We start from the raw sequence: 72,089 nt of genomic DNA on the forward strand, positions 1-72,089 counted from the left end.
GTGCGGTCGGTTGGGGGAGGGGTGTGAGCAAAATTACACACAATACCCCTTTGCACCCCCGTACTGGCACCAGGCCTGATCTTGATACCCTTACATTTTTTAGAAACCGACATAAATCAAACATAGCCTATCAATAAAAAAAGTCATTTTAATGCAGGAGTTGGTTTCAGTTTTCTGCTAATGACTGATATAGTGTAAGTCGCCCTGGACAAGGGCTGCTGCTAAGAAATAATAATAATAATAATAATAATAATAATAATAATAATAATAATAAAAGGATAAGCGTAAGTATTGTTATTGTTTCAATCTCAATGCAATTAGGACATTTTTTTAAGTATCAACAAGTGAGTCATGTTATGCATCTTGTTTATGCAATTGCCACATTATTGACTTACCTTGATATCTATTGGTTTGTAAAAGTTTACAGGTTTGACATGTGAGGATCCCCTGAACACACACTCTGTAAAGAGCAGCACGCCACGGGTTAGGACTAGTTTATTCAGTTTGTGTGATTTGTTTTGTTTTGGGCTATAAACACGTTGTATTTTGTTATGTAGGTATTATATTAAGTCTTTCGTTGTTAAGGTCACAGAACCAGCTAGGATGCACATGAATTATAATATATGTGGATGTATATTACATTTAGATAGGATAACTTTAGGATAGGATACTATTTCTGTGCTGCCGTTTTGCTTATTAATTGTATTACAGTTGCACACATTTAAACAATAAAATCTTACGTACAGATAAGTCCTCAGAAACAGACATGTCATGGTAGGCACATGGTAGGCACAGGATCTGTTCCTGATTCATTTAAAATAGCTGTAATTAAACCACTTCTTAAGAAACCCAGTGCCGACCCTAACCAACTTAAACACTATCGACCTATCTCAAACCTTCCCCTCCTTTCTAAGGTTCTAGAGAAAGTAGTTGCAAACCAACTGCAAGCTTTTTTAACCTATAATCATCTTTATGAAGAATATCAATCAGGCTTCCATTCCGGCCATAGTACAGAAACGGCCCTGTTAAAAGTATTGAATGACGTGTTTCAGTCCTCTGATGTAGGGCACGCCAGTGTTATTATTTTATTAGACTTAAGTGCGGTTTTTGACACAATCGACCACGAAATCTTGTTACACCGCTTAGAAAACCGTATTGGCCTATCTCGCAATGTGTTTTCATGGTTTAAATCATATCTGTCAAACAGACTCCAATATGTACAGATTAACGAAAACCACTCAAATTTAACTGAGGTTAAGTACGGAGTCCCACAGGGCTCAGTTCTCGGACCTATACTTTTTTCATTGTATATGCTCCCTTTAGGTGATTCGACAACATAATATTAACTTTCACAGTTACGCAGACGACACACAATTATATCTGTCAGTAAATCCTAACAACACCATAGACCTAGAAAAATGTGCTGTCTGTCTGAGATTAAAACATGGATGACAAAACATTTTCTTATGCTTAATTCTGACAAAACAGAAGTCATAATTTTAGGAGACAAAAATCGAACTGTTCATCATGCACTAACAAAACTGAGTAATGATAACTTTAATTTCTCCCCTAAGGAGATGGCACGAAACCTGGGTGTAATCTTTGATCATAATCTATCTTTTGAATCACACATTCAGAATGTGTCGAGATCTTCCTTCCTCCAGCTTAGAAACATTGCTAGTCTAAGACAATTCCTCTCATTACAGGACACTGAGAAATTGATACATGCATTTGTTACATCTAGATTGGATTACTGTAATGCCATTCTGTCAGGCAGCACAAACAGAGCTATTTCTGCACTTCAGTTAGTCCAAAATGCTGTTGCAAGAATCCTAACAAAAACAAAAAAACATGAACACATCACTCCAGTATTGGCTTCTCTTCACTGGCTGCCCGTGCACTACAGGATAGACTTTAAAGTGCTCTTATTAACATTTAAAGCACTAAAGGGACTGGCACCTCCCTACCTTTAAGATCTCCTTATAGAATATACTCCAGGTCGGCCATTGAGATCACAGGAAGCTGGTTACTTAGCGCTCCCTAAAATACACAAGAAAAGCGCAGGTGATAGAGCATTCAGTTATAGGGCCCCGAAGCTGTGGAACGAGCTTCCAGTCAATGTAAGAGATGCCCCCTCTGTCCTAGCCTTTAAATCACGGCTGAAGACTCATCTGTTTAGTCTCTGTTTTTCTAGCCCATAGTGCCGCTGGTGTGCCATGGACATGCAATTGCACAACTGTCTTTGGAAATGTCCTGCACTGCATGACCAGTATCTGAGCACAACTGCCCTCTTGTCTTCCAGCAACAGCCTCCTCTGAGGGTCCAATGAGGCACCTCATCCCCCGCCATGGAAGTCTGATGAGGCACAACCCATCCCAGAAACACCTCACCACGGAGGGTCAACGGGGCATCCACACCCAAGGTTTGACGAGCCATCGCAACCCAAAGCCTGTTGATGGTCCAAACCCTCCACCCCCGATGGCCAGCGAGAGGCCTCCTCCAGAGGGAAGAGCACAGCCAGCAGCACTGATCAAGAACCTTCTGATCTCCTTGCTGCTGTAATAACTATACTGCCTGGAGGGGAGGCAACCATTAGGCCTAGGCCCTAAGCCGTGGACCCCCAGAGATTCATTTTCTCCTACATGCCATCCATAGGAGTTTTTTTGTTTTTCTCTCCTCCGTGCCTAAATGGTTTATTTACTTAAATGTTCACTCATTTTATTCTAGATCATGTAAAATGTTTACAGGTCTATATTTGATTTTATTTTATTTATGTTTTTTATTTTGCTGTACGTTTGTTGTATGTTTACCAGTCTGTAAAGCGCTCTGTGGCTACCCTGTGCTATACAAATAAAAATTGATTGATTGATTGATCTTGTATTGCACTTTAATATCTGTTGCATTTTCTTTCTTTGGAAGTGAACAATTGCCTGTACTTGCACGAGTTAAACCACTGTTCACACACAATGTTACCACAGCGGCCCCAGTTGCAGAGCTGTGTGTTACTGGCTGGGATATCGCTGACTATATAGCAGCTCCATTCTGCTGCTTGTTGTACAATGGCGCTGAATCAGCCGCTCTTTAGCCAGAGAACGTAAATAAAAACAGTGTTGCAAAAATACTACACTTCGGATTCACTTACACTTGTAGCGTAAGGTACACTTATAAATTTCAATTAAAGAAGTGAATTTATAGTATCACCTTATCACGAATCCTGGAATCTTGTAGAACTCAATTTCTGTAATAATTGGACGCAGACACCAATTCCAAAGATATACATTGTCAAATTTATTCAAAACAAAGACTAAATGTAGCACTACACTAATTATACAAAAGGGAAAAACTAATTAAAATTCAAATCTAGATCAACAAATCAAAGACAAATCACTTCCGTGACCAAATCAAAGACCATGGGATCGCATATGATAACACAAATCGTTAAACAAAAAAGGTTATAAACACATTGACTACAATACTGGTTAGTAAGACGAAGGTGAGTCTCTCGTTAGTATTGTTAGTCAGACATTAAATAACTACGCAGGTTAGTATTTATGTCAGGTAACTTCTCATTATATATATATCAGTCTCATTTACGTTTAGGTGCCGAGAAAGATCCTATCATTACTTGTTACCACAATTTCCCTTAACTGATTATTATTCAATGATTAAGGATAGGCAGGGCCACCTATAATCTGGTGTCTATTAACGTGTGTCAATTTCAGACTAAACAGTTAAACAGGAATGAGAAGATATTTCTCGACGTTGACAGATTTTATTTCTAAAATTATCAACAAAACAGTTTAATGCAACACACATTTATATTTAAGAAAACTAAATGATATTACACATTCTAGAGTTATGAATCACAGATTAACATTTCTAATTGATTTCTCAAATGTCATGAATCATGAACTCCAAACTGTTAAACTTATCTGAACTTCGTCGCAGAGAGGCCTCTCTGTCTTCGGGCTCAGATAACAGCACACGGCACGAGGTCCGTGTGGTTTGGAACAAAGGCAGTCCGGTTCGGCTTTGTCCAAGAACTTCCACTCAGTCGATGCACCTGGAAGTTGGGGTTTCGCGAAAGTAGAGTCGTTTCCAAACAGATTTTCCACTGGTTTGAAGGCTCCAAGGTTGTGCACAAAATCTTCTTTGTAAGCAGGGTTCCACCATAGTTACTTGAAGACAAAGTCTTTGAGGAAAGCAGGGCCCTGTTCGTTCCAAGGGTCAAGTTTCTTAAGACTCAAATAGCTATTTAAATGACTGACACTTTCGTATACAGTCGACTTAGTCAATTGTCCAGCTGTAAAACTCCACTGATCAGGTGGGCACAGGCGGGCAGCGCAGTCTGTAAAGTTCCTTATTTAATAAAGTCCTTTAAAAGAATTCTTCGTACGGCTCAATCTCCTTCTCCCAGTTTAACTCTTCTGTTGCCGGCAAAGACTTGGTTGGTTTCTGGTTCCGGTTCTGGCAACAGAGCTACAGGTTGAGCAGTGGCAGCGAGTTTCTGGTTCAGGTGAGAGAGCCAGAAAGACTGTCTGCTGTTCCTTATAGTCTGTCAGATCAATAGGTGATTGGTCCCTGAGTTCTTGAGATTGGATTTCGGTTTCAGCCCCCAGTGTCCTATTGGAGGGGGGCTTGATTTATGACTGATGTCAATCCATGCTATCTTTTGGAAATTCCGGTTGGCCTGGGTTCGTAGCTCTATGTTGGGATTTCGGCTCTCATCCACTTCAAAGAGTTTTTATCACCTACAGGCCCCTTTCTCCAGACATCTCATAGCAGAATTCCAAACTATTTGGCCTCTTCTCGGTGCCATCCTCCCCAAAACTGTCACTTTGATGCAAACCAGTTCCAAGCTGATGAGCTAAGGAAATCGGATAACTTTGGGGGGGGAGAGGTCTTCTTTAGATCAGTGCTTCAGCTCAGAGCCCAAATGCTCTTATCCAAATACACCCAACATAATGCTACACACTTACACATCAATTTTGGTTCAGTTTTTTAATAAATGATCATAACTCATTCAATGTGTATCAAATGTTGATAGTTGACTAGTAATTTAAGGGAAAAATGAAAAATAAATAAGTTCACATTAGCAATTTTGTCATAAAATCCCTACATTTCATAATTCATAAATATGCTATTATTTATCTTGGAATCAAAAGGTGGTAGTGTTACAATATAGTGTGTCTAATGATGATCAACAATGCAGAAACTGATTCTGCAGTTTGTATGCTTTCATTTGAGTGATAGCAAAGGGTTAAGTGAATATTTTCCCACAACACATAGGCTTAATTATCACTTCAATTGGACCATATTTATGTGTTTTTAAGTCAACAACACATAGCACACCTCCGATGCACAGGTATGCCTTCCATGCCAAGCAGACATTGGGAGAACATTCAAATTCCACACAGACAGGCACCCCGAGCCAAGACTCAACCCTGGGACCCCTGGAGCTGCGAGGCAGCAGTGCTAACCACCACACTACTGTGCCGCCCATTCATCAATTATATGATTGATTATTTCCTTTTATCATTTATAATTGTGTACTTTCATTATTTAGGATCAGGACAGCAAAGGCTTGAATCTGAGCCTTTTGTAATTCAGTGACAATGTAGAAACCAAAGATGTATGCATTTGCAGTTTAGAACTTTATTGGTTCTGATACATCATCCTTTTTGTATTGTTTGTTCTTGTTGAACACAGCACTCACACTTTAGAGATTATTTCTGCTGCTGATTCCACCTGCTCCCCTCCAGTGTCCGCTGGAGGATCTAAGTACCTGTGAAAGAAAAAGACAAAGCCAGTAATAAGAGACAGTAACATAGAACTGTTTGGCTCAATACAAACACTTACCTTTGATCTATACTTACCTGTATTCCAGGAGGTTGAAGTGCCTTCAAAGATGAAGGGGTCTGCTGGATTAACACCACATACTTACCTGCCGTGGATAATACTGGAAAATACTGGTGTGCCTGGCATTATAATTTATAAGGGAAATAGATTCTAGTTTTACAGTTTTACAATAATCATTTGTTAATTATTTATTTATTTTTGGCATTGGGTAGGGGTTTTAGAATTGTATCGCTCAGAACAGATTTATGGCGGGTTTTAGCTAGGTTTTATCTGAAATTATATTCCCCCACAATTATTTGTATTGTTTACTGAGTACAGCCTTCATGCCCTGACCTTGGTCCTGAATTGTAAAATAAATGTGTTTTTGTTTAAATCGTACCTGCTTGTGTTGTGGTGTCCAACTGAGTTTCCTACGTCTGTAGAAAGGAGCATATATATACACTACCAGTCAAATGTTTTAGAAAAACCCAATTATTCCAGTTTTTATTGAAATTTAAGCATAGTTTTTAAGTACAGTTTCCTACACCATCAAAAGGCACTTGGAAATTGGAGGAAACTCTGACAGGAAGAGGTCTGGCAGACCCAAAGACAGAGTTTCTGAGAGCTTGCATTATAGGCGGCTCACAGGACAACAGCTTCAGCACAGCTTACCACTGGCTGAAGTAAGCAAGTCTCAGTTTCAACTGTGAAGAGAAGACCTGCAGGTTTGACAGGTCGAGTGGCAGTAAGAAAGCCATTGATAAGATGGCAAAATAGAAAAAGAGGCTTGCCTGGGCCATGAAGCACCGCTAGTGGACTACTGAAGACTGGAAGAAGGTTTTATGGACCGATGAATCAAAATGTGAAATCTTCGGTTCATCACGGAGGGTTTTTGTATGCCGTCGAGAAGGAAAGGATGGTTCATCAGTGTGTGACACCAACTGTCAAACATGGAGGAGGTGATGGTCTGGGGATCTTTTGCTGGATCCAGAGTTGGCAACTTGCACAGAGTGAGTGGCACCCTGAATGAAAACGGCTACCACAACAATTTGCAGCGCCATGCCATACCCTCTGGTATATGTCTAGTTGGTCAGGGGTTCATCCTACAGCAATATAAGGACTCAAAACATGGGGTGAACTGGACAGAAGGGTGAAAGGAAAAGCAACCTAGATTTGTGGGAACTTCTGCAACAGTGTTGGGAAGAACTTTCCAAACAATATTTGATTTCTATTGTAGAAAGAATACATTGAGACATTAAACTATATACATTTCAATAAAAACTGGAAAATGGAGGTGTTCTAAAACTTTTGAGTGGTAGTGTATAGCATTATAAGGAAAATGTTGTGTATTGTTGTTAGGTGGATTTGACTGTCCAGCCTTTGTTGCATGTTGTCGTATTCACTATAAAACCCCCTGTAAAATCTGAACTCATTGAGACCTTCTGCAAGATTCCCTCAAAAGAACGTCTCCCCTGCATGCAGAATAAAATAATCAATCTCCGACAACAACTTGCACTGAAATACTTAATTGACTCTTCGGTGATTCTTGTGTTCTCTGTGTAATTACAAGAAAAATGCATACTTCAGTTTGGCGATAAAATACAATGTAAATAAATATTTAACACAGTTAATTATGTTACATTTATAATAAATGAAACCTGTCCTCAGCATGTGATATTTTCCATTTATTTAAGTAATTTATTATTATTGATGTTGATTTATGATTGAATTGCTGAAGGAGGAGGAGGCATTGTATTAATAATTATAATTGATAATTGCCTAGAGTAATCTAAATCTGAACTTTATAATTTGAATTACAATCAATACAATCTTATAAAGCTGAAAAATAAGTGACCACATTTTAAGTTTACTGGAAAACAGGTCAACATACTTCTTAAAGAAAGTAACTGGTAAGACTGGGGCACCAAGGTCAAAACCCCCACATCTCCCTTCTGTTTGATTTCAGTAATTGTGTTGAATAGTAAAACTTATGTTACCTGCAGTAATGTTGTACACAAGAGTTTAGGACAGAGAAATTATATTGTTATACATTATTTTGTTTAATCTAATTAGATTTTATATAACCCTATTCGACGAGCAATTTGAGACATTTCTTCTCATTTAGAGTCCATAAAACTGGTTATGCTTTGAATCATCTAATTTTTGTGACAACACAAAAAATCTAAAACTCATACATATTCACAAAAATACAGTCAACAGACACAAACAAAAAAGACAAATGTAAATAAAATACAACTGTTATAAAGATACAGCTGAGAAACAAGTTATACATCTAGTTAACTAGATTTAAGTTCCAGTAAATGATTGAAATGTTTCTGAATTAGGATACATTTAATTAAGAAATAATACTTAACTGGTATTTCTGATAGTAAGAATAGCTTATTATGCCTTAAGGGTGATGCTACAATGAATAATACATGATAACAACTCCCTTTAGGGATAATGGAAATTATATCTTAACAGGGATATATGCATTAAAATGATTGTTGTGACTGTTACTTTAGAACTGAATATGTGGAGAAAAACAAAAAGGAAATATTTTGCAGATAAGAGCCAGTGATGGGATTAAATGTATTGCTGAGAGGGTTTGAATTCCTATCCTGCCCTTTTCTAATGAAATGTCTAAGATTGATATGGGGGAAATATTAACCTATGCAATTTAAGCTATGAAATGGTTATTCTGTAGCAAAAACAAAGATCTCTCAAAAATAAATAAATACAAATAAATGTGATTTATTTTACAAAAGGGACTGTATTTAAGTTAAACCACAGTACATCTAGTTACTTGTATAAATCATACTTTTTTTACTCTGTGTGACTTGCCATAAATAATGGTACATAATGGTATCAGTCAAATACATGATGCTTCTTGGTGGTTTTCTTTTTGTGATGTTATACCACAATCTCCCTTGGGTCAATGTTATGTTTAATTTTGATTGTTTTATGTTGGTGCAGTGCATCTACCAAACATAACATTTCAAGTCAATACAAACTGAGTTTAACACAGTTGTAGACTGGAAAAGTGTATGAATAAAACTAATTTCTGTGATGAAAGTAATAACCTTGTGTTAAAGCTGGAGGCTAACAAATTACACACACATGTGTATATATATATATTTGCAAAAATACCTGCAGCATCAATTTCAAGAACACTCAGATGCAAGCAAGAAAACTAAAGTCATGATAAGAGCTTTATTAAATCGAAGAACATTGAATAAAATCAACGGATACTCAAAGAAGTCAAAATGTATATATACCCTGGACAATAAATCAACATTTGGAAAAACAGCTCACTGTTTAAAGGAAATCTACCCACTTGCCTCAAGAGAAAAGTTTTTGATCAATGCATACAACCAGTGCTCATTTATGGCTCTGAAACATGGTAAGTAACTGCAGAAATGTTACAGAAACTGTGGACAACACAAAGAAGCATTTTAAAGATGTATGCTTAGAATGAGAAGAAGAGATAATAAAATAAATGAATGGATCCAAGTACAAACTGAAGTATGCAAGATCATTGGTGGAGTGTACATGTGTGTTTTGACCTTACTCAAGACAATGTGCTTGAGTCAAAGATGAAATGACCCTCTCCCTTTCTGGGTTTACATGGTCTTAGTTTACTGCACTCCGGACAAGCTGCTGTTTACCTAACGTCATGCAAATGAAGGGGAAAGAAACAAATTAATATGCAAATTAGCTCGACAAACGGCTCTCGTGCTGTTTTGGAAGGAAAATGCAAAATGAAGCTGTGGCTTGTGCCTTGTGTCTCAGGGTTTAATACTTTGTTTTACTGATCTTACCCAAGCGTTTTTTCATGGCACTGATGGAGCTAGTAAGCCGTGAAATATAAATGTTTCATTAAGGTAAGAGACCCACAATAATATAGAGAGAATAATAACAGAAAAAAAATCTAAACAAAAAAAAAACTGCTATTCACCTGAAATACACCATTGTTTACCATGAAATGTCAACTTACTTTTCCAAAAAAAAACAATAAACTGACCAGTTATCTTGCACTATTATAATGTGGTCATTTAAGGATATATACAATTATCTCAGTAGCACTTACACGTGAAATGTGGGTTAATATGGAAATGGGCGTGTTTTTCCCTTGTTTTCGTAATTTTTGGCCACAAACCTGATTGTTTTGAGTTTTTGGGCTAATTCCACATATTCAATTAATCACTTCACGAGATAAAAACACTGCATGTAAACTCCCCCATTGAAAGAGTGAAAATGGCAATGGGCTAGATGCATTGCAAGAATAACAGATCAAAGATGGACAAAGGAAGCTATCAAATAGATCCCAAAACATGGGAAACATATTTAGAAGATGGAAAGATGAAATGATAAACTTTGCAGGCGTGACATGGAAAAGAAAAGCTATAGATCGAAGTAAGTGGAGAGATCATGGGGAGGCCTTCTTCCAGTAGTGGATCGATAAAGGCTGATGTTGATACTTACATATACATACATAGGTATGTATGTATATAAACAGTGAAAAACAGAACATTTTTACATTGATGTTTATGTTTTCTTATGTACATTGTACAAGCACTAAAACACATGTATATACTTTCAGCCTATACTACAGAACATACAGTATTTTTAATTGATTTATAATGTATACTTAATTAAACTAAAAACAAATATATTAATTACATGTACTAAATTAACCAATTAAGATGTATAGATTAATAATTCTCTGCAAAAACAACCACATTATACACCGATCAGCCATAACATTATGACCACATGCCTAATATTGTGTAGGTCCCCCTTTTGCCACCAAAACAGCCCTGACCCGTCGAGGCATGGACTCCACTAGACCTCTGGAGGTGTGCTGTGGTATTTGATACCAAGACGTTAGCAGCAGATCCTTTAAGTCCTGTAAGTTACAAGTTGGGGCCTCCATGGATCGGACTCATTTGTCCAGCAAATCCCACAGATGCTTGATTGGATTGAGATCTGGGGAATTTGGAGGCCAAGTCAACACCTTGAACTCGTGATTCATCAGACCAGGCCACCTTCTTCCATTGCTCCGTAGTCCAGTTCTGATGCTCACATGCCCATTGTAGGCGCTTTCGGCAGTGGACAGGGGTCAGCATGGGCACCCTGACTGGTCTGCGGCTACGCAGCCCCATACGCAACAAACTGCGATGCACTGTGTGTTCTGACACCTTTCTATCAGAACCAGCATTAACTTTTTCAGCAATTTGAGCTACAGTAGCTTGTCTGTTGGATCGGACCACACGGGCCAGCCTTCGCTCCCCACGTGCATCAATGAGCCTTGGCCGCCCATGACCCTGTCGCCAGTTCACCGCTTTTCCTTCCTTGGCCCACTTTTGGTAGGTACTGACCACTGCAGACCGGGAACACCCCACAATAGCTGCAGTTTTGGAGATGCTCTGACCCAGTTGTCTAGCCATCACAATTTGGCCCTTGTCAAAGTCGCTCAGATCCTTACACTTTTTCCTGCTTCTAACACATCAACTTTGAGGACAAAATGTTCACTTGATGCCTAATATATCCCACCCACTGACAGGTGCCATGATAACGAGATTATCAGTGTTATTCACATCACCTATCAGTTGTCATAATGTTATGGCTGATTGGTGTAAGTCATGTTCTGTAAGGCAGTAGCACAGATTCAGTAGACTGTTGGTCTCATCCACATCCTTTAGAAAAGTTAATTGCATTTTTTTTAATAACTCTATTCCTTTTGTGTTACATTCTTAATTTAAGAATGGGCTATTTAACAATATTGATGTGAAATTTAAATATTCATATACAGCTCTGAAAAAAATTAAGAGACCACTGCAATTTATTCTTAAATCAGCATCTCTACATGTATGGCAGCCATTCCATTCCATTCATATTTTTATTTGGAATTTGGGAGAAATGTTGTCAGTAGTTTACAGAATAAAACAAAAATGTTAATTTTACCCAAACACATATGTAAAAATAGTAAAACCAGAGAAACTGATAATTTTGCAGTGGTCTCTTAATTTCTTCCAGAGCTGTATAGTGTATCTTACTATAGATAGTATCACACGTGCATGAAGATTTATTTCACATCACTGTGTGTCTGACATTGCCATATGATTTTAAAGATTGAGAGAATATACATAATGTGTTACTAAATGATAACATCAGTAATGAACATTTCATAAAAAACCTACATCCTATAACCTTATGTATTTAAAATATGAATTACCTGCACTGTAAATGCTGAGCAAATCAATTTGAACCCTAAGCAAATGAGTTTAACAAAGTAATGCACAAGAGAACAATCAGTACCAGATATATATCCTTCGGTTTTTTAAACCACTTGGTTCAGACCATCTTTAAAATAAATTTAAAATCTCAGGTTATTGTAGTCCAATGCCTATATGTTATGCAGAACCTGTTTCTGCACCGTATTGCTTTAATCAGTTTCTCAATTTCAATATTGCTTTAAATATAATGTAATTCCTTTTATACAGGATAAACAACAAACTTTTTTAAACCCCTTTATAAATTGCAAAATGCCTTGCAGTTAAAAATGATTGAAAGGAGGTGTGAGAAAACATTATGCCACTTGAAAGATCCCTATGGCACTCATATGCCATTTTAATTAACCTTTTTGAATAGCCTGGATATATAGCTAATTAATCCTAGGGCTAAAGGCAAGAAGAGCATGGAGATTTAAAATTGGAACCACAACAAACCTGAAAGTACTAAAGAATGTAAGCATGGCATTTATTAGTAAAGATGCAGCAATTTAAATTAGAAGCATGTGTTGTTTTAGGAGCAACCATTTTATAAATATCTTACATTACTTAATCACATAAATATTGGAACAGAGTAACAGATGATCCCAGTTAACAGAGAGTGCATTATGCATGAGCTTCATGAAGAGCATGATAAAAATAATCTAAGAGACTATATTAGAAAACTACTTTTGATAAAGGTCACATAGTTAAATTCTGGATCTTAAGAGATTCTCCACTTAGTGTTCTTTGCAATATTATTTGTTATGCCAGTAATTGTAACTCTTATCTGTTCAGGGACTCACCATCTACATAGAGACAGCTGGACTGAACTCCAGCAACAAGTGAGGAAACCGTACTTATTATATCCACTACATGCACTTATACTCAACATTATTATAATAAATATGACTGCATGCATCTGAAAAAACTACAAAAATTAGCTTAGTTATTGAAAATAATGTTTACATAAGAACATGAAAAAAAGTACATTCCTGCATAAAGTATTTCCTTCTTACATTTTTAAATTTCATTTGTTTGGTCTCTGCCCAATCCTGAATGGTTTATATGCCTATTTATTAAATCAAATTCATCACCGGTACTAACAGTTTTCATCATTGTTGTAAGAAGAGCTGTGGGCCTTAAAAACTTTCCCTGTGGTACTCCTTCAGTAATTTTGGCGTAGATTACCTGTATTGCCAATCTGTAAAAAACAACAACAAAAAAAACAACATTTATTATTATTATTATTATTATTATTATTATTATTATTGTTATTATTATTATTATTATTATTATTATTATTATTATTATTATTATTTTCTTTCTTGGCAGACGCCCTTATCCAGGGTGACTTACAACATAAGTGCAATACAAAGTGCAAGAACACAGTTAAGTACAAGGCATCAAATATTACAAATTCAAATTTATATTATACAAAGCAATTCAAAGTATAATACATTTTACAACTTCCAATTTACACAGGTAAGTACAGTAAGTGAGGTCGTACATCCTGGAAAGTAAAAGCTAAGTGCTGTCAAGACGTAGGGTCACAGTCAAGGGCTACGGGAAAGGGAGAAAGGGGGAAATCAATCAATAATACAAGTATTAGTAACGCAAGAAGCATGGTAAAATGTTGTGAAGTGCTGTCTTGTAGGGGATTAAAAAATATGTTAATTACCCGATTTCTTAGCAGACACCCTTAGAATTGTTACAACATATCACATTATTTTTTACATTTGTACCCATTTATACAGCTGGACATTTACGGGAGCAATCTAGGTATAGTACCTTGCTGAAGGGTACAACAGCAGTGCCCCCCCACTTGGGGATTGAGCCCACAACCCTGTACTCCAGAGCCCTAACCACTACTCCACACTTAAAATGTTATTCCAATGCTATGGCAATTATACATGGGAATTTTACACTTTAATGGAGGTTTTGTTTAACAGTAATGCACCTTGCTTTCACTATGCTACCATCATGCCAAACATCACTGCACTGGTCTGCAGGTTAGACATAACATAACATTGTGAAATCGTATGTAAAGAATATGTGTTGCATTGATCAGTTTATATGAAGAATATGGGTGTTAAACAGTTTTATATGAAGTACTTAATTTGTCATATATCATTTACATGTACTCATCCTCGGATAAATATACAAAAACCCACTTGGGATCTCATTACTTACATCTTTCTATGCTTGAAATTCAGACTAAGCAGGGTTTCATGTAAATTTAATTTATTTGTGTGAAAAAAAATGCAATGAAATATTTGTCTAGATTGAATTTGAATACCTAATGTATAACAAGATATTTTTTGTCAAACAATACAATAAGAAAACTCACATTAAGGGAAGAGAGTCATATTGTACGGTCTGATTTACAACATAATTAAAAGGCAGCCATTGAATGGGAGATGGAATCAGGAATTTGAGCTGATGATAATTAGATTTTAAAAATTAAAAATTATAACTTCTAGTGAAGTAAGCCTTTATTGGATATTGTTTTTATATTAAATAAATTTTAAATAAATGTGTTCAGCTAAAATCACACAATAACAAAACAGTTTTGCTGAGTACTCCATCGCTAGTCATTATATTTCTAGAAAATGCTAATTCATGCTGGAAGCATACCAAGTTTTAAGTGCCTATGGATCATAATGCTAATGTCTTGAGCGGCTTTGTCTGCATTATTTAACAATCCAGTTTTATGTTTCATGTTTTTTTAGCTATCAGTGGCATGCATTGTAAATGAGTCCAAATTAACCATTGCAGCTTGCTTTGGGAAAAACATGAAATCCTTATAATATTGTTTTAATTTGTGTTGAAGCCTTAGTTTGATTTGAGAGATTAATTATGGTCTCAATTATGGTCACCAATTTGATCTTGAAAGACAATCCTAATTTGTTTTTCTGTTTCTTTTTTCTTCTTCACCAGTCATTTTCTCATTACTCTGCATTTGAAGGAGTGAAAGAGTGATATCTTGTACAGGTAGAGGACAAGACAATGAAAGTAAAGCCTAGTCAACCATATAGAAGCGATTTATGGAAAATTAATTTATAAGTATTAAAAACATTGTATTTTGAAAGTAAAACAAATGGAGCATTAGCTGACAATACTTTGGATCCAATTATTATTTGTATTATAGTTTTTGGAATGTATAGATTTTCTTCTGTAGAACAAAAACTATAAAGAATGTGTATTAATTATGTGCAACGTTGCCCTAATAGACTTATGTGGCAGCAGCAATCCCAAAAAGATAGGAGTCATGCTCAAACATCCATCAAGTGAAGAGCAGGGGAAACTCTAACCTGCTCTTACCATGCAACAGTTCAAGTGTTTCTGTGGGGAAAGGTCATTCCCAACACCCTATGGGGGATGTGTTTCTTAATTTCAGATAACCAAGGTTGCATCCATTACCCAACGTTTCTTTTTCAGTCGGTATGCAGTGTAGCAGTGTAGTTTTCACTGATGAAAATTAAGTCAGTGTTACCCTTTTCTCCATTTACTTTCTGTATTTGCACTTTTTATGCCAAGTTCTTCATGCTTTGTGAACAATAAAGTGACTTTCTGACTATTTGTACTATACCTCCTGTTTCAAAGAGCCTATTGTATAGTGAGATCCCACCTACTGCTAACACAATCCTCCCCCCACTGTGCTAGAATACATATTCATATATAGTTAATTCCTAATCTTTTCATAAGACCAACTGTTGTATAGCCAGTACCAATGGACAAAGCTCCAGGGGTGTTTGTTTTCACTTCAAATGACAATGAATATGCACTTGGAAAACTGAAAATGTATGTTGAAAATAACTTTTGACAATGTTTTGAAAAATGAAAGTAAATGTGCCTAGAGATGGACAGGGTACAACTAATTTATACAAGAATGAAAATAAATATAAAAAAATCACAAGACTAATCACCACACGCTCCTAACTTGCCGAACATTGTGAGAGTGCAAAAAACTCACAATAAGAAACTACTTCTAGGTTTTAAGTTTCACTTAGATTTAAACATTCTGAAAAAAAAATAGCATTATATATTGCTGTAATGTATACACTCAATACATGATCAATTCTTTGTCATCATATTTCATTTTATATACCTATTATATATATATATTGATCAGCCATAATATTATGACCACTTGCCTAATATTGTGTAGGTCCCCCTTTTGCCACCAAAACAGCCCTGACCCGTCGAGGCATGGACTCCACTAGACCTCTGAAGGTGTGATGTGGTATCTGGCACCAAGATGTTAGCAGCAGATCCTTTAAGTCCTGGAAGTTGCGAGGTGGGGCCTCCATGGATCGGACTTGTTTGTCCAGCACATCCAACAGATGTTAGATTGGATTGAGATCTGGGGAATTTGGAGGCCAAGTCAACACCATGAACTCGTGATTCATCAGACCAGGCCACCTTCTTCCATTGCTCTGTGGTCCAGTTCTGATGCTCACATGCCCATTGTAGGTGCTTACAGCAGTGGACAGGGGTCAGCATGGGCACCCTGACTGGTCTGCGGCTATGCAGCCCCATACGCAACAAACTGTGATGCACTGTTTGTTCTGACACCATTCTATCAGAACCAGCATTCACTTTTTCATCAATTTGAGCTACAGTAGCTTGTCTGTTGGATCGGACCACACGGGCCAGCCTTCGCTCCCCACGTGCATCAATGAGCCTTGGCCGCCCACGACCCTTTTGCCGTTACACTGCTTTTCCTTCCTTGGACCACTTTTGATAGATACTGACCACTGCAGACCGGGAACACCCCACAAGAGCTGCAGTTTTGGAGATGCTCTGACCCAGTCGTCTAGCTATCACAATTTGGCCCTTGTCAAAGTAGCTCAGATCCTTACGCTTGCCCATTTTTCCTGTTTCTAACACATCAACTTTGAGGACAAAATGTTCACTTGCTGCCTAATATATCCCACCTACTGACAGGTGCCATGATAACGAGATTATCAGTGTTATTCACTTCACCTCTCAGTGGTCATAATGTTATAGCTGATTGGCGTATGTATGTATATATATATATATATATATATATACAATGAGGGAAAAAAGTATTTGATCCCCTGCTGATTTTGAACATTTTCCCACTGACAAAGAAATGATCAGTCTATAATTTTAATGGTAGGTGTATTTTAACAGTGAGAGACAGAATAACAACAACAAAATCCAGAAAAACGCATTTCAGAAAAGTTATAAATTGATTTGCATGTTAATGAGGGAAATAAGTATTTGACCCCTTCAACTTAGTACTTGGTGGCAAAACCCTTGTTGGCAATCACAGAGGTCAGACGTGTCTTGTAGTTGGCCACCAGGTTTGCACACATCTCAGGAGGGATTTTGTCCCACTCCTCTTTGCAGATCCTCTCCAAGTCATTAAGGTTTCGAGGCTGACGTTTGGCAACTCGAACCTTCAGCTCCCTCACAGATTATCTATGGGATTAAGGTCTGGAGACTGGCTAGGCCACTCCAGGACCTTAATGTGCTTCTTCTTGAGCCACTCCTTTGTTGACTTGGCTGTGTGTTTTGGGTCATTGTCATGCTGGAATACCCATCCACGACCCATTTTCAATGCCCTGGCTGAGGGAAGGAGGTTGTCACCCAAGATTTGATGGTACATGGCCCCGTCCATCGTCCCTTTGATGCGGTGCAGTTGTCCTGTCCCCTTAGCAGAAAAATACCCCCAAAGCATAATGTTTCCACCTCCATGTTTGACGATTGGGATGGTGTTCTTGGGGTCATTCCTCCTCCTCCAAACACGGCGAGTTGAGTTGATGCCAAAGAGCTCGATTTTGGTCTCATCTGACCACAACACTTTCACCCAGTTCTCCTCTGAATCATTCAGATGTTCATTGGCAAACTTCAGACGGGCCTGTACGTGTGCTTTCTTGAGCAGGGGGACCTTGCGGGCGCTGCAGGATTTCAGTCCTTCAGGGCGTAGTGTGTTACCAATTGTTTTCTTGGTGACTATGGTCCCAGCTGCCTTGAGATCATTAACAAGATCCTCCGGTGTAGTTCTGGGCTGATTCCTCACCATTCTCATGATCATTCAAACTCCATGAGGTGAGATACTGCATGGAGCCCCAGACCGAGGGAGACTGACAGTTATTTTGTGTTTCTTCCATTTGCGAATAATCGCACCAACTGTTGTCACCTTCGCACCAAGCTGCTCATTCCAGCTTTGTGTAGGTCTACAATCTTGTCCCTGACATCCGTGGACAGCTCTTTGGTCTTGGCCATGGTGGAGAATTTGGAATCTGATTGATTGATTGCTTCTGTGGACAGGTGTCTTTTATATAGGTATCGAGCTGAGATTAGGAGCACTCCCTTTAAGAGAGTGCTCCTAATCTCAGCTCGTTACCGGTATAAAAGACACCTGGGAGCAAGATATCTTGCTGATTGATAGGGGATCAAATACTTTTTTCCCTCACTGTATATACACTCACCTAAAGGATTATTAGGAACACCTGTTCAATTTCTCATTAATGCAATTATCTAACCAACCAATCACATGGCAGTTGCTTCAATGCATTTAGGGGTGTGGTCCTAGTCAAGACAATCTCCTGAACTCCAAACTGAATGTCTGAATGGGAAAGAAAGGTGATTTAAGCAATTTTGAGCATGGCATGGTTGTTGGTGCCAGACGGGCCGGTCTGAGTATTTCACAATCTGCTCAGTTACTGGGATTTTCACGCACAACTATTTCTAGGGTTTATAAAGAATGGTGTGAAGAGGGAAAAACATCCAGTATGCGGCAGTCCTGTGGGCGAAAATGCCTTGTTGATGCTAGAGGTCAGAGGAGAATGGGCCGACTGATTCAAGCTGATAGAAGAGCAACTTTGACTGAAATAACTACTCGTTACAACCGAGGTATGTAGCAAAGCATTTGTGAAGCCACAACACGTACAACCTTGAGGCGGATGGGCTACAACAGCAGAAGACCCCACCGGGTACCACTCATCTCCACTACAAATAGGAAAAAGAGGCTACAATTTGCACAAGCTCACCAAAATTGGACAGTTGAAGACTGGAAAAATGTTGCCTGGTCTGATGAGTCTCGATTTCTGTTGAGACATTCAGATGGTAGAGTCAGAATTTGGCGTAAACAGAATGAGAACATGGGTCCATCATGCCTTGTTACCACTGTGCAGGCTGGTGGTGGTGGTGTAATGGTGTGGGGGATGTTTTCTTGGCACACTTTAGGCCCCTTAGTGCCAATTGGGCATCGTTTAAATGCCACGGCCTACCTGAGCATTGTTTCTGACCATGTCCATCCCTTTATGACCACCATGTACCCATCCTCTGATGGCTACTTCCAGCAGGATAATGCACCATGTCACAAAGGTCGAATCATTTCAAATTGGTTTCTTGAACATGACAATGAGTTCACTGTACTAAACTGCCCCCACACTCACCAGATCTCAACCCAATAGAGCATCTTTGGGATGTGGTGGAACGGGAGCTTCGTGCCCTGGATGTGCATCCCACGAATCTCCATCAACTGCAAGATGCTATCCTATCAATATGGGCCAACATTTCTAAAGAATGCTTTCAGCACCTTGTTGAATCAATGCCACGTAGAATTAAGGCAGTTCTGAAGGCGAAAGGGGGTCAAACACAGTATTAGTATGGTGTTCCTAATAATCCTTTATGTGAGTGTATATATATATATAAATATATATATATATTATTAATATCCATTTGCAGTGGGTTTTGTTTAATTGTATGTATCGATGCATAGCACACACACTACAGTATAATAACAAGTATATTATTAAAGTCATTATTATTTATATGTTTATTTCCCAATATTCACTCAAATGCTCATTGATGACTCTTAATAAATACATATTGTGTTGTAAGAAAATAATATGAGAGCTATATTGATTGCTTTTTGATATATAGGACATTCAACACAACCTGAAATACTTATTCTGGCGATGACAGCATTTTACCAGCCTGTAAAAATACAATTATTTTACTTAAACTATACTTCTCAGTATATATGGGACTGTCAGCATAAATCTGGTTTTAATCAAGGTGAAGTATCTAGGATTTTCTTTTGTATTATTGTGCAACATATATATATAGTGCCTCTTTATGTATTACTGAAACTGATTAACTTATTTTCATCAGAAGCACTTTATAGCTGGAATAATACTGTTAATGTACACAGATAGATTTATTAATTTACTTATTTATTATACATACGTTCAGCCTCTTGAATATGTTAGTGTCAATAATAAAGTGTTTAGTGTTTTAATATTAAAAGTAATTCTTGGGGAAGCAATTAAGTGTGCAATTTACTTTCTACTGGATCAGCTTGCAAATATAAATGAGACATTTTCAGCGGAAACATGGAAACTTATTTCACACCGCTATGTGCAGCAGCAGTGTAGAATTCGTAATGCATGGCAACAATTACATGCCTAGTGGAATTATTCTTTGAGGCATTGTTCCATTGGAAAGTTGGACAAATATACCAGTTAATTTTGTATGTTCAAAGTACAAGTATGATTTGCATTGTATGTATTGAATTTGCATTATCAAGTTTTACTTACTTACTCTAGCTCAAGTAACTTAGAAGAGTCAATATGATAGTGATAGCAACATGTCAATGGATCATTCATATTTGACTGTTACATTCTATATATTTGATTATATAATGTAACAGCAAATTAAACTTTGGATAATTCAAATAAAATGTCAGTAATTATATTATTGCTTGACACATTCTCTGCATTTTTTTTATTCCAGAAAATAAGTAAATAAAGTTTTCGTCAGATGTTAAAGACAGTGTGAAGAAGAAAATGGTATCTTACTGAGCAAAATATTTGGCAACATTACAAATCTCAGATTGATCTTCATTTTATTACATCCCTATCTTCTTAATACTCAACACTTTCATTGTAAAATATGCTTTATTAAAGATTTATATTTCTTTCTCGATCAAAAATATTCCTTTTCAATGTATAATGTGTTCACCCTTTCACTTAATATACTCTGTGACACAGGAATGAATAAATAAAGCTGCTTTCGTTTAGTGTGCATTTGCATATTGTATCACATGACAGTGACAGGGCACTGAAGGAATGTACAGGGTGGTGGGGGTCTTCAACTGTTTTATAAACCCTCCAAAAGATTTGTCTTTAAGCCAGACTGATTCTTTAGTAAAATTGCTATTTTTCTCTATACGTGTGAAGCTCCAAAAGAGTTGTATTTATACCCTTCAGATTCTTTAGAAAACATAGATATTTTCCCTACGCTAGTGAAGCTCCAAAAGAGTTGTATTTAAGCCCTCCCGATTATTTAGTAAAATAGCTATTTTTCCCTATGCGAGTGAAGCTCCAAAAGAGCTCTATTAAAGCCCTCCTGATTATTTAGTAACATAGATATTTTTACTTAAGCGAGATCTGCGAGGCTGTCTCTTCAACAGGGGCCAAAGGGGTTACCTCTTTCAAATGGACAAGGGTTATGTAGGTCTGGAGCTTTTTGAGCTAGTGGGGGTGGTGAGGAGATGTCTACGTCTTTTGTAACCTCGGATCGTTGAAGAATTAGTATATTTGTGGGCGGAGTTGACAGGGCACTGAAGAAATAGCCTATCAAGTTAGAGTTTGGTTTGAAGAATTTAAATATTTGGGGGCAGAGTTGACAGGGCACTGAAGACAGGGGTGTCTGTTTACAATTTGAGACGCGGCTCTGTAGACAGGGGGGTCTGTTTACAATTTGAGAACAGGCTCTGAAGACAGATGTGGGTGTGTTTACAATTTGAGAACAGGCTCTGGTTACATTTGAGGCGATGTGACTGGGCCCCCCTAATCACTGGATAATGGAATGTGGCGAGAGATAGCGTTCTGTAGAAGCGGTGGGGGTTGTGGGTAGTTTGAGAGGCACAAGTCATTTTCCCCAAACAGCTTGTATTAGGAACATCTTGTTAAAATAATAAGCAATAACAACATATATAAAGAATGAAAAATAAATCAGAATCCTTAGGGATACAAATAAAAATAAATACATAAAAGAAAGAAAGAAAGAGAAAGAATGAATGAAATAAAAGAAACTGTATTAAATAAGTAATTTCTTCACATCGCGCTACTTAGTAATAATGAGAAATGTCTAGAGATCTCGATTGTGTTAGAAGCTGACTTCTCACCAAGAGATGGTGTAAAACATACGTGCCCAGATACCCTAAACATAGATTAAATTAAAAGAAATGTAAAGCTTGAATAAATACAATGATGAAGTGTGTGTGTGTGTGTGTGTGTGTGTGTGTGTGTGTGTGTTTACATATATACTGAGCGTAGGCTGGAACGCTTATCTCAAGGGCTCAGACAGTCTGATGAGAACGAGCTGTTCTCTAGTCGCTTGTATTTATTAAAAAAAAAACTTAACATTAACTTAACACAATAATGTAATAAAGAATTCTATCCGAAACGATGTTGGAAACCTGTAACTATAAGGCTATCAACATATAATCATTATTCTTAACCATTACGCTGTATGAAGATATAAAAACATGATATCGATTTAATGAATGATGGTTATTGCAAAACATTTAGGAATAAGGAGATACATACAGCCGCTATGTGTTAAAAGATAACACGTGTGGTAGTGGCGGTGAGGATGGGGTGTAACATCATTCACATGTGGAGAGAGAGAGAGAGAGAGAGAGAGAGATAGAGAACCCGCTTAATAACCCCCCCTTGTCTAAAGGGGTATTTTGGTTCTAAAATGTAATCAAATATAATAAGAGATGTATAGAAACCTATAGAAAAGATCATTTTATTTTATTCGTTTTAAACGTGTGTATTTAATGTTGATGTCATAATGGTTAGGGTCAACTGATTATATAACTATATTCTTTACATAGTTTTAAACACAGGTGGTTTAAGGTGTAAATTCATATATATATATATATATATATATAGCAAAATAAATGGAAAGACCTACAGACAACATTATTAAACATAGGTCAACAACAAGCGTTGTACACGATCTACAGCATACGATAAATATGTGTAATTTACAGATCATTTTAAGATATTAAGACTAAATAAAATCTAATAAGTCTGATATTTTCAAAAACAAACTTAGACTACTTATCCTCGAGCGCCACCCTACGGATTGTCAAAGAAATTTTCAAGCACGTGAACGGAAAGGTTGCGGGAATTACGACGGTCATCACGTGCATACACGTGCACAGCGCGGTGTTTAAATGCGGGGCTGCGGCGGAGATTAAGTCCATTTGGTCAACACGCTGTTTGCACGGGGGTCCAGAACACACAAAGAGCGATCAACATGTCCAGCCACGACCATGCAGATCAGAGACTAAACTTCTCAAACTTTGATGGTAATTATAATTAAAGTAATCAAGAAATATAATTGCAAAGTGTTTAGATAACCGTACACTCGTTCAGAAAGATTAAAATACAATGTGCTACATTTAAATACATATTTAAGAAATATAATATTTGAAATGTAATTAATATTTGAAATGTTTTAAATATATTTGAATTGTATTTAAACGTTTAAATTCTGTTTATAGGAACCGTTGCTTTTCAAACGTCTCAAGAGCCTTTTACACTAGGTATTATTATTTATTGATATATTTTTTAATATTTTTAAATATTAGGCACAACGCGATGTTTCTAACAAGCACCCGTGTATCTGCAGGATTACAGAGTGCCCCATATAATGTGCTCGATTTCTACACGAGCAAATCAATGAATATGGGTAAGACTCATTTAATAATGTATTGACCGTATTAATTATACGCGTTATGAATGTATGTACATTGTTTTTATTTTCATATAATCATATTTACTTTCAGATTTGTTCCCAACATTAGATGATGAGTGACCCAGCACCCAGTAGGTTATACTTTTCATTTCATACATGTAATAGCTGGACAGTATGTGTGATGTTAAATTATGGGTCTATACGGGAGGTTTTTTATATTATTTTGTTTTTTTATCAGAGGACCTATCCAGACCGGCCTGTGTCAAGTATTTACAGAAAAGAATGCATTCTGAGTGAGTGAGTGAGTGAGTGAGACCTTTATTTCAGCACTCCGAGAGATGGAACTGTGGTCATATTGTACACCAGTGTGCACAATGTCTCTATTGTCTGGCACTGTCAGGGCGTGCTGTGCTGAGGGCCTGCGCTGAGCCATCTGAGCAGAATGATGCGCACGCAGGTCGACCCCGAGGCATGCTGGGATCTGTAGTGTTTAAAGGGCTGCCGTAGTCTACGTTTGAAAATGAAAGTAACCTGGCTGCAGCGCCCAGACTAACCTAGGGTATTAACTCATGTTTATACATGTCTCCATTTAAGACACCGAAAGTGATGACGAGCTTGAATTAGGAACAACAGATCTAAGAAGACGTCTGCATTTAAACGGTCTGTTTGCATCGTTCATAAGTTTTTACAACCGAGTATTCAAAACTATTATTTATGAAACGGTAATATTGTCTGGGTGGTTGTCATTTTACAATGTATTTACTTAGACAGTTATTATTAATGTTTTCGTAGCACCCGCTTTATTGAGACAATTATTAACGTTGTCTATTATTATTATAATACAAACATCTAGATGTAATTATTCTTTAAAAAAATAAAATAATATATTTTTATTGTGAATGGTCTATAATAATCTGAACACAACATTGTATTAATAAGTGTAAGAATAGGTCTACATAAAGTGAATAATAATATATATTGTTTGATTAAAATGTTATTTATATTATTATATTCATTATTATTTATTATTATGTATTATTATTGTATTATATTCATTATTATTATTATTATTATGATTATTATTTTATGTGTGTGTGTGTGTGTGTGTGTGTTACCGGCTGTGATTAAATGTATCCATTCTCATGTGTTTCAGGTTCATCGGAATCTATTTCAGGCAATTCATTACTGCGTCTGATTACACAGCAAGGTAGCCCCAGTTATTCACCAACAACACCCCGAGAAATCGCCCGGGTGTCTCCGCAAGTTAGGAGCCAGGACTCCCCGGTGCATATCCAAACACCGCCTGGACCGCCCGCATCACCAACCAGCGTCGTATCGAGTGAAGAAGAAGAAGATCTAACTACAACCTTGCAGGAGACTATCAATCTACAGGTTTGGCATCTACGGACCTGCGTGAGTTGCTACATATAGTGCTGAATAATCAAAGACAGGTCATTGAAGGGCAAACAATCTTAATTAATGCCTTATCACATTATATAAACAGGATCAGGGATTGAACATGTCTGAAAGTAATAAAAGGACCAATGATGCAGACATTCATGAGCAGGAGTCCAAAAGACCTAGAGAGAATGATCCTGATACGAATGACCATGAGGCCTTAGCAAATGTACCAATTAACACCGAGCTATTAGAAATGGTGGATGAAATAAACAACCAACCAGCGCCTGCTATAGACATGTATCCCTCTGTAAATTCTGATTTGTTACAAATGGTTGATTCCTTAGACCACCTACCCCTTCCAAACACAAACAATTTAACAAAACAACCCCAACTTATTACTAGTCCTGCTCCAACAGAAAATGGTTCTGAGTATACCGCTAACCACGTTGTAAATAACAAATGTGTTGACACTTTTGAAGGTCTTCAGCATGCTTTAAACAATGTACAACAAAAGGGTTGTGGCGGGGGTCAGAACAGTGAAGCTGCAGGTGTTGACAATAGATTTAGTCACGAGCTTAGCAATGTTCAAAATATCAACAAAGAGTCTGAAGATGTTTGGGGGAATGAGAGGTGATGAGTTAGGTGTTGAGGCTTTTCTGTCTAAAATTTAAAACCTGCTTCAGAGTCAAGCTACCATCTTGGCCGATGAAAGTCTGGTCCTGGTCATTAATGTTGTTCGTAACCCTGAGGGTGGTGCTTGTAGGAGATTGTCAAGTTGTCTCAAGAATTAAATAATTAATAAGAAACTCGGGCAAATAGTGATTGAGGGTAATACGAATAACAAAACATGCTTTGCGTATAGTATTGTACGCCCGTGCAGTCCCGTTATATCTGAAGAGCAAGCTCTGCATGATGCTTTGCAAATGCATCAGGCAGTGGGCCTGACGGAACAGGAGATGGTGGCTTTTCAAATTTGAGGAGGTGACGGGTCTTAAGATCGTAGTCTGGTACCATTGTGAGATAAATTATGTGTTTGTTCCGTTTCAAACTCACTCAGAGTTTCATCCCAGACATTGTTTCTTTTCCTTCACGAAAATCATTACTACGGTATTAGAAATTTGAAGGCTTTTTTGGGGTTTTCGTACGTCTGTGATTTTTGCTACAAGGGATTTAACGATAGGAAGAACCATCAATGTGTCGGGTACTGTAATGTCTGTTACCATCCGCAATGTCGAAAGGGTGAAGCTCCCGCAGTGCGGTGTAAGGACTGTTTAAGGATCTGCCTGTCCGCTTTCTGTTTTTCTGAACACAAAATACCTAGAGGAGGTACGGGTCAAAGCATTAGCCCTTGCGATAAAACAAAATTCTGTCTTCAGTGTTACAGACAGTACACCTATAAAGAGGATAAACCCCACAAGTGTGCCGCTCTGAGGTGTCATCTCTGAAACGCCGACTTAACACCCGAGACCGAACACCAATGTTTCATCCAGTCTGTTAAACCGGCGCCCCTACATAACAAGTATGTCTTTTATGACTTTGAGTGTAGGCATGAAGGAGGCATTCAAATAGCTAATTATATACACTGTATAGACATGTTGGATCACGAGTGGGCTGCGGCCGGTGAGTCATGTGTTGAGGGTTTCTTTCAAAAATATCGCTGTCCAAAGTATCGAGATTACACATTCATAGCTCATAATGCTAGACTCTTATATCTTGATGAAATATTTGGTGGAAAATGGTGTAACCCCCCACATCATTGCGCAGGGTTGTAAAATAATGTGTTTCACAGACCAAGATTTCAACCAGCGTTACATAGACTCGCTCAACTTCTTACCCATGAAACTGAGCGCTTTACCTAAAGTGCTGGGTTTTGAAACGCAAGAAAAGGGGTCGTTCTGCCACTTTTTTAACACAGAATTATAGAGGCCCCTACCCAGCACTAAGTTATTATGGGATTGAAGCCATGATGACTCGGGAAAGACAGGACTTCTTCAAATGGTATGACTTGGTTAAGCATGGCGTTTTTGATTTCAGAAAGGACATGGTCGCCTATTGTAGAAACGATGTGGTGATCCTTAAGGAATCATGTGTTAACCATTAAGACGGTGTGTCTTGACCCTTTGCAATGTACTACAATAGCTTCTCTCTGTATGAAAATGTTTCGAGCCAATTTCTCGTACGGCTTATGAGTTTGCCGGTTGTATTTACCACAGGTGTCCTCTGTGCTTTGATGCGAACACTTTTAATCCCTTCACTCGTCAAATCTGTACTTTGATTTCTTACAAAGAATCGAGACTCTAAAAAACACCTATGGTTTACCTGTGAAAGTGATGTGGGAACATGAGTGGACGGCTATGAAAAAGCAGGACGGTAGTGTTCTAACGTTCATGAAAACCTTTGATTTTCCCGAATGTCTCGAACCGAGAGATACTTTGTTCGGAGGGCGCACTAACGCAATCTGTTTACATTACGAGGTGAAGGCTGAGGAGAGAATAGATTACTATGATTTCACTAGCCTGTATCCCTTTGTCAACAAGACAAATTTTTTTCCCGTAGGACACCCCACCATAATTTATCGCGACTTTCTCGATCTCGAGCAATACTTAATCAAGGTCACAATGTATCCACCCAGGGAGCTTTTCTTGCCAGTTTTGCCTTATAGAGCTTCGGGAAAATTGATGTTTCCGCTATGTAGAACGTGAGTTGAAACTGAAAACCAGACGGTGGAGTGTCCACATGAGGATGATGAGAGGTCATTGACAGGGGTGTGGTGCAGCGTGGAGCTTAATAAAGCGATTGAGAATGGCTACAGAGTCGGTAAAGTGTACGAGGTCTGGAATTTATCTGAAAAATCTGACACACTTTTTGCCGATTACATCATGACGCACCTTAAAGGGAAGCAGGAGGCTTCTGGCTACCCTTCATGGTGTACTGATGAAACCAGTAAAGAGAGCTATATTCAGAAATATCTTGAAAAAGAGGGCATCAGATTGGATCCAAGCAACATAACTGTAAACCCTGCGAAGAGACAGATCTCAAAACTGATTCGAAATAGTCTGTGGGGTAAATTTGGAGAGCGGTCTAATAGAATAAACACAACCTTGATTAAAGATCCATCACAGTTTCTTCAATTTCTGTTTTCCAAAGAGCACGATGTGTCGCACTTTAGCTTTGTAACTGACAGAGTAGCTCAGGTGCAGTGGCGACGCCCTCAAGATCAAGCCGGGAAATGTCAACGTTTTTAAAGCTGTTTTTACAACGGCTTATGCTAGATTAGAATTGTATAGTTTAATGGAGCGTCTGCAGGAGCGAACTTTATATCATGATACAGACTCTGTAGTCTTTGTCAGCAGACCGGGTGATTGGATGCCGCCGCTTGGAGATTATCTGAGCGAGTTAACAAATGAGCTAGACCCCCAAGATCACATCGTAGAGTTTGTTTCGGGGGGTCCAAAGATTTACGCTTATAAAACAGCTTCAGGAAAGAGTTGTATGAAGGTGAAAGGTATAACTTTGAATCACACTAACAAGAAACTGATGAATAACAAGTCTCTAACGACTTTGGTTCAAAATTATGTTGTAGGCCTAGATCAAGGCGTTCAACCTCAAGAGGTGATTACTTCCGGAAATCAGATCGTCCGAAATAATAAGCTCTACACTCTTGAAAACAGGCCACTACAGAAAAGGTTTCGGGTAGTGTACATCAAAAGAGTTCTTTTGCCAGACTATAATACGCTACCCTATGGATATTGACGGGGGATTCGATAACAGACTGCAACACCCCTTTTCATGTATTATATCAGGCCCTTCCAATTCTGGTAAAAGCTTTTTTCTTAAAAGGCTTTTAGAGAATTCGGCAACAGCTATAAAACAAACTCTCGATAATGTAGTTTGGTGTTACTCATGTTGGCAACCTCTGTATGATGAGCTAATGGTTAAAATAAAAAAATTGTGGAAGGTGTCCCCGCGTCGCTTTGCAATGATGATTTGTTACCCAGCAACAAATGCAATTTAATAGTGATAGACGATCTCATGGAAACGGCTAGCGACAATAGCGAAGTGGAGAAAGCTTTTACAAAATATACACACCATAGATATTTGAGCATCGTCTATCTAGTTCAAAATTTATATTTTCAAGGTAAAAAGAGTCGAATGATCAATTTAAATGCTAATTATTTTATTATTTTCAAAAATCCTAGAGATAAGCTGCAGGTGAACACGTTGGCCCGGCAAATGTACCCCTTCTAAATTATTTTTGGAATCGTTCGAAGACGCGACTAAAAAAACCTTACGAATACTTGCTAGTGGATTTAAAAGCGCAAACTCCCGAATACTATCGACTCAAAGCGGGTTTGCTGCCCCCAGATTGGCCTGTAGTCTATGTGCTAAAGAGAAGAAATAAAAAATAGAATGTTGGCTAGGATAAGAAGAAACCTACCGCTTTCAAAGATATTATATGAGGGTAATACACCCAAAAAATGTTTTTGGTTCCTCAAGAACAACTTGACAAACTAAGAAAAACCCTGTTGCCACCAGAATCCCTCCGACAGACTGTGGAAAATATTCTAGACTCTGAAATGAAGTCTATATTGTCGCAAAGTGATTTAAACCCTTATGAAAAAGTACAGCTTTATACAGCCGCCTTACAAATTTAACAACAATGTTTTTTCACAATTTTACAACATAACAAATTTCCTTTTATGATATATATTCTTATTCTGTAATGTTTTTTTTCACATTTTATAATGTAATGATTATATCGGATTATGTCAAATAAAAATGCTTTTGTATTAAAGCGTTTCTTTTCTTTAACACGCATGACATTTTTTAAATTTTTTACAAGAACAGACATTCTGTATACATGTTAGGTATTTAACATAGTTATTATTAGGACACAAGGTTTGAACAAACCAGGACACCGTTTTATCATTTTTCTCTATGATATAAGAAAAACACACAGTGTTGACCGCAGGTTGTAGTCTGTAGACTTTGCACTTGGCGGCAGTTATAAACCGGTTCTTTACAATTGTTTATAAAAAATTAGCCACGATGATCTTCCGTCAGATAAATAGCCAGCCTTATAGTGCTTTCCGGACATGGTTTCAGGTTGAGTGTTAATTATAAACATGGCGGGTAAGTTCTTTAGCTTCAATTCAGGTAACTGATCGCAGGCATGTGCACTTTCAGAGCCTGAGCGTGGCCTAGTGGCCCAGCCGGTGAAACAGACACCTTTTTAACAAACAGCGAGGCCGATAAAATAATGAGTTTATATTTTTCATCATCATCGCTCATCAGACAAAATTCATTTTTGTTCCGAATCATTTTTATCTTAATATCAACCCCGTTGAGCATCAGTTTCTCTTGAAAAAATATGTCGGAATGAACATGACCAAAAAGCTCAATTGTTTTACTTGCTGTAGAAAATGTTGCTCTTTTTTTCAGGCCCGCGTTGGTGCCCCCTGGATCCTTGACATCCATGGCGGCCGGTGTGCCTTTGGCAAACAGCCCGGGGCTGAACTGTTTGTTTAGAGTCTCCTCGCTATAATTAAGTATACACTCCATCAGCGCTCTATAGGAGTATGTATTACTGCTTTGACTTATCAGTCTATCCCCCAGGGTTACGTCCACTTGCAAGAAGATGGTGGCCACTGGGTAGTTGATAACCCCCACTTTGGCCTCCCTCTCGATAGCCTGTCCTTCTTCAGTCACAATTTTACAAGTGAGTAAAATAAGGGTATTATTCAAATCTAAATAATCTTCACCATTACCGGCTATGAACAATTCCAGAGGGGCAGATTCTGAAATGGCCGAAAGAGGCAAAATCTCCACGTAGATGCTTTTATCAATACCCATTTGTGTGTAAGGGACCGTAAACAGATCCAGTTATGATTTCACACATTCTTGCTGTGTACAAAAGCCATGATTAAAATATATATCCCGGTTCTTGACTTTCTTTTAGGTTTTCTTTTAACGGTTATCTTGTTCTTCTTTTTTGGCTGCCTACTCTTACGAGTTCTGTTACGGTCTGCCGCTGAATAAGTAAGTCTCTGTCTTTTGTTAGCTACCACTCTCCACCCTCCGGGTGGGTGTCATCTTTTATGAGAGCGTCCGGCCAGGACCATTAGACCCGAACCCTCCTGATTATCATTGTTGGCGGATCTGTTCATAGCGCTGCTGATCACATCGCTTACGATGTGTTTGGCGGCCGATTTAAGATGCGGTTTCCCTATATCAAAGCCTCTCTTGAGAAGAGGCATAGCCATCCTGAAAAGTCCTCGAAAGAGTCCACCTATTCCGCTCCCATACATCACATTAGCTCCAGCGAACCTGGGCAAACCGTTACCGGCCTGCATTTTGTAATAGTTCACATAGTCTTTAGGATCGACATAACCCCTCATGATAGTCATTTTAGCCATGTACACAATGTTTCACAGGTCGAAAATGTAGTTTGCTTATAACCTTACCAAAAAGGAAGGGTATGTCAATATTCTGATCCGATTTCACTTTGATCGTAATATTGTCAAAATGAGTCTTGGAGACAGGTACGTAGTGTGGCTTGTCATAAGTAATTGTGACCACATCATTGTTTTTACCCTTAATATATACATTTCTTAAAAGGGGGACGTAACTATCACCCACCCTCTGGTGTGAAATGATGTCTGTGTAGACATATAGGGTGTCAAATCCTGCGCGGATATCCGCGTGGTATGGAGCTATTATATCCTTAAATTCAGCCTCTTTGTTGGCATAAAACCCTAAAATCCGGCCTAGGTTACCACTGGTTTTAATTCTTATCGTAGGCGCGGCCTCCATGTAAACTTTATTTTTAATCGAACTGTAATGTAATCTGACAGGTTGTTTCCCTCCAGAGATCTGTTTGTTCATCTCTTCTAATAATTTTTCAATATTTTCATAATAGCTGTCTTGTAATATGAAAGTCCACTGTTTTTTAATTCTGACGTCCAAAATTGAAAAGACCGAGTCTTCATCGCGTACTACAGCCCAAGTGTGGGGGTACTGTATTTCCGACAACCCCACCTCCCAGGGCCCCCGCAGTTCTATAGGTTTTACAAATTTGACCGTGAAACTAGAAATGGTGTTGTTAGGATAAATGTTGAGGGATGAGTTACTAGGCAGAGTCACATAGAATCCTCCCTCTTCCATCTTCATGACCCATAATGAAAGATCCTCCATGAGCTTTCACATGTATACTGGCACTGCTATACTGGTATCCTGCACTAGCCAAAACCCAGCTATTGAACTTTTCAGGCCACCACACCCACTTTACCAGCACATATTTTTTTCCTGTTTTCAGTTTTTTTCCCTAAAATCTTTTCTACTCTGAATACTCTATCATTCCCCACTACAATATTTTGTAACTCCTCCTCATAAAAAGTACCTTCTATAGACTCCCCGTCGTAGTCTTTTAACCTGTACACCGGCGGGGTTCTAGGCACACATTCTGTAATGGTGAAATATTCATCCGAAAAAGTTTGCTCGTAATATTTTACAAAAGGTCTTTGAAACTCTAACAACATCTCCTACTTTGAACTTGTAAATCTGTTTCTTTGAGGCTTTAAATGGGCCATAGACATTTTTAAAGACCTTAAAAGAATTACTGTTATCTACATCTACAGCTCTCATTTTAATACTTCTATGATAACTGTGGTTGTAAGCATTCACAAACTCTTGAACTCTATCGAGATACGTTTGAGTATTGTTAGCTGTAAACTAACAGCTAACAGCCCTCTCTGGAATCCCTTCTGACCCCCCAAACTCCCTACTTTGGCGGGGTTGTAGTACAACTCCTTCATCCTAGGAGCTTGTTGAGACATTCTGTAAGAGCACACAAAAACAATGAGCAAAGTATTTAGAGAAAGGCTCTTTTATTCATTTTCATACTACACCGGCTTTTGTTTTATAAGTACACACATTGATTACATACATGTATAAAACAATAATACGAGCTATTTTAAAAATAAACAACCGTTCATTAAACATGACTTGTAAAAGATTATATTATATAAATGTTGATGAAATGGTCTAACATCGTTCCTTGCAACAGCGATCATAGCCGCCCAGTTTTCATACCCCTCAGTCTTTTTCACATCATCCATTAAATGCTCCAGGTTTGAAAGTTGAGCATCGTCGACAGTAAAATCTGTAGAGAAAAGGCATTCGTCAGCCACTTTCTTTTCCAATACTTTGTACAATAGGGACCTCAGATTTGTCGCGGTTTGTTGGCGACAAATCCGGTTACAGAAACAATCCAGAACATTCTTCAGGTGCTTTCAGCCTCCGAGTCAGTTTCGTACAGATCAAATTCCTTCTCCTTGTATTCTGCTTTACTTTCTTTACGGAAGAAATATTCCTTCAGCTTGCCGGAGGTTTTTCTGCTGCCCTCATCCAACTCATCGAACTGCTGGTTGAGTTTCTCTCTGATGTACGGCTCCTTTTTCAGCTCCAACAAAATGTAATCTATAATTTTCTGGACCTGCACGGGACAGACATGCAGATGATGATAAGATAATGCTCTGACTAGCGCTGATTTCAACCAAGGTTTTGTTCAGTTTTTTGTAAGAATCCTTGAAATAGAGATGGAAATAATATGTTTCTGGTTCAAACAGACAGCTGTGTCTCATCTGGCTAGGATGATTTACTTCACACCCCAGGCAGACTTCTTTCAGGGCTTGATCGATGAGAGCATTCAGTATATACACCATGGCGTTCTTAATAATTCTACTTACTTCAGCATGGACCTCAGGCCTAAAACCATCGCCTTCGTCATGCCCCCTGGCAGGTTTGATGATCATTGGTTCGCTCAGCGTGGGTTGAGGTGTTTCTAGAGCCATAGTACAGCTCTCCTGAGACGCCGCCGCAAAAGCAGCGATGTTCGGGGTCTCTTGAGCCGGGGAGTCGGTGGTGTTACTCGTTACTTCCATTGAACAGCAGGCTGTTTCGTCTTGAGGTAGTGGCAGCAGCTGCGGTAAGAGCGTTCAGGCTGATATAAAATGTCCGGATTGTAGGACCAGGGGAGGTTCTCGCTCGTAAGAGGACTGTAGAGTCTCGTAACAGACATGCTCTTTTCATCTAAACCAAGAGCAAGGGGGCGGCTACTTTTATACAACATTTTTACTATGTCATGTATTACATCACAGTTAGATGGGTGGGGGTGTAGGGGTAATATTGATGAGGTCATCGTTGATGTCTTTGGCAGCATGCAACCACCCCCCGCCACATTTTTGCCCGTCCTCGCTGTTGAAATAAAGCCTCTTTTTAACAGAGTCAAACTCTACATATTTCCTCAAGACCTCAAAACCCTTATTAATTTATTTTATGACCGTTTTCATTTTCGACCAATCCCAGGCGTAGAAATCAATTTCGGTAACATTTTCATTTTCATCCTCAGGATCCATAAAAATAGGTTCAGCATCGTAAAAAAAGCTAATTTGTTTGGCATAGCGTGTTTTCCTAAACACGATTCTGTTGTACCCTGTCATAGTCAGAGTCATTACAGTTTTACTATGATTCACAGGCGTGACTTCCAAACATCAGAGGCAGCGGAGCAGTTTCACGATCTCTATTCCACTGTTTCAACGCTTCTACCGCTTTATCCACATCCCCTTCCCTTGTCCAGTCCTTTACATGCCTCCAATCCTCGTAAGCGTACTCAATTCTGGTTACAAAAGGCGTAGACATCTCCTCACCAGCCCTTAACTCAAAAAGCTCCAGACCGACATATCCCTTGTCCATTTTAAAACGGTATCCCCGTCTTGTTTCAGCATGCTCCAACTCCCAGATTCGGTCAAGTCTCACATCGTATTGTGAAGGAACCCTAGCCCGGGTTTTCCTCTCGGGTGTTTTCTCATAGATACAGTCGGCCATGCTGAAGACCTAGAATCACTTCACACGTATAGAGAGAAAAATATATTTTACAAAAGAAATGCTAGGGCTTAAATACAAATCTTTTGGAGTACTTGAAAAACAGTTGAAGACCCCCACCCCCTTGTACATTCCTCCGGTGCCCGTCAACTCCCAAATATTTAAATTCTTCGAAACAAACTCTAACCTGAAAGGCTATTTCTTCAGTGCCCTGTCAACTCTGCCCACAAATATACGAATTCTTCAACGATCCGAGGTAACAAAAGACTTAGACATCTCTTTTGGAGCTTCACTAGCGTAGGGCAAAATATCTATGTTTTCTAAAGAATCTGAAGGGTATTAATACAACTCTTTTGGAGCTTCACACGTATAGAGAAAAATAGCTATTTCACTAAAGAATCAGTCTGGCTTAAAGACAAATCTTTTGGAGGGTTTGAAAAACAGTTAAAGACCCCCACCACCCTGTACATTCCTTCGGTGCCCTGTCAACTCCACCCATCAATATGGTAATTATTCTGTGATGCGGTACACGCACACCCCGCCCCCTAGGAAGGGGCCCCCCCACCCCCTGGGAAGGGGCCCCCCCGAGTTCAACTCAAGTTCAGGTCAAAAGTCAAATCCCCTGCAGCCTCCCTTCCAAAAAAGTGCCCTATATAACTACTTACATCCTTGGACATGTCTTTCAGTTTTTTGGCTGCAAGGCCTAGAAACACAGAGAGAAAAAAAAAAAAAACTACATTGCCCCCCAAACCCCAGCACTCAGCTTCCTGTTGGCTGTCAGGAAAATATATTGTATATGATTGTATATGTCACAATCTATGAGTGGCAAATAGCAAGTGAACTTCAAAAGACTATGCCACCCCTGGTTTAACGAAAGTGGGGAGCTCGTACCACCCAGGTTATCCCCACACACCTGTCCTCTGGTATGAAACGCTATAATCCATCGGGTTCTTCACCGCCACCACACACTGCCCTCCCCCCCAGCCTCGGCCCCTAAACCAGTCCTGGAGGACCCCCTGCCCTGCTGGTTTTTGTTCCAATTGAGCTCCTCATTACATAATTTAACACTGTATTACAACTACAACAACAAGAGGTCAATAAAGGAGGAAGTGAAACAGATAAAGGGCAAAAAAGGAAGTATCTTGGAAAATGAACAAGATGTGGCAAATGTTCTAAATGAGTATTTAAAAGAGGTTTTTACAAAAGAAAAAATGGATAACATGCCACAGGTTAATAATCAGTCCAGTCAAATCATAAGAGAGATCAGGATAAATGAGGAGGAAGTACTAAAGGGATTAGCAGAATTAAAACAAACATATCACCTGGGCCAGATGGTATATTGCCAACAGTACGCTAACTCAAATATTCCAGAAGACACTTAGAACAGGGGATGTGCCAACTGACTATAAGACGGCAGATGTCATACCAATCCACGAGAAATTACAGACCAATCAGTCTCACCTGCATCCCCTGTAAAATGTTGGAGAAAATCTTAATAATAACCATATTCTTAGAGATGGTCAACATGGGTTTAGACGAGGCAGATCATGTCTTACTAATTTATTATGCAAGTTTTTAAAACACGCAACTGCAGCTATAGATCACGTGAAAGCATATATGATATGATATGCTTAGATTTTCAGAAAGCTTTTGATAAGGTTCCACACCAAAGACTGATCCTCAAATTGGAAGCTGTAGGTATTCAGGGTAATGTAAGTAGATGGATTATGAACTGGTTGATGTACAGGAAACAGAGGCTGTCGATTAGAGGAGTCGCTTCTAACTGGAGTGAGGTTGTTAGTGGAGTTCCACAGGGATCAGTATTAGGGCCTGTGCTTTTTTTCTAATCAGCAGATACAATGTCAGCAGCACAGGTTATTCAAAGGGACTTAGATAATATTCAGTTGTGGGCCGACACCTGGCAGATGAAATTCAATGTGGACAAGTGCAAGGTATTACAAGCAGGTAACAAAAATGTCCACTATAATTACACTATGTGAGAAATAGAACTAGATGAAGTAACACATGAGAAAGACCTAGGAGTCTACATAGACTCCTCACTTTCTCCATCCAAACAATGTGGGGAAGCAATAAAAAAGGCAAACAGGATGTTAGGGTATATTGTCAAAAGTGTAGAATTGAGAACAAGGGCAGTAATGTTCAGACTGTACAATGTACTAGTTAGAGCTCATCTGGATACTGTGTACAGTGCAAGGCATTCAAAACAGAAAACAGGAGACACTTCTTCACACAGAGAGTTGTCACAATCTGGAACAAACTCCCCAGCGATGTGACTGAAGCTGACAGTTTAGGAACATTTAAAAATAGACTGGATAGGATCTTTGGATCACTTAGTTCTTAATGGACACCAAATGAGCACGATGGGTCGAATGCCCTCCTCTCGTTTGTAAACTTTCTTATGTTCTTATGTTCTATATTGCATGCTTAGTTCAATTAAGGATTCAATTAAGCTCTCAGTTGGAACAAAAACCAGCAGGACAGGGGGCCCGCCAGGACCGGTTTGAGAATCCCTTAGAATCCCTATAGTCTTAGAATGTGCCTGAGCCTAGTCAATGTCAAACTTCGATCTATATTTATTGAGTTTCATTGTATATATTCAAACTTTGATCCATATATATATATCAAGTTTCAATGTATAAATATCAAACTTCAATGTATATCTATATCAAAATTAAATGTATATTAAAATCTTCGATGTATACAGTTCTGGAAAAATTAAGAGACCACTGCAATTTTTTCTTAAATCAGCATCTCTAAATGTATGGCAGCCATTCCATTCCATTCATATTTTTATTTGGAATTCGGGAGAAATGTTTTCAGTAGTTTACAGAATAAAACAAAAAATGTTAATTTGACCCAAACACATACCTATACATAGTAAAACCAGAGAAACTGATGATTTTGCAGTGGTCTCTTAATTATTTCCAGAGCTGTATATCAACTTTCATTGTATACATACCAAACTTCATTCTTTGCAGGTGAATTGGTGAGCTGTGATTGGCTGACTGTGAGAAGCATGAGTGGAAAGAGCATTTATATTTATTTTAGGAGTGGGGAAAATGGTTTTATTCCTGAAACTTTGAAATAGTCTTGCGCACACACTGACAATCCGTGCCCCCCACTTTGAATTAAATGACAGAGTCCAGGGTAATCATAGACACAGTCTGAATAGAGGTGTGTGTCTTGTTAGGCAGAATGCAAGTAACACATGGTTACACCCTGGAATCAGAGGGAACAAAATATATTGCCTATAAGGAGACTGCAGATCTGTAAACCAACAATAAGACTCAATCCACTGATTTCACTGGCTGCGTCCTCTACTCTGCTGCTGCTGCTACATCCTAATAAAGAACCACTGATTGACAAGATCGGAGCTGACCCCTTTTTCCTTACACCAGGTATGTCATTTGCAGATTCATTAACAGGAAATGGAATGCTTAGGAGCAGGTCACTTTAAGAGTGATTTGCATGTTAGAAGGAAATACAATATTCTGATATAGCCATAATGTTTCACACTTCAATAGTAGCAGATCTGTTAATTATAACATAGCTGATGAATTGGTAAATATGCACACACAAGAGTCAGATAGCACAGTTACTTTGTATTTCTGAGGAACTTCTAAATGTTTGTTTATTTATTCATTCATTGATTTATTCTTTCATTTAAAAAATAACACCAATACAATGTTTGCATAGTCTAGTCAAAAGAAACATCCATTCTGTATTTAAGCTTTACTAGTTACATGACAAGAATGTATACTGTTCATAACTGCACTTCGTTATTAAGATACGTTATAATTAGCAAGTAGAATTCTTCAGAACAGTTTAATTTGTTAAAATGTTGGACAAAATAAGTTTTACCTACCAGTGTATATAAATAGATATGTCTGCAGGCAGTAGGTCAAATAAATGCTTTTTGTGTAAGTGGTACATATGTTTTTTGTTTTTTTTGTCACGTCTATCTAAGCCAAATATTTGTTTCGTTTTTTTTAAATTATAATTAGGTAAAATCTTAGCAATGTCTTTATTGCTAAGATATTGTTTTGATTAGATAACCTGACCTAACCTGTGCTCAACAAGACATAAAAATGCATTGCATTGAAAATGCAAGGCCATTCCCTGTCCTAATTTCAATACTTATGCAGTCCCGCTGGCACATATCAAAGCATAATGGATAATATCCTTCTCTGTAAGTTAAAGATTCAAAGAACATTTGATGCTTCCAATTTCTATCACTGAAGAGATGGCTGATATGTTCAATGCATTTTGATATGTACGTCAGTACAGAAGGTTAAATAAGGTAAAATGGAAGCAACCATAATAATTTGGAATTATATGTATTGTATTTGAGTATTATTTACAGAACAGATTTATTCACATTTTTTCTGTGCAGAAGAGAGAAAATGCTTACGGTTTAGTGTTTCTGGTTATATTGGTTTCCTTAAACACTTGATTTAACTCTTAAAATTGTGGTTTTGCACATGACAAGAAGATTAAGCATGGTTTTGCTAAATCGGTTGTGTGCATTTTTCAGATTAGTCATATCCTATTTTAAAATGTGTTCAGTTCAGTGGGCTGTGAACTGAATTGTAGTGTATAGTATGTGTGTGTGTGTATATATATATATATATATATATATATATATATAATGTTACAGTCCAAATATACAGGTGCAAGAATATCACACTCTGCTTTGGAGGTTTCAAATCAAAAACATGAAAGAAGGAAAAACAATATACATGATCAAGATTTGTCTAACACAAAAATACAACCACATTATATATATATATAATATCTTTATGTATACTTTATATTTTGCAGGTGGATCTGAATGCATACTGAACATTAGATCCAATCATTGTTTTCATCAAATTTCTGATGATAGATAGAAGTACAAGTCATACTAGTCTTCTGTTCAATATTCACACAAAACAGGAAATATCTGTTTTTGAAGCTATATTTTGAAATGACCCAGGAATAGGAAAAAAGGTTTTATCATTTTGCAATAATGATGGACATGCATAGAGTTTTAGTTTGATTGGCTGCATTTTCATTAATTCAAATGTATACATATCCAAGCAATATTTTTAGTTTTTTATGGCTTTTATTCATTCACGTAATGTCTAGTGTGGAACCTGGTTCCTGGTTGTTAACACATTTGCAACATAGATCAGTATTCTCACTGTATTCTGAATAGGAGAGGGATATACCATATCTGGAGAACTGCTATCCTGAATATTGCCTGTTTTATTTGGAACATACATGTTTACACAGCATGCAATGACTATGCTATCAATATTTCTTTAAGATGTTTATGGTCCTGGAGTGTAAACACGGAAGCAATTCAAGTCATCATTCATCATGACAGGGAAAGTCAGGGAATTATCCAGAGATCTAAGGTAAATGGTTTGTTGAACTTCACAAGTTTAATCAGCTACCAAAAAAAAAGAAATATAGAAAGATGATCACAGCTGTGACAGTAGACTAGTGTAAATCATAAAGACCTACAAGTCTAATGAGATGGTTACAACTTTATCCAAATGTGCAGTTAGAAAAGTGATTGGGAGGCAATGATTGGTAATCTTCATGAAACATCTCCAAGCCTGTCGCTTGATGTCAGAACCATGAATCTGGTGTCTGTGGAAGACACATCTCCTGAAATTGCTGCATTAGTGGGGGAGACTACATGACTCTATAGGAAACATATTTTCTGGTTGAATTAAACAGACATTGAGATCTGTGGACATGCATACCAGTGATACATCTGATGCAGAGAAGGTGAGGCTTATGTATAAATTAATTCCATTCCCTCTGTGAACTATGGCAGAAGATCTCTTTGCTTTGGGCCTGTTTTGGGCATGCCTGGAGGAGTTATCCAAAATACAGTATCAGGGTTGGGGAGTAGCAGAATACAAGTAGCGGCATTACGTAGTCAGATTACAGAATTTTGATACTTGTATTCCTGTTACGTTACTCCTGTCAGATGAGTAATCTGATTACTGATACTTTTTTAAAAGAGTAAGAGATTACTGATTACTTATACATAATTTACACAAGTGTGTACAAGTGTAAGTGAATCCAAAGGTTAGTATTTTTGCAACACTGTTTTCATTTACGGTCTCTGGCCAAAGAGTAGCTGATTCGGCGCCATTCTGCAACATGCAGCAGAATGGAGCTGCTATATAGTCAGCGATATCCCAGCCAGTAACACACAGCTCTGCAACTGGGGCCGCTGTGGTAACATTGTGTGTGAACAGGGGTTTAACTTGTGCAAGTACAGGGAATTGTTGACTTCCAAAGAAATAAAATGCAACTGATATTAAAGTGCAATACAAGATGTGCCTACCATGACATGTCTGCTTCAGAGGACTTATCTGGAGGTAAGATTTTATTGTTAAAATGTGTGCAACTGTAATACAATTAATAAGCAAAACTGCAGCACAGAAATAGTATCCTATCCTAAAGTTATCCTATCTAAATGTAATATACATCCGCATATATTATAATTCATGTGCCCCCTAGCTGGTTATGTTACCTTAACAATGAAAGACTTAATATAATACCAAAATAACAAAATACAATGTGTTTATAGCCTAAAACAAAACAAATCACACAAACTGAATAAACTAGTCCTAACCCGTGGCGTGCTGCTCTTTACAGAGTGTGTGTTCAGGGGATCCTCACATGTCAAACCTGTAAACTTTTACAAACCAATAGATATCAAGGTAAGTCAATAATGTGGCAATTGCATAAACAAGATGAATAACATGACTCACTTGTTGATACTTAAAAAAAACATCCAAATTGCATTGACATTGAAACAATAACAATACATGGCGTTTAAATCCCCTTTATTATAGCAAGTTGTGTATCTTCACAGATAGAACAAAATAAACTAGTCTTTATAAGCATTAAACATACTTACAATTTACAGACAAGGTACCTATTTAAGTTTTAAAGAAAATAGGTTTCATTATATTATTATTATTATTATTATTATTATTATTATTATTATTATTATTATCCATCCATCCATCCATTTTCAAAACCGCTTATCATTTTATTATTATTATTATTATTATTATTATTATTATTATTATTATTATTATTATTTCTTAGCAGCAGCCCTTGTCCAGGGTGACTTACACTATATCAGTCATTAGCAGAAAACTGAAACCAACTCCTGCATTAAAATGACTGAACGTCATGCACCTTCTTTGACATTAACACATTATTGATAGGCTATGTTTGATTTATGTCGGTTTCTAAAAAATGTAATGGTATCAAGATCAGGCCTGGTGCCAGTACGGGGGTGCAAAGGGGTATTGTGTGTAATTTTGCTCACACCCCTCCCCCAACCGACCGCACTTCGCTACCACCATCCGCACCCTGCCCCCATCGCCACCGCACTTCGGCAGCACCAGCGCCCCCTTAGTCGTTTCTGATGCCCCCCTGCCGAGTTCATCCTGCCGCCGGGACTGATCAAGATGCAGTTTCAGTTGTTTAAAAATGCATACACTTCTACAAAATGCACAGTATAAATATGCAAGAGAACGCAAATCTTAATTACAATTTTAATTTTTTGAATTGTGAATAAACACATTCAATCCGTCATCCATATTTGTTTCACTTCTTGAATTCAGCTGCTTTCGTTTTTTAATAAAGAAAAAAAAGTATTCCAAAAGTAATCTAAAAGTATTCTGATTACGTAACTGACTTTGAGTAATGTATTGGATTAGGTTACAGATTATTTTCAAAACAAGGTAATCAGTATTCTGTAACGGAATACTTTTTAAAAATAACCCTCCCAACCCTGTATAGTATGTAGAATTAAAAAAAGTATAGGATAGCTACTTGAATGGATATCAAAAAGACTTAATGCAGTGTGTGGGTAGAAAATATGTCTGTATTTAAGGTAGTCAGAATGTGTTTGTTTTTTATCCTTGAAAAGCACTACATCTGGCATTGGCTTTCTATCGGAATTAATTTTTATAACACACTGGCAAAGTGATCCCATTGCATACTACATAAGTCCATTATGGAATAAGGACCTACAAGTGTTGGAGCTATGCACACCACTTGTAAATTAAACTGATCTGTCACCAATAGCTATTTTTAGTTTGTGCTTGTTTGTGATTTTCTTGTACAAAGTAGTTCAAGTACTATTTGAATTAAGCACATTAAGCAAGACATCAACCATATTACATGCAATCTGTTGGGACTTTAATTCATGGTGTTGAAGTCTGTTAATAAACAGATTTGCTAAAAATGAATTTAAAAGCAATTCTGAATAGACTCATAATAGGAATTGGTGGACACGGGAAATGAATGAGCGGGGATGGAAGGTAGGAGTGAGAGGGGCAAGTACAATCAAGAGGCCAGTGGAAGATAAACTGGGCGAATAAGAAATTGTATAAGGAGAGACAAGGCATTGGAGATAGGAGGAATGAGTTAAGGAGAACATGAATCTAAAGCTGGAAGTGAGTAGACAATTATTTATTTTTAGATATCTATATATAAAGGGCAACAGTGGGCGGAAGCACATACTCCAGGATTGTGATATCCATGCATTAATTGAAGTGCAAGGTAAAACTGAAGTGCAAGGTAAAACAGGGGAGCAGCTCGGGTCATTTGACTGTAAATTCCAACCAGCAGCGTGAGCAGCCAGTTTAATCAAAATGGTTTGCTGAGAACTCTACAGAGCAGGTTACCATAGTTGGGTTGCAGTGCAATAAATGCTCAGCACACTTGGCAATGCACATTTGCGATTCCAGTGGTGCATAGAGCACATGCAACGCACTACCGATATGTGATATGGTCAGATGAATCATCCCTCACCATGTTCTCAATAAACAAACAGCACCAACCTAAAAATCGAATGTTGTGGTGCGCAGTTCGCTGGCATGGTCTGCATGCACTCATTCCCTTAGAAGGCAAGGTCAATGGTACCGAGTGACAATTTTCATATTTTCTTTCCTGTAGGGAGGTGTGTATTCCATGATAACAATGCCCCATCCACAGAGCACGTGCAGTCCCCCAAAGTTTTGATAAGTATGACATTAATGTCATCCATATGCCATGGGTCACCAGATCTGAACCCAGTCAGGCATTTATGTGATATTCTGGAACTGCACCTGAGACAGCATTTTCCACCAGGTGTGAGTAGATTGAATTGCTCATGAAAGAATGGTGCTGCTTTAACATTGCTTTTTTTGTCCACTACCTGTATATATCTATATCCATCTATCTATCTATTTTAGATGGATATAGATATATAAAAATGATCTATATGTATTGAAACATGCTTTCAGAGTCTTTCTAAAAAAACACTCCAGATTTAATTCTATGTATTCACTGAAATACATGACATACATTCTGTTTGGTGTCTCTGAACTGAGAGTATTAGGAGAGTGGAAATCATTCAAAATCATTTTCAATATGTGCCTCATTGGCATCCAGAACATTCCAAAGTTGAAATTTGGAAATGTTCAATTTCAACAGACGGAGTTTCTTCAATTATGCTGTTCACAGCTGTTAAGATGTCTTGCATCCTGTCTGTGTTGGATTGTTTCTGTAAAACAGTATCCTTAAGAATACCCCATAAGTATCACACAGGTTAAGATCTGGAGAGTATAATAGGCCAGGATCATCCATACCTGAAACATGCAGAAAAGCAATTAGACAAAAACTGTTGTGTATGTCATTTCATGAAGATAATGCAAGGGGCAGCACATTTTCCCAAGCCTCCTGTGTACTGTGACACCAAACATATGATGTATGTCATGCATATTGGTAAATATATATTATTCAGACAGTTTTTTGGAACATTCTGGTATAAGAACATTAAATTATGATGCAAATGTAACATGTAAAAGGAATTATGTTTTATTTATTTAGAAACATAAACTCACTCAGTAAAGACAAGACAAACCTTGTCCTACATGTAGATCTAAAATAATCTGCAATGGAGAAAATATTGTTTTTCATTTAAAAGAGGGCAGTTAAGGTCACACAGAATCTACTGAATTAAAATTAATTGAGTAAACAGTTCAAAGTAGTCTCTGACAGTAAATGTCATAGGACTTTAATAGCTCTTCACTCTCCCTTTTCCTACTGGAGAATACTGAGCCAGAAACTCACCCATGGCTATGTATAATTTGAAGAAAAGCTGCAAAGTACACAGGACCTAAAATTGATCCCAGGAGCTTTACATTGCTTGTATTTTTAATCAGCTTGTATAAATGTGTACAATGGAACAAAAATCAATCTTGTATTATATATATATATATATATATATGTTTTATTATGTTGTTTTTGCACATTTTGGTTTCTTAGAAACAAAAAGGACAGAAAAATTATGAAAGATACTAGCTAGCTAACTTACTAAAACACATAGTTATATGGTGGTAAAAGTACATTTAAAAAGTAGTAGGAATTATCTCTGCAACTTATGATTTGATACACCGAAATTATATTATGCACATGTTGGATTTGTCGATTTACATTGTTTTCTGTAATCTGATAAATATAATATAAAATATAAATACATTTTTCTAAGAAATCTGTCTTTGCTCTGAAACACTGTATTAAATGAGGGTGGTTCAAAACTCTCTCAACAAAGGAAACATTAGAGGCTTGTGTTGTTGATTATACTGACATTCATATTGAATGTACACTAAAAGGCAAGTAATAATATTGTGGCTTATTATATTCCTTTTATCTCAATTGCAGGTAGATTACGATAGAAGCTGAAAGCTACTAATGTGAAGTGATGTTATGTCATCAATCTCAAGTCAATCTCACCGAAGTTTAAAATTAAAAAAAAATTAAACTATAAAGATTGTTGAAAATAGTAGCTCTGCAAGAAAGGAAAGATTAGGAGTTGATTTTACGTAATTTATTATGGAATCTTAGTATCGGTTTCCAATTTCAAAAAACCTCACTTACTTTAGATACACTCTTTAAATGTATTGTTGTATAGGTTTATATATGATGATATGTTGATTTCTTTAATGTTTAGCAATGTGTTGACCTTGAAAAACATTATTTAAACACATTAGGAATTCAGGCTTTATGAAACAAGTTTTTAATATTCTGCATTTTTCAATATAACTTAGCAGCATTGCATTTGATTGTTTTATTTGCACATCCTGACAAGGTCATCCTTGCTTTCATCCACCACACACAGTATGAATGTCCAATATGAAAATGTCAATATAAACACAACTTATAAAATTATGTTCAGAAACTATTTCAGTGTATTCATATGTTTTACATTACTGGGTTGCATGTCCTACTGAGAAATGTCATAATACAAAACACTGCTGATAACCATTCTGTCTACGTTGTATACCATGTTTGCATACAGACTGTTGCTTGCTTGTATTTGTTTGTTAAAATAATATATTTGTTTTCTGTTTAATCAATGCTTGATAGTTTTAGACTACTTTGATAATTGTCCTGCAGTCTACAGAGTAAACATATCATTTTTATGAATAACCTAACTGATATTGTGAATCTTTTCAGTTCATATGCCACATTTATAATAAACATTATGTAATTCTGAATTTTTACTTGTCCATAAATATCTTAATTCATTTCCATTGAATTGTGTGAATTGTTTCCTTAATGTTTGATTATTACAGGTACATGTCTATAACAATCTTGTTTAATACTGATGTATACATTTACTTCACAGTACGGCTATTGATGTCTGTAGTAACTGTGCTTGGATTTACACTTAAATTTGTTTTTCAAAACTACAAAAAATATATGATAAACTTGCTTTCCTTACACAGCACAAAGGATAGTTGACAGAGCACAAAATGTTGACAAATGATGCTGTCACTGTTCTCACACGTATGAGAACTTCCGTAGATGGCAATGAAAACGCATCTAATTATGAGGAAGAGGAGAGAGAAGGAAGGAAAGGTGAGGGAGGGTGTAACACTGCAGCTTCCAGCTTAATTTCCAATCGTTCAGCCTAACTCAGCTCAAACGAATTGAAAGTAAAGAACATGGCTTTAATGCAGACAGCTCTGCAAGCCAGCATAGGCCTCTTAAAGACTTAAAAAAAATAAAAATAAAAATTATAGGCTTTTTGGCATCATTTCTGTGTTGTGCATGAGAGTGTGTTGTTTCTCCAGATAAAAAATTTAAACATTTTGGACAAGTGCACAGGAAATTGACATTCCATTACAAATTTACAAGTGGCCCAGAAGGATTTGAGTCTCATATATCTGCCCCCGCAAAATACCTAAAGTATCCTTACAAGGTCTGGAGTATCAGAGATTCCTGTAAAGCTGCTTACTGCTCTGTTTTAGCAGGTATTATCTTTAAATGGGAATGTAGAGAATTTGAATTCCCTTAAGCTGAAAATGCAACTAATGAGGCTAGCTCTGTGGGGAAAGGCACTTACTGAAATACCGGAAATTGAACTGAATTTAATTGAAAATTTGTCAGCAAATATCCCACTACATTGAAGGAAACATGTTTCCATCAATGTCTTATTGGCTGTCCCTAGGCATGTCTGATTTCCAATTATAGAACTGTGTTAATTATCACTTAATATAGCAATTAACAAGCTGGTTGTCCTAAAATCGTGTAATGAAATGGAATAGAAATTTTGGAGTACCTCTGTCCCAAGTTGATATAATGGCGTACTGGATATAATGTATATTCCAAAAAACTACAACATCATAAAGCATAATAATGAACTTCAACTATTATCCGAATATGTAAATATCATCACCATCATCATAAGAGTAACCAATCAAATTCAACAATAATCATTCATCAGGACTTGACCGGTCATTTAAATACATAATAAATCAAATATAATGCATAATCCTGCCTTCCCTTTACAATACAGTCAGACTCACGCTCAAGTGGCGATTTCTACCTGTCTGTAGTCTTTCATGTGTTGTTCACGTGTTGTATAGCATTACAGGTGTCTTACAAATAAGCATGGACCGGAGACAGAGATTTTGAAATGCTGTGTATATGAAGTTGACTCTGATTCAGGGGGCATCGGTGATACTGGGATTGACAGTGATCATTCATGGGTTTCTGCCAGTATTATGAAAACATTGCGAGTGAAATGCCAGGTCCCAATGGCACCGTACTGAATTATTTAACTCTACTGATCAATATGCAATTGCCACTGCACAAAACTGTTCACTTGGAGAGGGCTCTCAAAAAGCAGTGTGAGGTACATGCTCGTGCAGGAAAAGTGGAGAAATGTGTCCTGTACTGAGTAGAAAGCTGCTAGGTATGCAGGCTAAATATATAGTAAATAGTTTATTGAAATATCCAAACGTTTTGAGCTGAACCCCACCTTTAGTAATTGTTTTGGTTATGCCCCCTTTCACAAATAACAGAAAGACATTATTATTATTATTATTACAGACATTTAGTAGAACTTAATACAACAAATTAAATTAACTACAGTTTAATTTTAAAATACACATATACTCAATACCAATTAATGTGAAGAGTGCCCCTGTTTCTCTGCAGATTTTCGAAACTGACACTCTGAGGTTGTCTTCCACTTCCAGTGTCAAACAATACTTAGTCTTCAGCACAGCCAGAGCAGAGAATCCGATCTCACACAAATACAAGGAGCCAAATAGTAAAAGAGCTTTGATCGCACACTTCGACAAAACTGAATATTCAGTCAGATTTGAACCAAAACTCCCACAAAGTCTGTGTCTTAAATAGAATGTCCTATCACTCTGAAGTTCAGTCAGCTCCTCCTGAATGTCATTTAAGAGATGGGACAATGTCATTACCTGCAAAAGGTTGGATAACCCAGTCGTTTAAGGGTGCATTTCCTTTGGTAGAATATTTATCCAAACTGGCTCTGGAGTCAAGTGATTCTTGATTGGCTCCACAACACTTGAAAGTTCAGATTGTTTCATTGATAGCGTCAGTTAGCAACGGGACTTAAGCGTTTGAACCAGTTATGATTTTTGTTTTCCAGTGATCTAGCTTTCTCTTGAAGGCCACGATCTTATTGTGCAGGTCAAAAACAGTACTTCCTGCTACTTGCAATAATTCAGTCTGTCAAAAATATCAGCGAGGTAAACCAAAAGCACAAGCCAGTGGGGATCACACAGTGTTTTTCTGCATTGCTGAAATTCAAATCCAGTAGAAAAAGTCTAACTTTGTTTCTCAGTCAAATGTGCTGCAACACTTTAACCCTGGATAAAAATGTGTGTGCTGCTCCCATTTCTGCACAAAGCATTGTGAAGAGACGTGGCTTTTTGGGTTGTGTCTTGTTAAAGGTTGTAATAGCTGGGCCCAGGATGTTCGAAGCCGGAACCCATTAGCGTTCTTCTGGACCGTACCCCTCCCAATCCCCCAAGTACTGGAGGTGACTCAGGTGGTGACAGGAATGGAGTATGGACCGAACAGTATAAGCGGGGCTGTCATCCAGCATAACAGGTGCAAGGGCTTCGAGTTGCAAGGGCTTCGCGGTGAATCATCCAATGAGACCAAGATACATGTGGAACAATTTCTAACGCTTTAGCTTTCAAGCCTGCCCTACCTCCAGACATAGAAGGGGCTCCATCTGTGCATATTCCAACACAGGCTTCCCATTCAACTCATGCGATGTTAGGAAGTCATTTGAAATGCTCAGACAGCTCAGACCCAGTTGCACACATTGTTTCTGGCTTGCAGAATGAAAAATCTTCCAATATTGATGTTCCGTGATTGTACCGAATGTAAGCAATTAAATTAGCTTCTTTGGATTTATCTGTTGCTTCATCCAACTAAATTGCAAATAAACTGGATCATAATCAAGAGATAAGTTGTGCACTGATCACTGTGTTGTCTGATAGCAGGATCATTTTTAACTCCTCAGCTGCATTTTTACCAAACATCATCTTGCACATTTCAGTTGCTGCAGGGAGAATCAGTTTTTCCCCAATTATTTTTGGCAATGTGGTAAGCAACTTGATATGATGCTTTCAAAGCACTGGCAGGGGTTGTTACCACATTTTTAATTGTGTTTTTTGTTTGTTAATGTCTTGTAGCTTTCATTAAAAAAAACAAATCTTTCCTACCAGATCTGTTTTGTTTCTAAATGGCAATAAGTACCAATCCATTTTTAATATTGTAATTTATTTTACAAAACATCAAACTAACCAGTGGAAAAAGCACTGCATAACTGCTCATTGAAACTACATCCAGGATATGATATAACCGGAATGTGGAAAAGGTAGTTGCTGTACAAATGAGTAGTCTTTGTTTGTAATAGCATCAATTAAATCATAAACTAATACAAAATACATTTGCAATCATGGGTTTATAATGAATACATGGTAATACACTCCTGTGTATTGCATCAGCAGCCTTGTATCGGCTAAAAAAGTAAATCAGCCAAATGTTTACTCATACTATTTAAATTAATTTTCAATGTTATGCAATATATGGTGCTCCACCAAGCGTTCCCTCGTGCCCCCCAGGTGGGGGGCGCCCCACAGTTTGAAAAACTAGTATTCAAGCACCAGTAACTCTAAACCTATGTGTACATTACCAAGCAACTATTCCTGGTTCTCACTAACCACGACAATTTATAATACATCCAATCTGCTAAACATTTCAACACCTGTCAGGCTCACTGGGTTTTGTTTTTCACCAGTTTCCATTTCACACTTACTCACCGGCCTGGGTCCAAGAATACCAAGGCTAACACCGTTTCCCGACAATATGATTCCCACTAAACTCATGTCTGTAGGAGCCCATACTAACACCTGCTTGCATTGTGGCTGCTCTTGATAGACTCACTTATCGCCTGCTTCCGGGCATCAAGGAATTCATCGTACTCTGTCCCTAGTTCAAAGGAAATTCTGGTGGCCAACCCTCCCGTCAACTCCCAGCAGGTAACTTGGAACCACTCCCCATACCACAACAACTTTGGTCCCGTATCGCCATTGACTTCATCACAGATCTCACCAATTCCCATGGCTACACCACTGTCCTTGTTACCATCATCTGATTCTCCAAGGCTTGCAGGCTCATCCCCTTGAAGGGACTCCCTACTTATTTACACATGTATTCCGTGTCTATGGATTACCTTTGAAGCATTTGAACCAGGAGATCAGTTGGTTCCTGCAATCTTATTGCAGGACTTGCCAGCAGGACTGGAGCCGGTTCTTGTCATGGGCTGAATATGCCCAGAACTCTCTCATCAGTCCGTCTACTGGGCTCACACCCTTCCAGTGTGTCCTCAGGTATCGACCTCCCATGTTCCCGAAGAACTGTCCGTTGTCCCGGCCATCGACGATTGGTTTTGGTGCATGGTTTTGATTTCACCATTCGCTGCCAGAAGACACAGGCCAACCGTCGTCGACGACTGGCCCAACAATACCAGGAAGTCTGGCTCCCTACCCGGGACACCCGTTTCTGGCTGCCATCCAACTAAGTCCCCGATTCATAGGACTACTCAAAATTGTCTGCCAGGTCAATCCGGTATCATACAGTCTGCAGTTACCTCAACTATACCACATCTCCCCTACATTCCACGTGCCTCTATTGAAGCCTGCAGGGTCTGATCCTGGTCCAGCCCTGATGCCACCACCGTGGACACTCCTCCACCACCTGTTATGCTGGATGACGGTCCCGCTTATACTGGTTCGGTCCCTACTCTGTTCCCGTCGCCACCGGAGTCACCTCCAGTACTTGGTGGATTGGTATGGGTACGGTCCAGAGGAACACTATTGGATTGCAGCTTTGAACATCCTTGGCCCAGCTCTCATCACTGACTTCCATGGAGAGCATCCAAGGGATCCGGCTCCCCGTCCCCGTGGGAGGCCTCGTCATCATGGTTCTTTGGCATCAGATGCCACCCGTGGGGGTGGTAGTGTCATGTCCTCAGCCTGACTTTCCCCACGATCACCACCAGATGTTCACAGTATTTCCAGTTTTGGTTTATTTTCCCTTCACCTTATTATTGGATAATCACTCTGTCTCATGGTCAATTATCTCACCTGCCTCTTGTTTCCCTGCTCATAAGTTCCCTGTATATGTATACCCTGGTCCCAGTGCGAGGGATTAATATATATATATATATATATACACTCACCTAAAGGATTATTAGGAACACCATACTAATACTGTGTTTGACCCCCTTTCGCCTTCAGAACTGCCTTGATTCTACGTGGCATTGATTCAACAAGGTGCTGAAAGCATTTTTTAGAAATGTTGACCCATATTGATAGAATAGCATCTTGCAGTTGATGGAGATTTGTGGGATGCACATCCAGGGCACGAAGCTCCCGTTCCACCACATCCCAAAGATGCTCTATTGGGTTGAGATCTGGTGAGTGTGGGGGCCAGTTTAGTACAGTGAACTCATTGTCATGTTCAAGAAACCAATTTGAAATGATTCGACCTTTGTGACCTGGTGCATTATCCTGCTGGAAGTAGCCATCAGAGGATGGGTACATGGTGGTCATAAAGGGATGGACATGGTCAGAAACAATGCTCAGGTAGGCTGTGGCATTTAAACGATGCCCAATTGGCACTAAGGGGCCTAAAGTGTGCCAAGAAAACATCCCCCACACCATTACACCACAACCACCAGCCTGCACAGTGGTAACAAGGCATGATGGATCCATGTTCTCATTCTGTTTACGCCAAATTCTGACTCTACCATCTGAATGTCTCAACAGAAATCGAGAATCATCAGACCAGGCAACATTTTTCCAGTTTTCAACTGTCCAATTTTGGTGAGCTTGTGCAAATTGTAGCCTCTTTTTCCTATTTGTAGTGGAGATGAGTGGTACCCGGTGGGGTCTTCTGCTGTTGTAGCCCATCCGCCTCAAGGTTGTACGTGTTGTGGCTTCACAAATGCTTTGCTGCATACCTCGGTTGTAACGAGTGGTTATTTCAGTCAAAGTTGCTCTTCTATCAGCTTGAATCAGTTGGCCCATTCTCCTCTGACCTCTAGCATGAACAAGGCATTTTCGCCCACAGGACTGCCGCATACTGGATGTTTTTCCCTTTTCACACCATTCTTTGTAAACCCTAGAAATGGTTGTGCGTGAAAATCCCAGTAACTGAGCAGATTGAGCAAATACTCAGACCGGCCCGTCTGGCACCAACAACCATGCCACGCTCAAAATTGCTTAAATCACCTTTCTTTCCCATTCAGACATTCAGTTTGGAGTTCAGGAGATTGTCTTGACCAGGACCACACCCCTAAATGCATTGAAGCAACTGCCATGTGATTGGTTGGTTAGATAATTGCATTAATGAGAAATTGAACAGGTGTTCCTAATAATCCTTTAGGTGAGTGTATATATATATATATATTTGAATCCATTGTTAAACGAGTTGACCAATATATGAGAGAAACCTGTAATAGCTGAACATTTATTTTGTAGGAACAGACTCCAGAGGATGTACACCATTTAATTTCAATGTAAAAGTGATTCCTTTATATGGAAGTATGACTTTGATGTTCAGTAATGTGTACATTAATATGCATTCATGTTTTGGTATACTGCAATTTATTTATGGAACTGTGTTAATTTGCATAAGGATGATGTTTTCAAGATGAGTGTTCAAAACATGTTAATTTAGTTGGTCTGTTTCGTCAAACACCTAAAATATATTCAATACTATAGTTACTAACATAACAGATGAAAAGAAACATACAACAGATCTTATACTTCATTTAGGAATATAACATGAAACAAATAATACATATATAACAACTAATGTATATTTAAATTATATCCCAGTGTTTTTTTATATTTTAAGAAATTAATATGTCAGGATTGGCTAATTACATTAACTTTCCTAGATTAAAATTATACTGTATTTCAAATAATTCGGTTATTCTTTGAATCACTTTTTCATATCATCATGAGATCATACATGTATAAAACACCTTAACATTATTAATTATATTGCTTGCTCAACAGCAGGATTTCTCATTAGACATATAGGGTACATTCCTGCAGCTTGCATGTTGATTTCATTAGTAAACATTATTTTTAATGTGCAGGGTGTGTATCCAATATAGTCTCCATTGGGAACATTTATCAGCATGATTTTGTTAATTTCCCTATTAGTTTAACAGGTGGTGTCTAGACCAATAGTATGTTAATTGAAAAACAGACATCTATGGAGGGTACACAAATTACAAGCCTTTCTTTTAAATTATCCAGAAAAAAAAGGAAGCAACTAATATTTTAAATATAACTAAAACACCGTTGAATATTGAAAATGAAGGAGGAGTGTTAGTATTCAAGCACCAGTAACTCTAAACCTATGTGTACATTACTCTCACACCACATTCAGTTAACTTTCATTAACAATCTGACATTCAGCATCATTCTGCTACTTTTCACTTAACAAGTGTGCTTTCTTTGGCTTTGGAGAGGAAAGCTTGCACTGGTCAAACACACGCAGTGACTGCAATGCCGACAAACCTAGACATTTTAACAGGTCTATTCACTAGTTTCAGTCTTACAAAAGGGCAGTTACAGTCAAATAATATAAATAAATACATTTATTATACAGATACCAGTACGTAAATTGCCCTACCGTTCTTATACATGTGTACATTTCAACAGTAATGATTATGTATGCATCTCTACATTTGAGTCCACACACTGAGAAGCAAATGTGAAAGAAAAATACAAAGTACCTTCTGTGAAAAATGTAAAGATGTGCAGTTTCTTTTACATTGAAAACATTTTTTTATAAATATATTGTTTTGAGTATTACTTTATTAATCCATCTAAAATTTTAATGTAATTGGAGACATGAAAAAAAGTTTACTCCAACTATAGTTTAATCATTTTAAAAGCTTTATAGTTATATAGCTTTTAAAATGATATTGTTGGTTGTTTTGTTGTATGTTCTTTTTTCTTGGCTTATACTCTGTTATTAAATAATTATGACATGTAGATGTTTATTTTGAAGGCCTATAGCAAGCTTTTATGCCACTCAGTATTTTGTAATTAATTTGATTTTAAGTGGGCAAAATTTACTTTGGCTCTTCAGGGATAATTAAGAGATTCCACAATAACAATAATATTAATATTATCTAATGGTCTAAGAAATCCTTTTAAACTATTCCATTAATCTCCAGGCCATTAAAATTTTACTAATACTTTTCCAGTTTATGGTTGATATGATTTATCTACTAATACCTTTTCTGTAATTCCTTTCATTAATAAGAAAGCAGTATTGATACTTGTTATGGTAGAAATAAAATTAAGAAATAAAACACATTGAGTTTTTGTTCTTGCTGCATCATGTGTCTCTAATGTTTCTTTTCAATTTGAGAATTGCAATTTTTTTTTCCCATTTTAAAGCCAATAACAAAATAGTATATTGTCCTTCTTACAACTGAATACCTCCACACCATGTTGGAAGATACATACAACACAAAAGCCTTCTCGGATACATGACAAACAGCTGTACCTTCATTGATTGTTTCAAGACTTCTCTCTTTAAAGCAGTTTAGACATCCTCTCTTTTTCATTGTTTTGGTATTTGCTTTGACTAAAACTTAAATATGTAATGAGATTAAATACAACCTTAAAATGTGTATGTAATGTCACCTGCAGTCTCTCCCATCCTCCACTACTCAGGATTTCCTGGCACCTATGGAGCATGCCAAATCCCCTTCCATCTTGTCAGATTTGGCAAGCCAAATTATCATTTATCTTCAATTGCATTTCAAGATATCTTTAAATATTTAAAGGTATATTAAAATAGTCTACATATATCTCTAAATGAAATTTAGATATCTCATTTAACTCCATTTACAGATCTGAAATTAGCTTAAAGATATCTTTAATATATTTAAAGATATCTTTATTTCATTTCAAGATATCTGCAAAAGACTTCCTGTTCATTTACAGATATCTGAAAATGATTTTAAGATATCTTTAAATTACTTCCTGTATGTTGGTTGAGATTATCACTTCCTATTTACTGATTCAGTTACATAGACATTAATGAACAAGTGAACAGGAAATGATAATCTTGGGCTACATACAGGAAGTCATTTGGAGATATCTCAAAATTATTTACAGATATCTCTAAATGAACAGGAAGTCATTTGCAGATATCTCGTAATGATTTAGAGAACTCTAAATAAACAAGTCATTTACAGATCTTTAAATGATTTGCAGATATTTATAAATGTATGTCAGATATCTTTAAAATAATTACATGCATCTTCATACGATTTGAAGATATCTCTAAATGAATTGCAGATATCTTATTTTAAAGTGCATTTCAGCATATCTTTAAATATTTAAATAGTTTAAATGCATGTACAGATATCTTTAAATATTTAGAGATATCTTTAAATATATAGAGATATCTTGAAATGCAACTGAAGAAATCTCTAAATGATAATTTAGCTAGCCATAGTCAGAGGAGCGTTATTTGAATTTGCTCTGTGCGAATCTTGCATTGAGATGCTATATAGATCAGACCAGGGGCACCTGTCAGTCTGAACTGCTGTTCGTCTGTTGCAGAGCGTGGCCATTGGGACAAGATTTGTCTAAACAACTGCAGTCCCTCCAGAGGGTAAATACTATCACCATGGTCTGAGTCTGAGCCACTGGTGGCACATTCAACTAAGAACATGGCTTTATCAGAGGGCTTCGCCACACACTTTTATGAGGTTTTACAGACTCACAGAACCAGCCTGCTATTTTCGGTTTCAGAAAAAAGGGCTGCATTAGAACCCAGTGTAACATAGAATGGATAAAGTTTATAATGTATATAGATCTGTTTTGATTTTCAATTTAAAATTCACCATATGATATGTATGTGGAACTACAGTGGTTATCTCTCAATAATAGATGTCTACAGCTTTGGCTGTGTATCTATTTGAATGCTCCCAGTTATCTGAAGATGTTTTTATTTGTTCTAACAAAGGTTTTAACCGTTATTGTGAGTTGTATCTGCTGCTTCCAAATCCCAAGGATACCGTTGAAATTAGATGTTACATCTCAAGGAGTTTTATCCTGGAGAGCATGTTTTAATAAAATTAAATAAATAAAAATGTTTCCTAGAAATCCTGTTCAGTTGACCTTTAAGGTTTTATTATTTTCCTACTGCACATATAAGTATATGTATATCAAATGTATCAGTTTGATTGGATATCACATGATCTTTTTGAAAATGATATTAGTCTTGAGTATAATCTTGAATTGTTTTAAATCTTAGTCAGTTTTAAATATGTCAGCCTCAAGATAAAGACATGAAGAAATGACCCATTAATAGTACTCTCTATGCAATGTCCATTCTGCTTTAGCCTGTATTTTCTGAAGAGCACCAGTGGGGAAGTGATCTTCATCTTTCATCTTGCCCATTACAACCCTTGCAGGTCAGCTCCACATGGAGGGTTTCTGATTAACGTATCCTAAGGGCTGCAAGCTTTTGATGTGTTTTCTTACCAAAACAACTTGACTTGTGCCATGAATCGACAGCTAAATTGTCTTCAATTAACCTGCTTTCATCCTTTTTCTGAAAATACAGAACACTGCCTTGTATTGCATTATTGTATCACTCCAATAGCAGCATTGCTATATAGTAAACAATTGTACCTTGTTCATATAGGCCACTTTCTGAATGTACAGTGCCTTGTAAAAATATTCAGACCCTCACAGTTTTCACATTGAGTTGCATTAAAGCTTGCAGGCATGACACGTTGAATACTTTGGGTTTGAATACAGTGTGTGTGTGTGTGCGTGTGTGTGTGTGTGTGTGTGTGTGTACATATATATACAGCTCTGGAAACAATTAAGAGACCACTTAACATTGATTTCTGAACTTGGAGTGATCTCTTAATTTTTTTTCCAGAGCTTGCAGGCATATATGTATATATATATATATACACACACACACACACATATTCAGATCACGTTTTTGTACTAAGCATCTAATTCAGTGACAAAATTAGCAGTCAAGTGAAATTAGTTATGGAACACGTATCAGAAGGGAATTAATGTTTTAAGAGGCACATAAACAACTCAAAATGTTGAATCTATTGCAACATGGTGCTGGGAGGAGCACAATAACCATGACTGATCTTCCATGAAACAACCCTTTTTGTTGGGGTGAAGAATCTGGGAGTTGGCAGAGAGAGGGAGAGGGAGAGGAAGTGAGTCGACTACCTGAGCAGACCCCGGGGCTTTTACTGCACCAGGGACAAAACAAATGTTTTGCTTAAGGACTTGGATTCTGATCTTGATTTGGACTGGTTGCTGTATGAGTGTGTGTTTGTTTCTGTGTGGTTTGTGCTGGCAGCAGCTTAGCTGCCCAGCTTATAGATGGGGACCTCAAGAAGCGAGGTAGGTTCCAGAGCAGCTAGGGTCTTATTTTTTTGTTTGTTTTCTTCTCCCTGCACTTTCACCCCTGCACAGTACATAATTAAATCACACCTCTTGCACCATGTTGAACCCTTCTTTAAAAACAGCAGGCTTGAAGTACAGAGAATAATATATTTATTTAACATGCCCGGCCTGGAAAGCTCCCCAACCTCAGCACAGTCTCTCCGAACAACTACATTTAACAGCATTTATAGAAAGAATGACATGTGGTGCTCTGAGCAGGGTACAATAAAGTGCAAGCACTGGTCTGTTAGCGATCTGTCTTCCCGGGGGGAGGTGTGGGATCTGGAAAGCAAATGGCTTCCTTTGATGTACTCCGAGAAGTCCGGTCCCACAGTATGACATGACATCTTCAGCCTGTCTGGAAAAACAGTTGTTTCTACAAACAGACACTAAACAGACTGGCAACTGTGGGCTGGTTATCTGTTGGGTGATCCTCTTATCATAATAAACAGAAGTCAAAGTGGAGAGAGGAATTTCTAGAGGGTATGCCCTGAAAAACCACCTTGTTGACCTTTGCTAGCTCGATAAATCTAATTTGCTTGGTCTGTATACATGCTATTATTTCTAATGCTAGTATTAATATAAAACATCATACAGTTACTACAAAACACTTAAACCGGTTCTTCACACCATATTCCCTGTCTTCTGAGTCTGTTTCCCTATACACTATGCAGTAATGAGTATATCATCTTAATTTGAGCATCAATAATTGGATTCCAGCAATATTTTAGCTCATTTCATCATTATAGAGTATCTACGATTTCATTAAAAAAGAGACCATTTAACAACTCCAACAGCAACTTTAAAGTTGGAAAGAGATGACATTTTAATTATTTAAAATACAAATATAAAATCTCCATTATATCATCCAATTTAATTTCACAATAAAAAAGCAAACAAACATACACAACCCACAAAATATTAAGTATTTCATACATGACTGGCTCTATTCATTAATGAAGGTCAAGTGAAAGATTTACTGCACTTAGAAGAAACTGACAGAAATACCTTGCAAAAACAAAGGATAAACCTAAAACACTATGAAATATCAGATGTGACATTTATATGACTAACACATGCTGTATAATCTCCCCTTTGAGGGATGATTAAAAATAATTGTAATTGTAAGCATTAAAACCTTCAGTATTCTTTGATGTATATCCTTTCCTCTTGTCTTTGACTGGCCTTGACTGAACAAGTCATTTTCAGTTTCCTACCCCTGAACGTCGTGACTGATGTGTTATTGATCTCTAGAAGACGTGGTTATACTGAGATAATTGCATACCTCAGGTATTTGGTGGTGACTCAACTCATAGCATACCTGAAGCATACACTCATCTCAGTGCAAACATATATTCTAGCAATGTATCTGTGAGATAACTTGCAGGTATGTGAAATTACCTTCATTTCGAGCCCTAGGAACAGGAAGCCTTGGAAATCAGAATCATAATACTTGGCACACCAGGGGAGACTCGGGGATCTTTCTGTTCATATTCCTTGTGGTGAAATGCATATTTTGATCAAATAATAAAATAATAATAAATCAAAAATGGGAAATACACTGTTGTTACTGTAAACAATGAGTCCAATCAGTTATTGTGCAACTTGAAGTATTAAAACAGCAGGCAGAATATTTATCATGGCAGCTCAATGCTTTAAAACGTAAACTCTCTGCATCCCAAGGCATTTGTTTTAGGATAGATGATACATTTCATGGGGTACAATAACATTATCATTGTTATTATTATCGGGAACATGATGGCGTGTCAAATAGCTTAGTTGCTTGACAGGTCCATGACCTACCTACCTATCAAAGACATGCTGGTTCAGTGTATTGACAACTGTAAATTGTCCCTTTCTTCATTGTCTTCTGATGGACTAGCAATCCCATCCAATTGTGGGAAAACTCGGCTCTCAGCCCCCCTAGCATCCTGTGTTTTGGCTTCACTTGATAGGGTCTGGCTTCACTGTGACCTCTATTGAAATAAGCAGCATTCTGGTATTATTATTATTATTATTATTATTATTATTATTATTATTATTATTATTATTATTATTATTATTCTCAATCACTTGGTCATCCATATGTATGTCATCCATAGTCCTATTTGAGGTCCCAGGGCTCTCAATGGACCCCCAATCCATATCAATGTTAGGAAAAGTGTGTTTTGTAACATTGCACACAAGAAAGAAAAAGAGTGATATTCTTTAAAAAGATTTAAATACACCAGTATACCCTTACATGGAATATTTTAACAACAGTAAGAGCTGCATCTCCTACTATTTGAAACTACAGTTTAGACCCCATGGTTTCCAGTAAGTGTTTTGCTCCCTTCTGCTAAGGAGAAAAGGTACAGCAGTAGTTTTCAAGGTAACTGTATTGATCTCAGAAAACATTCAATGTTTATTGTAGCTCTCTAGGAAATCAGTGGGATCAATGCAGACAGCATTTGCAGTTTTGTAATAGAGTTTTTACTTATCAGCTTGAGCTTTCACGCTGACCTGTACACACAGCCAAAGAAATGCAGTTCTGATTCCCTGTTTTTTTTTTTTTTCTGGTAAGTAATATAGGTAGATTTCATTAGCAAGTCACGCCAAAAGAATACACAGCATAATGCATATATTCAACAATGTTGGTAGGAACTAGAAATATTGATTGATCTAACAGTCTCAGAAATAACTGGATCTCCTGAGTGCCTCTGGGTGACATAGCTATAAAACAGATGAGTGGATTTCAACTTTTTTTTTCTTCTGAAGACTATGTTAGGGAATGGTTTACCAGGGGAATGGAGCATATTTAGAATGACACGTTTACCAGCGGTACAGTACTGAACTGGAAACTCAACTGACTCAAAAAATCATTGCTACCACATCGCTTTTGTAAGTTGATTCTCCCTGCACTGTTTGGCATACATATTTCAAATCTATTTCTATACATACATAAATAAATGTATATTCCCATATGGATTAATTATGTATGTATCTGAATATTATCTTAACTCATTGTGGAATTACATTTAACCTAAAAGTTGGCACTATGAAGTTTAGTTTGAAAGTTAAAAATTGTGTTATGTCTCAGAGATAATTTACAACAAAGATTAATGGCTAAAAACTGTTTTGATTTAAAAAAAAAAATCTACAGTGCTGCACTTCATGGCTTATAGATGCACTTAATATTACTTCTGGTAAGAACTGTCTTTATGCCTTGACTTGACATTGACATTCAGTAGCCAATAGCTGTGCCCCTTTAAACATTTTATAACTTTGTTGGATAGTCATGAATATGAGTTATGTTTAATATTTGTTAACCATTTTTCCATAAGGCATGGATCAGAAGTATAATCTTGTTTTACTCTTTTTTTTTAACTGCACTGTTACATGCTTGTCAGGTGCTATATAAATTCCCATTGTATTTAGGGCAACCAGATGGCTTTATGCTCACAGGGACACTTGTGTTTCAGGTTTTACATCTTCCATCTTCTTGAGCCTCCCTGTATTTTTCAATGCATAAGGATGCAAATTGTTAGACTTCTGTGTTGAACATGACACCATCTGGTTATTTTAATTGTGTTTTGAAGTAAAGAATTGAATATTAAACACTCCGTTTTTTTTCTCACATGGCCTTTTTTAAATTGACTTTTTGTATATGCAGGAAGATTCGACCACAGAGTAACAAACATTAAAAAACTCAGTTTTTACATAAAAACGTTGCACCATGGCATATGACACCATTATGTTAAGCAAAACATACTAGGTGCCCTTTACATAAGCTGTATCGGAAGCACAAATACATCAGATGCATTAAGGTGAATATGCAAAGCTCCTTTCAATAACACAAGCACAGCATTCCCCTGAAAATACAATGTAATGGATGGACGTAAACATGTTATGTGGCCCATAAATCATAGATATGAAAGAAAGCACAGTGGGAAAATAACAAAAGGGCTGACATGTGAAAAATATGAGGCTGCAAGGTAAAAGAAAACCTCATTTTATAACCATAGGGTAAAGGCTTCTTTGAAATTTGATTACTAAAGCATCCAGATGTTATTGCATTCTCAACATTATTATTATTATTATTATTATTTATTTATTTATTTTACTACATAGTCTTTTCAATTTTAATTAAAATAACTTAATAAGAAAGTTAATAATAAGAAAATATGGAAATGGTAACGGACTTTTCACATATAGGGGCTACATCAAGTTCTAGAAAAAGCTTAAATGCTCTGAGCATGCTAAAGTGTTGTAATCACCTGAATCTACATTGCAGAAATGTAAAAGAGAAGATTGGTTTTCCTTTTATTGTTGAGATGATCTAACCATGATTAATTCCCTAGCAATGTTCCCCAAGTATTGTTTCCAGCTGATTAGTTGTGGGTGAGTTATTTCTGATTTTTTCCCCCTGCTTTTATTTAATTTGTTTTGTTTTGATTTGTAGGAAGATAAACACTAAGGTTGAAAGTTAGGGAGCCATACAAGCTGAGCTGAACAACTTCCCACCTCTTATTTCCATTCCAGATGGCTTAATTGAATGTTCATATTAGAAAACATACCTCCTAAAGAAAACTTAAAGTATCAAAACCTAAAGGTGAGTTTGGGAATTTAGCTTACTAGCAGTGTAACTGGGCCTTGAGTCTTGAGAAGCCAGAGTTCATGATTTGCAAACTGTTACAGTCACTGGTGCATCGTATTACTCAATATTACAAACCCTAGTGTTAACATGAAAGAAACTTTCAGCAGGGCACATTGTGTTCATGCATGATTTTGCAGCATTACATGTTAGAAAGCATTTCAACTCTGTGGAGAACCATCTGCACTGTGGTTAAACTGAGAGAATAAATTGCAGGCATTTCAACATTTTTATTGATGATGGTACCAAGATTGTATGTGATTATCGGCATAGCTGAAAAAAACTAAAGTAGTTACAGCCTTTACTGCCACATTTGTGGTATAAAGTTGTATTTAACTCTGCACCATCTTTGTAAGAACATTCAAAACAAACTAAATGGAAGAAGAAATGGAGTAGGCTTCCCCATAGAGAAAAATATAATATCGGTATTCACTTCCTTCACAATAAAATCTTAACAGCATGATGAAATTCAACATTAAAGAAAATATGAATCATATTAATGTGGACACATTTCTGATGTAGTTATCCAGCCTTTGAAACCAGCAGATCAAGATCCAGATCAGAAGCTTTCTTTTATTCTTTGTATAATGGTTTCATCACCTGAAGAGCAGTCATTAGGCAAGGACCTATCATGAAGCAACGAGTAAAGAATGGATTCAAATAGTATTGAGACTGTCAAGATGTAATAATCATACTGGAAAAGAGTTTTGGCACCCCATGAAATAGAAATGCTTACAATGCTAGAGGGAAATACAATGTGATAAGTAATATTACAAAAATATAGACTACAAATAAAAGATACATGCAGAGTTACACATAATACAGTACAGGATAGAGGAAATGAACAGGTAAGCTGCATAGGTATTGTACATTTAAATAGTAAGCATGAAGAGCTAACCTTTAAACAAAGGGGTTTGTGATCTGACCTTCCTTGTGAATATTAGTGATATTGGTGACTTTAGATATTGGAGTATTGAGCCCCCAGTTTCAGGTAAGTATGTTTGATAATAATAGACAGTTTCTAATGTACTGCAAAATAACAGTACAGTACATTGCATGAAATTATTTATTAATTGATCATCCTAAGCAAAATCAGTTCAGTTGTATTTATTTGTATGACAATCATGCAACATATAAAATCCATATGAGGTTATCGTACTGGTGTCTTGGCTTAAATAATATTAACAATATTACATTTATGTTTTACAATTATTGCACTTCTTTAAAAAATGTTATAATGATGACCCACAATGATATTGTGCAATTATCCAATTAACATTCCTCGGCACCATGTGCACTTCTCCCTCTTCTCCCATTGGGCTACACTCCCTCCTCTGTCTCCTGCCTCCCTAGGGTTCTCCTATATATACCCCTTTACTGCACTCAACCTGTGCAAAGTCTTGTTCACTCTTCATGTCTTTTCCTAGCCTTGTTTCTTAGCGTCACTGTTTCGCAAGCCATGTTCACCAGTGCCTGTTTGTACCAACCTTTTATTTCTGGATTGCCCTCTCTGAACTGTGTGCCAGAGCGCCTGACCCTTTGCCTGCCTCATCTCCTGCCTTCTCTCCATTGTTACTGTCGCTGGCTCTGCACACCTCCAGTGAACGGCACCAGTCATTGTGGCCACCCGTGCGCAATTCCTGCTTTAAACAGCAGAATCTGATTTTCCTTGCTACAAAAAACCTAAACAGTTAACAACAGTTACAATAAGAACATGGCAGCAACAAATCTAGTACACCATAGACATCTACCATAGATGTACCTATCAGTACCTATCAAAAGTGGTCCAAGGAAGGAAAAGCGGTGAACCGGCGACAGGGTTATGGGTGGCCAAGGCTCATTGATGCACGTGGGGAGCGAAGGCTGGCCCGTGTGGTCCGATCCAACAGACGAGCTACTGTAGCTCAAATTGCTGAAAAAGTGAATGCTGGTTCTGATAGAAAGGTGTCAGAACACACAGTGCATCTCAGTTTGTTGCGTATGGGGCTGCGTAGCCACAGACCAGTCAGGGTGCCCATGCTGACTCCTGTCCACTGCCGAAAGCGCATACAATGGGCACGTGAGCATCAGAACTGGACCACAGAGCAATGGAGCATCTGTGGGATGTGCTGGACAAACAAGTCCGATCCATGGAGGCCCCACCTCGCAACTTCCAGGATCTGCTGCTAACGTCTTGGTGCCAGATACCACAGCACACCTTCAGAGGTCTAGTCCATGCCTCGACGGGTCAGGGCTGTTTTGGCAGCAAAAGGGGGACCTACACAATATTAGGCAGGTGGTCATAATGTTATGGCTGATTGGTGTAGCTGGTCCATCAAATGTTCATGCCTATTTGAATCCTGCAGTTGGAACTGTGCTTCTTGGCTTCTTCAGAAGTATCTTTACATACTCAGGAATATCCATTCCAGCTTCGATAATGACACACTTCCACCCTGTCAATCACTCTGACACACAGCTCAATCTGTAACTGAATGGAGAGAGAAGAAAAGGAAACCACCGTGTTATTGGTGCAGCCATGCATCTTAACATGGCACTACTACCAATCTATGCGATCTCTGTGATAGTGAAGAAACCTGGACAACTTGTCTAATGAAGAGCCATAGAGCAAAAACTTGGATTAATAAAACATTATTGTCTAGGGGACACTTTATGAAAACTGTTTACATTTGGGGAATCTATTTCTTTAATAGATCCACTAAATGTTCTAAGATTTATTATTATGTGAAATATGTTTTGAAGAGTGAGGTGTAAAACAAATCCTCTTGATATTGTCCATTTATATGTAACTAATCAATATGTTCAGTGGTGAATTAGATGGTTTATTTTGGTTTATAGAAGGCAGTATTCTGACATTATGTATTTGTTCATTTTAAAATATAAAAAAATAATTAATTGACAGGTTTCCTGAACAAAGAGCACAGACTTGTTGGTTCTTCTTGTCTCTACTCTATGGATTGTGAATTAGGTTGGGGTTATCTGTTTATATGAAAGATTAAATAGTCTCCAAAGGGTAGGGGATATTGCATCACACCGCAGGATTCTCTGGGATGTGTGCTGTTACACAGTGAAGCACATCCCTTTATCTGCATAAATTGTGGTGCATATAAGGGTCACTTCCTCTTTAGCCAAGGCCAACATAGAGAACCTAACAATGTCAGGGACATAACATTATATTTCTGGTCAAAAATAATTCCCAAACTGTAAGGCACTTTAAGTATCTAAGCTGTCAAAATGGAGGATTCATGAGCTAACCCCATGGAGCAATACATATCATTATATCATGTAAGACAGTAAGTCAAGGTAATACTAGTATTCAGTCAAAGGTCATGTAAGTATTTTGATATAGAGAAAAGACACTTACACTGGTTACAGGGGGAAAATACCCATCATCCACTTTAGTCTTGGGATTCATTCCATAGTATCTTTAGTTTATCTCTCGTGTGTTCTACTTGAAAATTGCTTTGCCACTGTAATATCTTTAGTACTTCAATTATGTCACATTTCTTTGTTTGTTCTCTGATCCATGTATGTGTCTCCTCTTGATATTTATTGCAGGCATATTCCAATGCTTATTTGCATTGTTTTATTTATTTTTATATGTAATTTATACATTTAAAGAGCTAGTTATGTATTGGTCAAAAAACGTTTCCCTTAAATCAAATGCTCAGGTTTCCTTCGGGATTGTCTCTCACAATTGTTCTCCATCCTTCCCCTCCTCTTTTGAGAACTTATATAAAATCCTCATCTTCTAGTTTCTTGATCTGCTCAATATTAGTCTTTACAAAGCTGCTGAAAACGCCTTTCATCTAACTTCTTTCCATGCACACCTTTAAAAAGTTCCATATTGAGAAAATTAATTGAGTTAATTTCTCATAAGAACAGTGTAATTAAGCATTCGTTAACATGTACTTAATGTGTAAAAATGATTAGGCAGAATCTTCAGGGAACGATATGCATACTGGAATAGCTGTCTGAGATATCCATATAATCACGGTCTGTGATTGGGTAAACAATCTCTAAGCTGATGACAGACCATAGTAATGTCCTTTCCATTGGACTATTCCCAAGTTCTGCGGTTGTGCATTGGATTTCTAAAGCCAGGAAGTACACAATGTAAACAAAACCACACATTTCTTTTCAGCAGAATCTCAGATACTCGGCTAAAAACACATCTCTATCACAAATTAGTTCCCGGTGAATTAATACTTTGTAATTGATGCAAAAACTAAGTTTGTTAAACTAATAATCATCTCTTTACTGCATGGAACTTTACCGATTTGACAGTTCTCCCACTGGTGCAGGTCCCTGAACATGTCGTGCAATCATTGCATCAATTAATGTCATCTCTAGGGATGTCTTATGAGCTATGTAACTGTCTAGCTCATGCTTGTTTGGTCTAGTGACTGAATATCATTGCACATAAGTTCATGCTCTTTGCAGCAAATGCATTCTTGGTCAGTTTTTTGCAGTACACATTCCCCACAAATACACCAAATGTCCGGTGACTTCCTTGTTCGACCGTCCGGGTTTATAAAGGTTCATACAAGTATCCAGCTGTTGAATCTAAATGTATTTCTTCATCCATATTACGCTAGTTTTATTTATTTTATCACAATCCCAGTATTTGCCAGTACTTTGTTTATACTGGTTTCCATATACAGCATATATATGTGTATCAACGTAATGACATCACAGCACCAGCACCATTTTAGAGCTCCAGTGCAGCAAAGCTTAGTGAACTTTATGGACTCTGAACAGCTTAACTTATGCATTGTTAGTAAATAGTAGGCTATTATTGGTTGAATATGTACCAGGAACACCTGATCAACTGAATTGGCTATTGCATACATGTGCAACATCAGTAAGTACTAAGTACATGTTAACAAATGCATAATTACACTGTTCCTATGAGTAACTAACATGTAGTTAATTAGTACCAACTATGTTAATAAACTGATATTTGGGAGACCTATTGCAAAGTGTTACCAATGTAGTTCCTAATTTGTTTGTTTTAACCTAATACAGATACATGTCAAACAATAATGTAATGTTTATCAGAGACATAACCTTTATACATAGATGTGCATGCCTACATTTTGTAGGTTGTTTGGCATACATACTTGTGATTTGAAGTCAAAAGACTACACTTTAAACTTGTATTCTTTATTTTTAATAATAATACAACTATTAAAACTACTAATGATAATAATAATTATAATGTATTTGGGAGATACATCCTGTGACATTGAGATGCACACAGCATAAACTTGACTGCCTGAAGTAATGTTTAACTATTTACAGTTATACTTATTGTGATAGTTATGCATAAGTGTTCATCACTGCCTATGGTATTTAGCTAATGCTGCTGCTAATGCTACTGTTTCAGAAAGAAATTGGGCACAATGTGTACTATGTATGCATACAATGTTTAATACTAGCAAATTGCCAATTGCCTACCTGCTTTGCATTAATATGTTCCCATTATTTTGTTTAAGTAGCTTTTGAAGTATTTTTGTGATTTTCTCAAAAATACATATTCCGCACAACACTCAATAACTATTTCTGAGTACAATCTACATACACTGATAAGTCATTGTACTAAACAAGTATTTATAATCTTTATCCCCTATTTTTCTGTCTGCATATATGACAAGACATAGTCCCTGGGCCAGTGAATAGCAAAGTAAGCCAATTAATATTGTCATTTGAAGCTCCAGGTCTTCAGGTTATTTATTTAAATATACATATATATAAATAAATAAATAACCAATCAGACACAAATTTCACGCAAAGCATATAAGACACAAAGTATGTCATGTGTATAATAATTTCATATGGAAATATAATTGCTAACTACCATGATTATAAGGGTGACACTGTCTATAAGCCGGTGTGGTAAAGTGGGAGGTAAATCCTTCAGTACTCATGGCCAAGTCTGAAAAGCTTTATCTCCTCTCTGAACACAATAAGCATGAAGAGTACAGATTGTCTTCTCCTGGAGATGCTCTACTGGGTTGTGATCAGCAGCTTTTAATCCTAGCCTATTTTTCTGTTGTTCCTTTTCACACTGCTGTCACATTTCCACTCAGCAAAGACCCCATCACATGCCACTTATACATGCCCTAACTGCATTAGACGATATTATGCATACACTGGAGAGTCACAGCTTCTCATATATGCATCTGCATGTCATTTCCCAGCCACAGTCCACAGTGAGCATTCTTTAAAGAGAAAAGAAAAACTAATCTTTAAGTGAGAGAGAATAATGTCCTAGGGGAGGTCTACCCACAATGACAGGCTGCCAAAGAACATCCCTTGTGAACTGACGCATAACTGTGGTAGTATAAATCTGAAAAACGAATCTCTGAGAGGACTAAACAGCCAATAATGCTCGGAAATAATAAGACATTTCTCTTCAGGGGGCCATTATAATACCATTGCGAAGTATAAGTCTAATGGTATGCATGGTCTTGCTCCTCACCCACAAAACTAACCTGATTTCTCTCTCACAGCCTGCCAAAGATCAGATATCTGTGTTTATCAAAGATAGCTTTTTAAATAGACATATACATAGACAGGGAAATGGATTGATTGTTAACTAAGGTGGTGAACATTAATTCACTAAAAATAATAAAGAGATAACAAATGTATGGATAGAAATTAAAGCACTGAATACAATCAGGTTTACCAATTTTGGGCCATTGTACTTGCTATATTGTTCAATATTGAAGGTACTCTGCTGAAAAACTCAATCCCAAGTGTTCTGTGTGGTGGGTTAAATAGGCATAGCACCTATTTCCAATGTGCTTTTATTGACAGGTGTGTTAGGGAAAAGTCCTTTGAAGATGGTGGAGAAAATTGCATCATCATGGTCCCTGCACACCTATAAGATAACATCCATCTTGGAGCCACAAAGAGTGTTCTGTTTATTGAAGCACTTGCATTGGCATGTTTTTCTGTCAATAGAAAGTATCATTATTGGTATATTGAGTTTGGCCTGTGACTTTTGTTATTGTATTTGTTCCATTAACTTCTGTCTGCATTCCTATACTCTGAATGATTCAGTCTTATATAAAAACATCTGAGCGAGACAGCTGGGTTAAGATCTGACCACTGAAGAAGCCAGGGCCTTGTGTTTAAAAACCTGGTGTTCTGTCTTATAAAATTAGTTTATATTTTGTCCGCCTGTGCACATAGGGGTATTTATCATCTTCAAAAGCAAACTTACCTTCACCTACAGTACTTCTTCCAGAGGGCATTCCGTGACGTTGAAGAAAGGAATGATTGTTGTTTCATAAATATATTTTTATTTTTCTCTGTCTTCTGTTTGTGCATTTACTATAGAGCACATTGTGAATGATCTCTTGTTCCATGTCTCAAAAAGTACAAAAAGAGATGGAGACTTCATCCATTGCTCCATCCATCAATAGATAATATTATTTTAATGTTTTAATTATCATTTTAGATTTTGATGGTTCACATGTCTGAACTCCTCCCTATTATACTTATACATTCCTTGATTGTATCCTGTGTGTATCGAGATCTGATGTGAAATTGAAATTATCTGAATTCTGGGTATGAAATTCAGTGTCATCCTTAAGCGTGATTAGTAACTGAGGGAATGTGAATTAAAATCTGAAAACCATATGGATTTATAAGGAAGGCAATAAGAGAGGCAAATAATTTCTCAACACTAATATATATATATATATATATATATATATATACACTCACCTAAAGGATTATTAGGAACACCATACTAATACTGTGTTTGACCCCCTTTCGCCTTCATAACTGCCTTAATTCTACGTGGCATTGATTCAACAAGGTGCTGAAAGCATTCTTTAGAAATGTTGACCCATATTGATAGGATAGCATCTTGCAGTTGATGGAGATTTGTGGGATGCACATCCAGGGCACGAAGCTCCCGTTCCACCACATCCCAAAGATGCTCTATTGGGTTGAGATCTGGTGACTGTGGGGGCCAGTTTAGTACAGTGAACTCATTGTCATGTTCACGAAACCAATTTGAAATGATTCCACCTTTGTGACATGGTGCATTATCCTGCTGGAAGTAGCCATCAGAGGATGGGTACATGGTGGTCATAAAGGGATGGACATGGTCAGAAACAATGCTCAGGTAGGCCATGGCATTTAAACGATGCCCAGTTGGCACTAAGGGGCCTAAAGTGTGCCAAGAAAACATCCCCCACACCATTACACCACCACCACCAGCCTGCACAGTGGTAACAAGGCATGATGGATCCATGTTCTCATTCTGTTTACGCCAAATTCTGACTCTACCATCTGAATGTCTCAACAGAAATCGAGACTCATCAGACCAGGCGACATTTTTCCAGTCTTCAACTGTCCAATTTTGGTGAGCTTGTGCAAATTGTAGCCTCTTTTTCCTATTTGTAGTGGAGATGAGTGGTACCCGGTGGGGTCTTCTGCTGTTGTAGCCCATCCGCCTCAAGGTTGTACGTGTTGTGGCTTCACAAATGCTTTGCTGCATACCTCGGTTGTAACGAGTGGTTATTTCAGTCAAAGATGCTCTTCTATCAGCTTGAATCAGTCGGACCATTCTCCTCTGACCTCTAGCATCAACAAGGCATTTTCGCCCACAGGACTGCCGCATACTGGATGTTTTTCCCTTTTCACAACATTCTTTGTAAACCCTAGAAATGGTTGTGCGTGAAAATCCCAGTAACTGAGCAGATTGTGAAATACTCAGACCGGCCCGTCTGGCACCAACAACCATGCCACGCTCAAAATTGCTTAAATCACCTTTCTTTCCCATTCAGACATTCAGTTTGGAGTTCAGGAGATTGTCTTGACCAGGACCACACCCCTAAATGCATTGAAGCAACTGCCATGTGATTGGTTGGTTAGATAATTGCATTCATG

At 37.5% G+C, this 72,089-nt stretch overlaps 1 pseudogene; it reads left to right on the forward strand.

The window, feature by feature from the left end:
* Nucleotides 1-782: 782 nt before the first annotated feature.
* LOC136751851 (uncharacterized) lies at nt 783-28,513 on the forward strand (annotated as a pseudogene).
* The last annotated feature ends 43,576 nt before the right edge of the window (nt 28,514-72,089 follow it).

This window comes from Amia ocellicauda, chromosome 6 (assembly GCF_036373705.1).
Source record: "Amia ocellicauda isolate fAmiCal2 chromosome 6, fAmiCal2.hap1, whole genome shotgun sequence".
Lineage (NCBI taxonomy): Eukaryota > Metazoa > Chordata > Actinopteri > Amiiformes > Amiidae > Amia > Amia ocellicauda.